Source organism: Nannobrachium achirus (assembly GCF_963921795.1).
Source record: "Nannobrachium achirus genome assembly, chromosome: 22".
NCBI lineage: Eukaryota > Metazoa > Chordata > Actinopteri > Myctophiformes > Myctophidae > Nannobrachium > Nannobrachium achirus.
In genome coordinates, this window is record NC_137829.1 from 17,733,069 (window position 1) to 17,805,157 (window position 72,089).

General features: G+C 41.6%; 1 protein-coding gene across 1 annotated transcript; it reads left to right on the forward strand.

Moving 5' to 3' along the window:
• Window positions 1–17,112: 17,112 nt before the first annotated feature.
• LOC308307307 (myosin heavy chain, fast skeletal muscle-like) lies at window positions 17,113–36,616 on the forward strand (the record flags this gene model as incomplete). The annotated part of the gene is made up of 37 exons (XM_080752498.1): window positions 17,113–17,319; window positions 18,009–18,152; window positions 18,275–18,431; window positions 18,641–18,668; window positions 18,773–18,887; window positions 19,054–19,146; window positions 19,250–19,313; window positions 19,452–19,550; window positions 19,678–19,781; window positions 20,319–20,457; window positions 20,573–20,691; window positions 20,794–20,943; window positions 21,408–21,578; window positions 22,101–22,404; window positions 22,716–22,780; window positions 22,888–22,975; window positions 23,129–23,370; window positions 23,534–23,670; window positions 23,959–24,214; window positions 25,266–25,508; window positions 25,901–26,077; window positions 26,335–26,480; window positions 26,743–26,833; window positions 27,246–27,635; window positions 29,573–29,699; window positions 29,986–30,104; window positions 30,644–30,840; window positions 31,523–31,706; window positions 32,522–32,687; window positions 32,994–33,118; window positions 33,363–33,671; window positions 34,280–34,483; window positions 34,607–34,732; window positions 35,541–35,711; window positions 35,854–35,958; window positions 36,042–36,137; window positions 36,473–36,616. The coding sequence occupies 37 exons, from the start codon at window positions 17,113–17,115 to the stop codon at window positions 36,614–36,616; spliced, it is 5,802 nt and encodes a 1,933-aa protein (XP_080608624.1).
• Between the last annotated feature and the right edge of the window lie 35,473 nt (window positions 36,617–72,089).

Consider the following 72,089-nt stretch of genomic DNA (forward strand, 5'->3'; position numbering starts at 1 on the left):
AGATCTGCTATTTTTGCAAGTCTTTGAATATATCTTTTTAAAAGTGAACATTTGTATCTCAAATATTTGCTTCTGGGTGGTCCCTGGAACAACATATTTTGCGGCTAAATATTGTGGGGGTCCTTGACATGAAAAAGTTTGAGAACCACTGATTTAGAATACATTTATAGAATCATGTAAAAATATTCAAAGACTTGCTCAAATGTTGGCGATTTTTCAAAAATAGCACATCTTCAAACTTGTATATCTGCTATTTGTTTTAACAGTTAAAGCATAAAATAATGGTAAAAGTGGTTAAAAAAAAGTGACACAGATTTGCGTTCCTGTCTAAAGTAAAAACCAACAAGAAAATACCTCAATAGTTCAGTGCTTATGAGCACATGCACTTAGTTACTTTCCACCACTGTGCTATCGCACCATCTCCTTTCAGTCTGCGCTGAGCGAATCCAATTTCTCTTTCTCTCAGGTTATTTTATTGTATTTTTTTGCTCACACACTAGTTTGCCGGCTCTCTCTTCGTCTCCAGATAGCTGATGATTATGTATGAGATTCTGGTTCAGAAGAAATATGTGAAGAGAGAAAAGGGCTGTTATGCTTCTTGCATAACAGCCTGAGCTATAACTGACATGTTGAATGTGTCCTACGCCCAAATATGGAGTGTGTTGTCTAACCTCAGCCACAAAGAAATCAGTCAGCTCCATAGTGTAAATGTGCGCAAAAGGGGCATGGTCATATATGGGCATGTGCTGATGACATCAGCGATCTCCATATATGGGCAATGGGCACAAAAGAAACAGGTACTGGTTGTCAGGAGCAACAGATCCGACTTCTATGCCCATGGTCATGTGCATATATGGGACAACCGACTTCAAACTCGGCCGCAGGATATCCAGTTGTCCAGAACGGCAAATTCAACCAATATGCCCATATATGGCCATAGACTGATGACATCAAGGCTCTCCATATATGGGCATAAAAGGGACACATGGTAAGACAGACAAAACAGACATCTCCATATATGGGCACAAAAGGGACACAGACAGACGGGTACAACAGGTACTCTGACAAATCCCCCAACACTATGACTCAGACATATTGGTCAAGATTGGCAGTGCAACGTTGTTGTGAGGGCGGTACATTGAAAATAGCATATCTACAAGATCACAATGTGTCACATTGCGACACGTTTAAATTGTGCTATAGTACATAGTAGCACCATATACTTCCCCCAGGGCTAGTCCCAGTTTGTCCCGGCTTGGCCAGGATTGTCCCGGGTGTTCCGAGTCCCAACAAATATCTCTAAAACACTAATATGATCTGGTCACTACAAAATTTCCCCAGTTTTCACCAGAATTCAAATAATAATAGTTATTTTCAGTGGTTGCAGAGACGTTTTTCATGTTCTTTTCATGTAAACATGCTCACCTAACCCTGTGGTCCTCAACCTTTTCAGGCAGCAACCCCCAAAATAATAATAAAAAAAGTTAAATAAATGACATTTTGTATAACACGGTTCTATTGTGAAAATAGCAGATCGACATGCTCACAACATGTGCTCACGGCTATTTTCACAATTTCTGCCTCTAATATTCAACAATTTGGCCAATGTTTAATTTGTCATTTTAGAGGTATTAAAAAGTCCATTTAGTGCCATTCCCGAGATATCTCGCAAAATGTACTCGAGTATCTCGAGTGCCATTCCCGAGATATCTCGCGAAAAGTAATATATTACTGTAACGGCGGTTATATTACCGGATACAATGGCCAGAGGTCCCGAGCCGATCTCCGTCGCTGATTTGTCATCATCACGGCTCCATGGGCACAAAATAGTAATCCCATAACATTGAGGCAGACGGGGGATCTCATCTTTAATGTCCATTATCTCAAAACTACACTTTAGAAGCGAAGATGGAGGCAGATGCTCGCTTATAAAGCACATGTTGAAAAGCATCGATGCGATCCGCCATGACACCACGTAAACAATGCTCGATTCCGGCGCAGGACGCGATGACGTCAGACCGGAAGTGTTAACGCTATGGACTTCTGGCCTTCAAAATAAGATAGTGGCCGTTAATGGAGCCAGTGACAGGCACTCAGGACATTATAATCCGTTAATGTCTCGGGCTCAGAATGAGTTAAACTGTCACGTTAGAAATGCGCAGATACCCTTTATACACTTAAACCTTATGTTGGTTTGTTTACTGTTTAGAGAGAAAATATTAATGCACATTAAGTTAATCGTCTGGGGAACACCCAAAATAATTTGGGGACCCCCCTGGGGGTCCCGACCCACAGGTTGAGAGCCACTGACCTAACCAATCAGAAAACATTTACGCCCTAGGTCCGAAGACACTGATGGCCCATAGAAGCAGGGGCCATACCGATATTTATGTTTTCATTTTTAAACCCTATAATATAACCTTTAACCAATTTAAAATATAACGGTATGCGGTCAGAGGGAAACAAATAGACCACTCTGCCTGGCAGAGTCTTAGAATACCGTACTCCTTTAAGAGTCCTGGTTTGAGGGGCTACTCTACCCAGGGCTCTAAAAGAGGTTCAGCCTGCAAGAACCACTTTTAGTGGCTTTCACTTCTGAACTACTCCTCACACCCGTCTTCTCCCTCACCAGATCTTTAGACCAACTGCCTTCTTTATGATCAATAGTTCTTGCCAGAATTGTTTGCATATATTCTGACCCCTTTTTTACAGAACATGTGCAAGTTCTGGATAAACACCTCTGCCTCCGAGCTGTGCACTTGAGTCCTCTGGCCCGTAACTCCACCACTGCAGTGGGGGTGATCGTTCCTTCATATTGTGACCGAGACGCGATTGATTTCCGAGAGACAATTATCAGCTTAGTAGGTCAAGTCATGTTTTATGACGGGTGATAAAAATCATGAAACAAGACTCATCAGCTCATCGCATAAGCACCAACATCAGGAAGCCCATAACGGCTAATGTACAGAGAGACCCATGGAGAAAATATAGGTCGGCGTTAGAGGGCTTTATATCTGAAGATGATAGCCTACTCCACATACACGCTGTCTCTTGTTGTGGGCTTATGAGCTTCCAGTCCATTGGGAAGTGTGCATGTTCCTCTTTGAAGCCACCGGCGACACCTTCAAAGTGGGGCTTCGTCTTTGAAGATTTTCCCAGCCGTCTCTCCCTCACAGGCGACACTGCTTTATTCAGATGAGGATAATAATTATGCTAATGCACATACATCTCACAGCATTATGATAGCCTCGGCTTGACATATCCTTTTTTCTCAGCTACGGAACGTCTAAAGACTTGACTTCTCTTTCTTTAGCGTTCGTTGGATCTGTGAATCCTGATGGAGTAATCCCCCGGTAAAGACATGTCAGCTGCTAGGCAGAGAGAGGTGCGGCGAGTCGCTTTGCAAATTGATCACCATCCGGTTTCGACAGAACCTATCCGTTATAATGGACCAAAAGCCCTGTCGTCATTGGTCACAATTACAATTCTTACAAGTTACTGTAGGCATTTAACAGGACTCAAGGCCGGAGGAAGTGCCATGCACATTTTGTCAAAGAAAATCAGGACATTTCTTTTTTTTTTTTTTTTATGTAAACTGTATTTGGTACGATCGTTTTTCACTCTTAGACAAACATTACTGAAAAATTGCTTTTGGCAGATTATCCTAGAATAGGGATAACTTGGGGATCCAGTGGTTAAGCAAAAAAACAAATTACTTGATAGTTTTATAGACATTGCGTTGATACTTGCAATGTATACTTGCAATATTTTGAAGAGTGAGTGAATGAGCATCAGCCGACAGTTTTTCTGAAATGTTATTTAATACACTGCTCAAAGAAATTAAGGGAACAAAATGTTCCCTTAATTCTTTGAGCTTTCTTTGAGCAGTACTACAGTATACTATACTCAAATAAATTCAAATAAATTAAGGGGACATTTTGTTCCCTTCATTTTTTGAGCAGTATATATTGTGCTTTTCAGTTCCAGTTCTGCTAGAATTTGGACATGAAAATAGAATATAATTGACTCTGTTGCGTCTATAGTCTTATATACAGGTGTACCGCAGCACTTAATACTGAGTCACTGTCTGAACACCTGGGCATCAGCCTGAGATGTAAATGCATTTCAGAAATGTTCTTTGATAACTTGTGCTTTTCAGTTCCAGTTCTGCTCACAGCAGGTCAACATGTGACAGAATACAGTAGAAAGAAATACTTAGCACTTCTACTGTTTTTCCTCCGTTATCTCGCCTGTCAACAGGCAATAAACCCAGCATGTCCCTCAATGCATCTTGGAATGCATGACAGCCGAGAGTTTCAAATACGAAACCAATACAAGTCAACCTCTATTGAGGTTCTTTACATTTACATGTAAACGTCCCTATGGGGCATTGTGAGCCTGTAGCTATTTTTGCCATAGATTGGCTGTGGGGAAAGGAGGGGGCCTAGGATAGACCCCTGGGGGACTCCGGTCAAATATACTGTATAGGGTTTATTTATGTGGTTGACTGTTTTGATATCGCAAATCCACCTTATTTATGTCACCATTGACTGTATAGAGTAGACCAATGAAGGTATACTGTAGCCACGTATTCCAATCATAATCAGGGGAAGCTCCAAACCCAAATGTGATTGGTCACTTTAACAGGGACACACACACTGTATCTTTGTTTCGTTGAGGGCACATGACACAGGGTGTGACAGTTAATCAAACTAACCCATAAACAAATGATTAAAAGAAAAAGTGATTCCTGATTATCTGATCAATCAAAAAAGTAATCAATATAATAATCATTAAGAAAATAAACAATAGCTGTTGAGGGCACATGACACAGGGTGTGACAGTTAATCAAACTAATCCATAAACAAATGATTAAAAGAAAAAGTGATTCCTGATTATCTGATCAATCAAAAAAGTAATCAATATAATAATCATTAAGAAAATAAACAATAGCTGCAGCCCAACTTTGCACGAGGCCGTATTGACTTCCCAGTCATGTTGTTGCTGTCGGGCAGAAACCTAATATTATATCCAAAGTGCCACACAGAAGTATCAAAAGTAGCAGATCCACAAGCGTGGCACGAAACATGGCGCTTTGAGCTTATAGTTGTACTGCTTGGGCTTTTTTGAATTTGAATCCTGAAAATAAAAGTAACTGTTTTGGAAATGAGGTTTGTGACAGTCAATCATAGACAAACAAATGTAAAAAAAAAAAAAAAAAAGACAAACAAATGTAAAAAAAAAAAAAAAAAGAAAGATTCTCAATTATCTGATCAGTCAAAAAAAATCAATATATTAATCATTAAGAAAATACACAAATAGCCACAGCCAATATCCACAGTGCCACATAAAAGTATCAAAAGTAGCAGATCCACAAGCTTCGAAGCGCAGCGTGAAGCACTACCAGTGCTATTTTGAATCTGAATCCTGAAAAGTAGCCGTTTTGGACAAATGAGGTTTCTTTTTTTTCTCAACATTTTTATCCCACGATTTTGCAACCCATTTTTCACCCAGCATGCATGCTTCCTTCTATGCATGGCATGAGTAGGTCAAGCTGCTTCTTTTCACCTGACGGGGGAGATTCCCCGGTTGGACGTAGCGTGTGGAAGGAACACGTTATTCCAACCAGTTCCTTTCCCCTCCATCAGGCACCCCGGCTGGCCAGGGGGAGGCAGTATAGAGACCAGGATTACTGCACGTTTTTTGTGAGGGTATCTACCTTAGGAGACACGGGGAGAACATGCAAACTCCACACAGAAAGGCCCTTTTGCCAACCGCACCTAGGGTATGGGCACTGATGACACGGAGGCACGGAGGAGAGAACACACCCCCAGCGCCCACAGTGTCCCCTGGCGGGAATCGAACCCAGGACCTTCTAGCTGTGAGGAGACAGCACTACAGACTGCACCACCGTGGCCCCTAAGTAGCTGTTTTGGACATATGAGGTTTCCACCCGACAGAGACGATAAGCACTACATAACGTCTTCACCGTATCGCTCTGAAATGGTGTCGCAGGAAACAATACCCTTCACCTCTCCGACCCCCACAGACAATGGAAGTACATTCAATAACACTGTAATTACATGGATTGACAAATAGCCGCTTGGCCCTGGAATCTAGTCACCCGGTCATGACTCCATTATCCCAGGAGTGGTGGAAGCTTAATTGTTATTAGGGCGGCGTTTTTGCATTCCCCCCCACTATGTCACGGAGGTTTCTCCAACCGCTTATCTCTTTAATTGTGCTTTTGATGTTAATCAGATCGGAGATTTTAATTCGCCGCGGCAGTGCCGCGGATGGAACCCGCCATTGATTCGTATACGCTGTCATTTTGTCCCCGAAACCCACCACCAGTCCCCTCCTCCCTCTAACAACCACCTCCCAGCTCCCCCCGCCAGTATAAGCCTTCAAAATTGCATCTTTAATGTGATCTCGCTTCCGAGTGATTATGGTTATGCATTTAAATGTCGGAAAGGTTGCAGTCACATGTCTGTCTGACAGGCTATAGTGTTCTGAATGCAGTTTTTGTAGATTGGGGAGCTTAAACCCCTTAATACCGGGAAAGCATCCGTACGTGTGTTTTGTTTGTTTGTTTGTTTTAGATCAGCAACAGAGGTTTTTCAGAAAACTCTTGGGATTTGGAACAGTGGTTCTCAAAAATAGCAGGTATACAAGCACACAGCGCATCACTTTGTGCTGCGCTGCGAGCTTGTACATCTGCTATTTTTGAAGAAAAAAAATATATATATATAATTTAGGTTAAAAAAAAAACATTTCTCTCTTCCTCTGGGGTCCCTAGCACAAAACATTTTATGATGGGGGTCCTCGGCCAAATACATATATTTTTGGGGGTCCTTAATTGGCACAAAAGAGTTTGAGACAACAAAGCATAAATCAGCCATGACTCTACAGCAGGGGTCAGTCCAAGGACCCCTTAGTTGAGAGAGAGATGAAGCAGGGACCCCCACAACCTGTTCATAGATTCCATATAGTGTCATTGTTTGACAGCACAATCATCAGTGTATTTTGGATGCATGTCAATTTGTGTTTTCAGATATTTAACCACTTGAACCATCAATACTTAAATGTCATAAATGTCAATACTTAAACTTGACCTTTCACTCTCTACTTAGTCTGCTCTTTTTCCCCTCTACGCCATACTCTTTGCCAAACATCACTCAAATAACCCCACAGTAGAGCATGGGTCTTCAACAGGGGGTCCGGGACCCCTAGGGGGTCCTCAGAGTTACTACAGGGGGTCCTCCAAACCTCCAAATAGCTGATCTAACAGCTCACTACGCCTTGCAGCTCAAGGCGTTGTGAGTCATGTAGATCAGCTATTTTTGGCTTAAATTCACGGAATATGGATATATGGATATGGATATATAATTATATAATGTAAAAAAATGAGAAAAGGTTTGGAGGACCCCCTGTAGTAACTCTGAGGACCCCCTAGGGGTCCCGGACCCCCTGTTGAAGACCCATGCTCGACGGCGTATGGAAATTGGATCAACTGTGGGGTTATTTGAATTGCAGCTCTGCGGCAGGCTGAACGCCATGGCGGTGCTGGGTAATCTAAAGAACTTACTCTCACAGGAAATCACAGCTTGAAATGATGGTGTTACGTCTAGCTTTAAAATAACATGACTATGGCTTTTAATCTAATTACTTTCTTAATGACATATACTCCCCCGTCTTCAGTTATGCACCAATCCTTTCCCCTTGCTCAGGACTATTATGCATTATCATGCATTATGTTATTAGGCAGCCAGGAGAGAGAGAGGACGGGTGGGCAGTTATGGAAGAAGTACTAAACTGTAAGAAAGTAAAGAGTAGAAATTCTGTTATAAGTAAAAGTCCTGTATTCAAAATGTTACTTGAGCAACATTACAAAGGTACTGGCGTCAAAATATACTTAAACGTACCTAAAGTAAAAGTACATATTATTCAGGATGTTTGTTTCTCTGAACATAACAAAGGGAAAGTGGAAAATATCAGATCTAACAGTACGCTCACAATGTGTATGTAGCATTATGTATGATGCATTGTGAGATTGTGGATCTCTATTTTGCAAAGCCAATACTGTATAAGATAAGGCGTAAGTGGTTATTCTGTTTCGTAGTAATAATAATCCAAATCCGCAAAATACTGTAACTAGTAACTAAAGTTGTCAAATAAGTGTAGTGGAGAAAAAGTAAAATATTTGCCATTGAGATGTAGTGGTATTTAAAGTATAAGTATTTAAAGTATTGAGAATCTAAACACTCACTCTAAACAATCTAAACACACACAAATCAGAATGGGCAACTTTGATAATTGTGTAGGACACTATGTTTGCACACTCCAGACTCCAGAGGGCCACATTATTGTCAGGCAGAAATCTCTTATCTCTGTATTTTAACCTTTTTGGTAAATGAATTCCCTACTTTGTCATTCTACAGTAGGCTATGTCACACAAAATAGAAAAAAAAAAAAAAAAGCTAATCTACAAACTCTAAACGTGTCGCAGTGCGATATCTGACTGAGAGATTTAGGGGAGTAAAAGTAAAAGTATAAGCAACTAGAAAAAAAAATCCACTAAATTCCTCAAAATTAGTACCTCAAAATTGTACTTAAGTACAGTGCTTAACTAAATGTACTTTATTTTCCACCACAGCCTCCCAAGGTACATGAGCTTGGTAAACTGCACCACCGCTCAGGGTAAAAATATCAATTCATTATGAGAATCTGTCCTCATGGATGTATTACCAGTATGGCCATTAAGGTTAGATATATTCAGTGGTCATTAACTTGACGGTATGCACTGTACAAGTTAGGCTAATTTTAGTTTTGGGTCTCGCAATGATCCTATAATGCTCCACTGGCTTTTATTTTGAATTATGTAACGCCCAAAGCTAACATATGACTTTAACAAGGACATTCATTCATTCATTCATTCATTCATTCATTCATTCATGTATTTTTGACAAAGAGTTTGAAAAGGAGTTTGTTAGTTGCTGGTGTCAGTAAGTATTAGGCTACATGTCTGAGAAATAATAAAATCAGCAAAACCACATTTTACCAGGTATTAAAGAAAGTCAAAGCAGAGAAAATGGATCATGTAACAGACGCCCGTCGGGGTGTAGATCTGCAAGTCAATGAATAAAAACACGCCAGGCATCTTCACAATAAAACTATTTAATCAGATGCAACCTTTTCGGTCAAGGACCTTCAGGCATCTCTTGAAATGTTGCATCCCATTAAATCTTTCTGTGGTGAAAGATAGTACTCGATACAATGAGAACTCTAGCTGGAGTTCTCATTCAATGTCACATTGATTTTTACTATGCACGTCATATGGATCACTAACATCTCAATGTACGATACTATGACATCATATAGACCAGGAGTCTTCAACAGGGGGTCCAGGACCCCTAGGGGGTCCTCAGAGTTACTACAGGGGGTCCTCCAAATCTTTGAGCGATAGAAAGTATTTTTTCTGTTTTCTTATATTAACCACTTGAACTCTAGTGTCCATATTTTGAGTACTTTAACCAAAAATAGCAGATCTACAAGCTCACAACACCTCTCGCTGGGAAGCGTTGTGAGCTTGTAGATCGGCTATTTTCGGCAAAGAGTTTTGGTGTAGAGGGGAAAATGAGAAGACTAAGTACAGAGTGGTCAAGTTTAAGTATTGACGGTTCAAGTGGTTAAATATCTGAAAACACAAATTGACATGAATCCAAAATACACTGATGATTGTGCTGTCAAAACAATGAAACTATATGGAATCTATGATAAGGTTGTGGGGGTCCCTGCTTCATCTCTCTCTCTCAACTAAGGGGTCCTTGATTCAGACTTTTTAAAGGACAACTTTAGTTTAAGCGTTCATATTTTAAATAGTCATTAGAGAAAAGAAAAGATGAGTGTTAAAATGTTTTCATTTCTTTCTTTCTATCATTTTAGTGGCTAAATAATGATGTATTTTAGTCACAATAAGCCCATTCCCAAGATGTACCACCATCTTTCATGGGCAGATGTGACTTATGGGGGCTGGTAACAGCAGTTGCCGGCTTATTGTGTCTAAAAAGACATATTTAGCCACTTGTATGCATGCCCCCGCACCCACTGAAAAATCTAAATACTAAAATAGCTAAAACAATAGAAAGCAGTAAATGAAAACATTTTAACGCTGATCTTTTCTTTTCTCTGATTACAATCTAAAATATGAACCCTTGTTGTAAAAAACAAAGTTGTCCTTTAAGATGACCATATCTTGATTTGCAGTGTGGTGTAATCCTATCTATCTAGTAGACAGACAGTATGGCAATTTAGAGCCTTAATCCTTAACCACTTAAAACAATATATATTTGTTTGTGTCAATTGGAAAAATAGCCAATTTACAAGTTCACAATTTGTCAAGCTGTAATGCGTTTTGAGCTTGAATATTCGCTATTTTTGCCAAATGTTTGTCAATTATATTATGAAATTCAATCAAAGAACAAGTTGTGTGGGCAGGATTTCCTCTTTTGTCAACAAAATACTTGCTGAAGACCTTGCTTGCACCTCTTGGTTCTGCAAGCTTCAGACCTCGCCCACCAAAAAACTGATAAAACTACTTATCTGCCTTAAGCCCATGATCCACTTAATTCCAACACACTGTGTTAGTTTGGGATGGCTCAGGGTAGAAAGCTGGGTTAAGCGTATCAATTCAATTCAATTCAAAGGAGCTTTATTGGCATGAGAAAACATATGTTTACATTGCCAAAGCACGTGTCAAAATATACCAATGGGATTGGTATTTAAGATAGTCAAAGGGACAGTGCCCTAAAGCAGTGGTTCTCAACCTTTTCAGGCTGCGACCAACAAAATAATCATCTGGGGGCCCCCCCACCCTGACGGGCACTAAGAGTTGAGGCATTACCTTTTGTATAACACGGTTCTACGATCTACATGCGCACAACGCCTCACTGTGAGCATGTAGATCGGCTATTTTCACAATTTCTGCCTCTAATATTTGATCACCACTGCCAACCCGGCCATCAGGAGGGTGTAGCGGAGGGTTCACAGGTCGAAACACCTGATGATCGATGGTTACCGCCTGAAGACATCAAAATTTCCTGGCCAAGGCTACATTCACCAAACGTGAATGGAGGAGAAGCATCGTTAGATGTAATTATAATCATAGAACTCTGGGCAACCAGTGACTTCCAGGAAAGTCTGGATGGAAACCGAGGAAGATTGGTGACGCTGGAGAGACAGATGACCACCAGGAAGAGCCTGGCGTGGATGTATGAGGTTAGCAACCTCATGCACAGCACTCGCGAGAGGGCACCAACTCAAGCTACAGACATTTATACAGATACCCTCAGAGTCTCCCGAGAGGGGGAGAGTATGTGAGACTCAACAATACAAACATAACGGTAACAGCCCTTAACTAATCACTGCTAACGAGATGGCTCACCTAAACAACATCAGCTGGGGAGAAATTGGAAGTAAAGTCTCACTGCGAGAACATCTGCAGGAACACAAAAGGTAAAAATACATCAAGCCAGGACCAAGTGTGGAGAAGAGGGGTCACAGGTGCAGTGCACAACTTGGTTGGTGAGTTGGTGAGACGAAGGAGAACTCCAGGCAGGAATAACCCCACAGTACTGGAGAACTCTACGCACCTGTGCCACCTCAAGACCTCAGGAGGGACCCACCCAATACCTCCCCAGAGGAGCCTCTTCTTGGAAAAAAAAAACAAATAGAGCAGGAGAGGGGAGTTTAGCCTTGGCCAGAGATGGGCAGTGATTTGGCCACCACTGCCGACCCGGCCATCAGGAGGGTGTAGCGGAGGGTTCACGGGTCGAAACACCTGATGATCGATGGTTACCGCCTGAAGACATCAAATTTTCCTGGCCAAGGCTACATTCACCAAACGTGAATGGAGGAGAAGCATCGTTAGATGTAATTATAATCATAATAATTTGGCCAATGTTTAATTTGTCATTTTAGATGTATTAAAAAGTCCTTAAATTGTCACTTTAGAAATGTGCAGATACCCTCTATACACTTACACTTTATGTTGGTCTGTTTACTGTTGAGGGAGAAAACTAATTTACACATTAAGCTAATCGACTCCCGACCCACAGGTTGAGAACCACTGTCCTAAAGCCTAAATACCTGCATACCTGTCAAACTTACTCCACAATGAGTGACACCCACAGCCACAACACTAGAGTAGAACAACCATGCTCTGGTACCACCACAATCTAGAACAAACATGGGGACATTCTCATTCTACTATTCTGCCACCAAAATGTGGAAGGCCCTGCTGTCACCATCCATTAAAGGGTGTGAATCACTGGTTTCTTTAATAACTGGCCTGACAAAACATATCAGGAGACCACATGTATATTTCCATCAAAAGGGGACGCGTCATTCACTGCCACAGTTTTCCCTTTCCTCCTTTGTACATACAGTCCAGTGCAGTGGTGGAAAAGGTTTTTATTAACTAAACGTTTCAATACTGCAATATAGAAATACTCTATTACAAGTAAAGGTCTGGAATTCAAAATTGGCTTGAGTATTTAGATACAAACGTATTGGTATCAAAATGTACTTAAAGTAGCAATAGTAGCATGTACTATTTCAAGTTTTCTAAATGTATAAAAATGAGTTAAGTTCTATTAGTATCTATATCTATTCTGTAGTGGAATAGAAGTAAAGGTATTGTGTAATGTGTAAATACCAGGGTTCCCACACATTTTTTACCAATGAATTTCCGAAACCTTTCTAAAACTTTTCCAGAATATTTAAACCAATTTCCAGGCCCATATATGTCATTCAGCGCAATAATGAGTCTCTTACTCCTTTGAGTAATGCCCAAAGACAGGCAGTGTAGCACAAACAAAGCATAGAATGGTAGCCGGCTCGATTCGGGTCCACTTCTAGCTTTAGCCAGTCTTTATAGTTTTCATTTGTAAGCCACAAATTATTAAAAGTGCATTTCCCAGGCATTGTGGATACTAGTTCAAATAAGTTAGGTTGCACAGCACTGCACAGGTTACGTGTCACGTGACAAAGGAACAAGCTAACTACGCGTCACGCTGCAGAACTTTGTTGAGCTTGTAGATCTGTTCTTTTTGTCCAATACATTGAGAAGCACCCAGCTGGGTGCGATTGCATACATTAGGCTACAATCACGCAGGCTGTTCGGCGAAAAACTACTTATGTTACATATTTCTTGTAATGTTATACATGTTTTAGAAAATGTTTTTAACAAAATCAATAGCCAAAACCTATGCATAGCTAAATACTTTTCCATGACTTTCCAGGACCCTTGATCAATTACAAAACTTTTCCAGTACTGGAAAAATATTTTTCTAATTTCAACATATTTCCAGGAATTTCATGAACGTGGGAACCCTGACATACTGGGAAAAAAAAGTAAGTAAGTAAAAACACGTCAAAGTTGTACTTAGTTACTTTACACCACTGGTGTACTGTTTGTACATACATTATAAACTGCCACCTTTAAACACATTTCTTTTGTTTTCTTTGTAACTATTGAAATTGTATACAAAAAAATGACAACATGTGACTAATAGAATGTTAACACAATGCTGTATACTCTCCAAATGTATATTATGTTCCACATTTTCAACAGTTTTTATTATGTTTTGACACTTGCTTTGGCAATGTAAACGTATGTTTTCTCATGCCAAAAAAAGCTCCTTTAAATTGAATTGTAGTGTTTGTTTGCTAATGTATTTTGTGTAGATTGTTTATGCTACTGTATGTTGATGAACTGTATCTCATGCTGTTTACATTTCGGACTAATAAAGTATTCAATCAATCAAAAACAAGAGGCATTACTTAATAGTAAATAATATGGTTGTGTGGTGTGGGGGGAGGCTACAGGTGGGGGTCCTGTGGGGGGAGGGGGTGGCAGTATGGTGTGAGAGGAGGGAGGTGATGAAGGGGTGATGGTGGTAGGAGGTGTGGTTGGGGGGGGGGTTATGTTGTGGGGGGCTTTCACATAGGAACTGCTTGGAATGGAAGATTGTGTGTGTGTGTGTGTGTGTGTGTGGGGGGGGGGGGGGGGGGGGGTTGGGGGGGGGGCACTGGTTCCTACTGGGTCGGGACTCATTTGTGGGTCGCGGACACATTTTTATGGGTCCCTTTATTTTTTGTTTCCTACATTTTGTGTTTAATTATTATTATTCCAAAACATTTTCAATTTTTTTTTCTAAAAAACCTTATTTTTTCATGAATTAAAAAACAAATTCAATGATTTAGAGGTATTAAAAAATCCTTAAATTGTCACTTTATAAATGTGCAGATATACCCTCTATACACTTATACTGTATGTTGGTTTGTTTACGGTTGAGGGGAAAAACAATGTTAAGTTAATCATCAGGGGACCCCCCAAAATAATGTTGGGGGTCCCCTGGGCGTCCCGACCCACAGGTTGAAAACCACTGTTTTTTAGAACATGTTTTTAAATCTGTAAAAAGTGTGAGAACTGATTTACAAAAGGCTGATGATCAAGGCTCAGCTGCTGTGATTGTGGCAGAGGCACACAGTGGGGGAGAGACACAATGACACAGAGACACAAGGACCGAACAGGTGTGTGCTTGTTTAAACCATTTAGACCTGAAAAAAGTCTTCTAGATCCTAACAGTTTTCTGAAAAAAAAAAGGTTCTCTGTCAGTGGTTCTCAAACTTTTTCAAGTCAAGGACCCCCTAGAATGATATGTATTTGACCAAGAGAAAGAAGGATTTGTGTTACAAATGTCTGCTTTAATAAAAATATATATATTCAAAGATTTGCACACATTTTCAAGATTTTCCCCCCAAAAAAGCAGATCTACAAGCTCACAGCGCGGAACTCGGCGCCGCGTTGTGAGCTTGTATATGTGCTATTTTTCAACAGTTAAAAGCATGAAATAGTGGTTAAAGTGGTGACACAGATATGCGTACCCGATCTACAGTAAATGGGTTAAACTGACCTGAAGAAGATCCATTGTGGATCGAAACCTTGTCAAACTTAACTAAAATACAAGTTGTTTTTTCCCATACAGGTGGAGAGTGTGCTTTACCTCTCTCTAGAAAATTAAATAAAAAATGAAGGGGGTTTAAGAAAAATGTCATGAATTTTCATAGGAATTGTGTTTCTCAAGGCTCATTGTACCTGGTTGATCTTTCAAAACAGCTCTCTCTCTCTCTCTGTGTGTGTGTGTGTGTGTGTGTGTGTGTGTGTGTGTGCGTGCGTGCGTGCGTGCGTGCGTGCGTGCGTGCGTGCGTGCGTGCGTGCGTGCGTGCGTGCGTGCGTGCGTGCGTGCGTGCGTGCGCATACGTGCGTGCGTGTGTGTAGCACTTTCAAACTAAATGCAGTTAACTAATCTACACTAAGAACTAGCTAATTTTATTGTAGCTGTAATCAAACAATAAATGACTTGGACACGCACAAACAAAGATGTTGGTGTGCTGTACACTAGTGGTTCTCAACCTGTAGGTTGGGACCCCAGGGGGATTCCCAAAATATTTTGGGGGTCCCCAGATGATTAACTTAATGTGCAACATTGTTTTCCTCACTCAACAGTGAACAAACCAGCATAAAGTTTAAGTGTATGGAAGGTATCTGCACATTTCCAAAGTGACTATTTAAACATTGGCCAAATTGTCAAATATTAAAGGCAGAAATTGTGAAAATAGCAGATCTACATACTCACAACGCCTCGCAATGTGAGGCGTTGTGAGTTCAAATATGATTATGTTGAGTGTCGCGGACTGAAAAGCTTGAGAAGCACTGCAGTACACAGTCATCATCATCATCATCATCATCATCATCTGGAATGTGGAATGTTTACTTGTACACTTGCACATTTTGTTGTCCGATTTTATTAGACAAATAGTTTTCTATTAAATTACAAGCAGAAATATAAATCTATGGCAGGGTTAATCTGACCTCGGTCCAAAACCGTTTATAATTTAAAAAACAATCTAAACTTGTGAAAATAGCTTATCTACAAGCACACAACGCCTCACGATGCGAGGCGTTGTGTGCTTGTAGATCTGCTATTTTCACACGTTTTGCGCGACAGTCTTTTATGATGAAGCAGGGCTTTACTTTACGAAAAAAAAAAAAAAACATACACATTAATTTTTGAAACTTGAAGATACAAGGTTTCTGCCCGACAGTGATGATATGTGTTTGCAGTTTGCCTCTTCCATCTCACACATGTAATGTCAGCTCAGCTGCTTCCTTTCTCATCACAGAAGAATAGGTGGACCTGATTATTTTGGGACCTTATTCACAACTCCCCTCCCCTCCCCTCCCAAACACACACACACACACACACACATGCAGAAAGAGAGACTTTTGGTCACAGGTGTTGGGTACCGGCATGTCACCAGAAGAGTGAAAGAATCCTTAAAAGGTATGGCCCTCCTTATGTTATCTGCATCCCATGATGCAACAGCAGCCACTCAGTATAAAAGGGTCTTTATGGTGAAATGCTTGAGTACAGAGGCTTCAGTTCCATCCGCTGGTGAGTGACACTTCAGCTGTATGTGTTTTTTTTTTTTTTTTTTGTTTCCACAGTTTGGTGTTGCACATCTGAAAGGTTCCACAGTTACTGCGTAGCGGGGGGAAAAAGTGAGTGTTCATTATTTTTTCTGTTAACCTACACTATACAGTATATTCAGAATGGTCCTACAGAGTCTTACAGTTCACAGCACTGTTACTTTCCTCTTCTACCCTGGATTTGAACCCGGTTTAATGCCTTCTGCCCCTTATGGGTCCCTCTTGAAAATGAGATGCTGCATGTCTAGGGGCTATCGCTTCAATACAGATCTGAAAAATTGAAGTCCTGACATTGTTTTACCATTGAGCTAATAGAGCATGCCTGCCTGCTTGGGTACATTGAATCTTGACAAAATGTGTGTCAGATCCTGCGTCTAGGTGAGACATGACTTTTGACACCATCTGAATGTCTCAATAGAAGAGCAGGGAGACTAAACACAACCACCCCACTGTATAAGTTACATTGTCTTAACATACTCTACCATTTAGATTGGACAAAGTTACGTCAGAATTACATTCAACACCATCTATTTGTCTGTCTACAGAAGGCTTCCACCATGAGTACCGACGCAGAGATGGAGGTGTACGGCAAGGCCGCCATCTACCTCCGTAAGCCAGAGAGGGAGAGGATCGAGGCTCAGAGCGCGCCCTTCGATGCCAAGAGCTCAGCGTACGTGTCTGATGTCAAGGAGCTCTATCTCAAGTGCAAACTGCTGAAGAAAGAGGGTGACAAAGTCACCGTGGAGATCCTCGACACTAAGGAGGTACAGTAGGCTGACGCAGTGGTGGGAAAAGTACTCACGTCTGTTATTTAAGTAATCAATTCTGCAATGTAGAAATACTTTGTTACAAGTAAAAGTCCGGAATTCAAAATTCACTTAAAAGTACAAAAGTGTCTGTATTAAGTAAGTACCAAAACTAGAAAGTACTCATTGTGCAGAATGACCTGTTTCACAAGTTTTACATTTTAAAAATGTATTATCATCTTTTTGAAAATAGCAGATCTCAAAGCTCACAATTGTGAGCTTGTAGACCGGCTATTTTCAAATAGCCGAAATGTATATAGGAAATAAGAAATTGTGAAAATAGAACATTGTGAAAATAGCAGATCTACATGCTCACATGTAGATCTGAAAATTCATCTTGTCTGCTGCGAGACGTTGTGAGCCTGTAGATTGGCTATTTTCACAATTTCTGCCTTGAAAATTTGGCCAATATTAATTTGTCATTTTAGAGGTATAAAAAGGTCCTCAAATTGTCACTTTAGAAATGTGCAGATACCCTCTATACAATTAAACGTTATGTTGGTTTGTTTACTGTTGACTGAGAAAACAATGTTGCACATTAAGTTAATCATCTGGGGACCCCCCAAAATAATTTGGGGACCCCCTGGGTGTCCCGACCCACAGGTTGAGAACCACTGTTCTAAAGTGTTTGTGTTTTAATTTTTTAGACGAGAACCGTGAAGGAGGACGCCATCAGCCCAATGAACCCTCCCAAGTATGATAAGATTGAGGATATGGCCATGATGACCCACCTGAACGAAGCCACCGTCCTGTATAACCTCAAAGAGCGTTATGCAGCCTGGATGATCTATGTAAGCTTTTCTGCCTGCTGAGAACACTAGAGTATTCTGGTCTGACCTGCCCATAAAAATAAAAATAAATGTTTATATGTTGTATGTTGGTCATATGTTCTCTCCGCTGTCCCCCTGTTCAGACCTACTCTGGCCTGTTCTGTGCCACTGTGAACCCCTACAAGTGGCTCCCAGTGTACGACCAGGAGGTTGTCAATGCCTACAGGGGCAAGAAGCGTGTGGAAGCGCCACCCCACATCTTCTCTGTCTCTGACAATGCCTATCAGTTCATGCTTATCGGTACGTACTGCTCACAACAATGTTTTAACACATATCAGAAAAGGCAAAAAAAAAAAAAAAAATAGCAGATCTACAAGCTTGTATAACTGCTAATTTTGAATAGTCAAAGAATAAAATAATGGTAAGTATAATGGTTAAAGTGACATATATTTGATCATCATGTGCTGTATAAACAACAACTGAACATACTTTTGCTTTACCTTTTACAGATAGGGAGAACCAGTCCGTCTTGATCACGTAAGTTTCTCATCTGTTAAAAGCATCTAAAGAAAACAAAACAAAACAAAACACATTGTAATGACATTCACTAACTCCATTTCTCTTGTGCATTTCTTAACCAGTGGAGAATCGGGTGCAGGAAAGACGGTGAACACCAAGCGTGTCATTCAGTACTTTGCAACAGCAGCCAGTACAGGAAAGAAGGCCGATGGGGGTGGATCCTCTGGCAAAATACAGGTACAGTCAGGCCTGCAATTTCGTCATTTTAGGGTCAAGGCCACTTGGCATCAGGTCATGCCATTGTTTTGAAGGACACAAGGCCAAACAGAGGGGTAACATTGCATAACATAGCAATTTACTGTATAATACTGACCATTATTAAAACTGTGGTAAAACATTCTAGGGGTCGCTGGAGGATCAGATTATTGCAGCCAATCCCTTGCTGGAGGCCTATGGTAACGCCAAGACAGTGAGGAATGACAACTCCTCTCGCTTTGTAAGTATATAAAAAAAAAAAAAAAAAAAATTTAACGTATGAGAAAACTTGCAACCACTTTTACAATGTAGAGGGATGCTAAACATTGTGCTATATCAAACAGGGTAAATTCATCAGAATCCACTTCGCCTCATCGGGTAAACTGGCCAGTGCTGATATTGAAACATGTAAGTATGAAGTTCACAAATTATACATTGCATATCTGTCTTCTTTAAAGGATTACATATTTTGTTATGTACATTGATAATAACAACATTTTATTTGTAACTCACTTTATATTTGACACAAACATATTACTCTTCTAGATCTGCTGGAGAAGTCCAGAGTAACCTATCAGCTTCCGGACGAGAGAGGCTACCACATCTTCTACCAGATGATGACCGGACACAAACCCGAGATCGTTGGTAAATTGGACTCACTGATGATCACACAATGGATCCACATCAACGTACAATCTACACACAATGTCATGAAATGAAACCACCTCTGTGAACAAAAACTAATTTCCAATCCTTTTAACCCGTCTTTCAGAAATGTCACTGATCACCACCAACCCCTACGACTTCCCGCTGTGCAGCATGGGTCAGATCACTGTGGCCAGCATCGATGACAAAGTGGAGTTGGACGCCACGGATGTCAGTAAACATATTTTTAATCTTTTCTAATATTCAGTGTGCATTGATTGTCGGAAGTGATGTTTGTTCATCTAATGCAGTGGTTATCAAACCAGTGGTCCGGGGACTACCAGTGGTCCTTGAGGGGGTTCCAGGTGGTCCCCAGCTAAATGGAGAGTTGGTAACCAAATGGACTCTTATAGATCTTTAACTCTTGAGTGTAAAATGCTTTAATTTTACGCTCTCAAGAGTTACATTATTGTTAAACATCTGCATTACTTAATTTACAAGAAGTCTACACCATTAGAGAATGTAGAACAAATGTTATTTTGATCCATGTTTGCCTGTCGTATGGTACCACATCAATACAGCTTGGAATTGAGGACAAAATCGTATCCAACTATAACAAAATATTCTACGTTTTGGGTCTGAACGGCAGAATTTCATCAAACGGTGGTTCCGTAGCTGAAACACAGAATAAATAATGGGCCTTGATGTGAAAAGGGTTGAAAACCACTGATCTAATGCTTAATCTCTTTTTCTCCCTTCTAAACACAGGATGCCATTGATATTCTGGGCTTCACTGCTGAGGAGAAGGTGACCATCTACAAGCTGACCGGTGCAGTGATGCACCATGGTGTCATGAGGTTCAAGCAGAAGCAACGCGAAGAACAGGCAGAGCCGGAAGGCACAGAGGGTGAGCATGATCTTCAACCAAGGAATAATAATGGTTGTATGAAAAATAACGAATAGTTCATCACAAGAGCACTTTCTTATATAGTCTAGTATTATGTTTTCATGACTTATCTCAGAGGCTGACAAGATTGCCTACCTGTTGGGTCTGAACTCGGCCGACATGCTGAAGGCTTACTGCTACCCCAGAGTGAAGGTCGGAAACGAGTACGTCACTAAGGGACAGACTGTGCCACAGGTGAGACACATAATTTATTTATTGTTCTGATTTCATGCACTTTGTTTCAGTTAAACGCACACATTTAGAAAAGGAGAGGTTAACATAACGTTATGTCCTCAGGTGATGAACTCAGTGGGTGCTTTGGCCAAGTCCATCTACGAGAAGATGTTCTTGTGGATGGTTATCAGGATCAACCAGCAGCTGGACACCAAGCAAGCCAGAAACTACTACATCGGTGTGCTGGACATTGCTGGTTTTGAGATCTTTGACGTAAGCATGGACTTGTATTCGCGTGGTAGACTCGTTCCCCTTTGTCTTTGCCTTCAAGAGATTAAGCCAGTGGTTTTTTTTCCCCGTGACCCAATAGAGAAATTAGATGTTTGCCTGGGACCCAAACAAGTGAAAATGGTTGATCTATAAGCTCACAACATGTGGCTTCACGCTGTGTTGTGAGCTTGTAGATCGGCTATTTTCACTACTTCTTAAACATTTTCTAATTTATGGAATTTCTTAGATTTTTCTTTTCTTTATTAATGAAATTACTTGAATTCTTTTTTAATTAAAAAAGAATTCATAGCTTTTTGGAGATTGTTTTTGTAATTGTTGTATTTTTTTTTTTTTTTTTTATGTTTTGTATAATAATTAAAAACAAAATGTAGGAAACAAACAATGAAGCGACCCAGTGTTTGGGACCCAGTGGATTAGACTAATGGTCCATATGTTTCCACTTGCAGTTCAACACCCTGGAGCAGCTGTGCATCAACTTCACCAATGAGAAGCTGCAGCAGTTCTTCAACCACACCATGTTTGTTCTGGAGCAAGAGGAGTACAAGAAGGAGGGCATCCCGTGGGACCTCATTGACTTCGGCATGGACTTGGCTGCCTGCATTGAGCTCATTGAGAAGGTACTATACAATTATTTTGCATTTTGTGCACATTAACACTTGGGATGCCATTATGTTTGTAATTATTTGGATACAGAGTGCCGCCATTCACTCCGCTTTATTTGAAATTCACTACCTCCGGAAGTTAGACCAGGATGTTTACTTTCACACGGAAATGAAAAATTATAACCCCGGCCGACCGTCGCAGCCCAGTGTCGCCGTGGGAAAAAAAAGCGTTTCTCTGCGATCAAAGCGGTTTTGCAGAAAGAAGCCGAGTTCATGAGAAGTTTTCTTTTTTTCGCTCACCAGCCACCGCCGCAGCATTGCTTCATCATGCAAGACTGTTGCGCAAAACTAGTGAAAATAGCAGATCTACAGGCATTGTGTGCTTGTAGATCGGCTATTTTCAATAGTTTAAATCATTTTCAAAACGATGAATACAAAATGAATGCTATCCACCCGACAACGACGAAATTAAAAACAAAAAAAGTTTTTGTTATTGTATTAAGTTTTTTTCCTTTTTCCCCCCCCTTTTTCATGCAGCCCTTGGGCATCTTTTCCATCCTGGAAGAGGAGTGCATGTTCCCCAAGGCCTCCGACACCACCTTCAAGAACAAGCTGTACGACCAGCACCTGGGCAAGAACAAGGCCTTCGAGAAGCCCAAGCCGGGCAAGAACAAGAAGGAGTCCCACTTCTCGCTGGTGCACTACGCCGGCACGGTGGACTACAGCATCACCGGCTGGCTGGAGAAGAACAAGGATCCGTTAAACGACTCTGTCATCCAGCTGTACCAGAAGTCCTCCGTCAAGCTGCTGTCCGTCCTGTACCCCCCCGCCGAGCCCGAAGGTAACGCGCTTGATTCTAAATCCTAACAGTTTTCTGAAAAACACATGTTTCTATGACCCTAGAAATATATGTATTTGACCGCCGACCCCATCACAAAATATTTTGTTCCATATCTGATATTTTGTAATAGTTAAAGCATAAAATAATGGTTGAAGTGGGAAAAATCGTTCCTGGTCTTAAAATGGGTTTATCAAAAGGCATTTATCAAAGGCATTTTCTCTGTAAAACATATCTGCTGAATTCTTCCATCATGTTTGAAAGAAAAGAGGAAATGGATTAACCTTCCCGTCATGATTCTAACCAACAAACAGATAACACCAAGAAAGGAGGCAAGAAGAAGGGAGGCTCCATGCAGACCGTGTCTGCCGCGTTCAGGGTAAGAAGCAAGCATTATCATCAAACAAATAGGCACAACATTCTCATCACGTTGTAAGTGAACAAGTGTAACACTTTTGTACTAACGTCTACGTCATGTCTTTGCAGGAAAACCTGGGGAAGCTGATGACCAACCTGAGGAGCACGCATCCTCACTTTGTGCGTTGTCTCATTCCCAACGAGACCAAAACTCCAGGTACGACCCGAGAAAGTGGCATGTTGTAAATTGTCTAGTATAGAGGGACTCCGGACCCTCCAACCGTAGGGGAGGTTAAAGTGGTAATCGATGCAACCTAAGACTGTACTGTATTTGTCATCATAATAACAATAAAGCGACCTCTTCACACAGGCCTGATGGAGAACTTCCTAGTCATCCACCAGCTGAGGTGTAACGGTGTGCTGGAGGGCATCAGGATCTGCAGGAAGGGCTTCCCCAGCAGGATCCCCTATGCTGACTTCAAGCAGCGCTACAAGGTCCTTAACGCCAGCGCCTGCCCCGAGGGACAGTTCATGGACAACAAGAAGGCCTCAGAGAAGCTGCTGGGCTCCATCGACGTGCCCCACGACGAGTACAAGTTTGGACACACCAAGGTAAACAAACACACTGGCCTATCATGTCATGTAGATCTGCTATTTTCACAATAGAACTGTGCTATACAAAATCAACTCTTAGTGCTCCTCAGGGTGGCCCAGTTAAAATATGATTATTTTGCGGGTCGCACCAAACTAACACAGTTTGTAATGTCCTCTTCAGGTGTTCTTCAAAGCCGGTCTGCTGGGTGTCCTGGAGGAGATGCGAGATGAGAAGCTGGCCAGTCTGGTCACCATGACTCAGGCTCTAGCCCGAGGCTTCCTCATGAGGAAGCACTTTGTCAAGATGCTGGCCACTAGGTATGTTGAGAATATAAGTCCTTTAATATTGGCACAAAGTCCATTATTTATTTGGCATTTTAGCCACGGACCACCATTTGATGACATATAGCCTCTCAGGCCCAATAAGAGTTAGAATCTTTTGTTGTTGATGGATAAGATTTTGTCCGCAATTTGGTTGCCAACTCTCCATCATTTAGGCTGGGGACCACCTAGAACCCCCTCAAGGATCACTGCACTGGTGGTCCCTGTACCACTGGTTGAGAACCAGGGCATTACAGCAACTGTTTCTTTTTCCCCCGCCCACAGAGATGCCGTTTTCACCATCCAGTTCAACCTGCGCTCCTTCGTCAGCGTGAAACACTGGCCCTGGATGAAGGTCTACTACAAGATCAAGCCTCTCCTGCAGAGCGCCGAGACGGAGAAGGAGCTGGCGGAGATGAAGGAGAACTACGAGAAGATGAAGACCGACCTGGCCACCGCCCTGGCCAAGAAGAAAGAACTGGAGTCCAAGCTGGTCTCTCTGGTGCAAGAGAAGAACGACCTGTCACTGGCGGCATCGTCGGTAAGACTCCTTCATGAGTTCTGTTAATAGCACGCCATCCATAAGAAATGCTGACATGTTGCCTACCAGGGCTGTTGCCTTCTTGCCCCTCAAACAAAAACAAAAGAAAATCTGCCCGGAGGTCACTGCGGCCTTGAAGCCCCTGCTAATGTAACCGTTTTATCCTCGGACACCTTTCTGTCAGTACGTTATTTAGACACCAGCGTGTTTTGTTGACAATGAGAATTCTTAACATTCCCAGAATCCCCATCCAGTCCAGGGCTGAGAGTGTATGAGTCTCCGAGTACCAATCATTTATTTATCTCACTGATGGTTATACTACGCAGTAAATACAAAATCATCCTTAACCTTCAAATTCTATTAATTATTTCAGTGTACTGTTTTATTTGATGGCCTTCATGCTGTCCTGGAATTTGGCCTTTTGTGCCCTTAAAATGTACAACACCAATTTACAATTTAGGCATTTAGCAGACACTCTTAACCCTTTCAGTGCCCAGAATCACCACTAGAGGGTGCCCAATGGCCATAGAATCCACCATAGACATACACTGTATATGCACAAGCCGTGCGCAGCCATGACGCGCCTGAACACTTTCCTTTGTGCATGAACAGGAACAGGATGAAGTTAGCTTGAAGTTAGCTATTGGCTACCAAGCATTTTAGAAGCCCTATTTTCGGCGATTTAGCCGTGATTAAACCTTGCACACCTCATGGATATTCATGGAACAGAGAAAATGAGCTCTAAAGATCCTGGATTGCATTGGAGTGGATGGCAAATATCGGCGGCGCGACGCTCTCGTGGGCCGTGTAAACAGATGACAGCCGGCAGCCCGGCTCGATTTCTTTTTTTTTTTAAAGCCGAACTAGTTCGGGATTGGCACCCCGAACGTTAATAAGGTCCAAACTATCCCGAACTAGTTCGGGATAGGCACAATAAGAGTTAATCCAGAGCGATTTACACCCAGAGGCCAAGTGGCCTTGCCCCTAAAAGAAAGATGAAATTCCAGTTTCCTATACATCACTCATTTTCATTATTTCCACTGACAACCAGGGAGAGGAGACCTTGGCCGATGCAGAGGAGAGATGCGAGGGTCTCATCAAGAGTAAGATCCAGCTGGAGGCAAAGTACAAGGAGACCACGGAGCGGCTGGAGGACGAAGAGGAGGTCAACGCAGAGCTGACCGCCAAGAAACGCAAGCTGGAGGACGAGTGTTCTGAGCTCAAGAAGGACATCGATGACCTGGAGCTCACCCTGGCCAAGGTGGAGAAGGAGAAGCACGCCACAGAGAACAAGGTTTGTTCATCAGCAAGTGTTTTCAATGAATTTATGGAGTTTTAAGTTACAGTGGGTGTGTATAGGAAGGGGCCTGTGTGTGTCTGATAAAATGAATATCAAATATCTAAATAATCAGCAACTTCCCGAAAGCCTGAGAAGAAAATAACCAATCTACATGCTCACAAAGTTGCACGAAATGGCGTGTTGTGAGCTTGTAGATCTGCTGTTTTCACTAGCTTGGCTCCCGTTTTAATTTCATCTTTTGGGTCACAAGCTAAAAAGTTCGGGAACCACTTGCTATAAAGAAACAATATAATTCAGGGGTGCCGTTATTTACAGCCAGGGGTGACCTGAGCAAAAAATATATATATACACTGCTCTAGTTTCTCATGCATGTTCCTGTCGTTTAGGTGAAGAACCTGACGGAGGAGATGGCCTCTCAGGACGAGACAATCTCCAAGCTGACCAAGGAGAAGAAGGCTCTGCAGGAGGCCCACCAGCAGACCCTGGACGACCTGCAGTCTGAGGAAGACAAGGTCAACACGCTGTCCAAGGCCAAGACTAAGCTGGAGCAGCAAGTCGACGACGTGAGTCCTGCATGATGTGAAACCAACCGGGACCTTTCTGAACAACTTGTTTGTTGTTTACTGTGTTCATTTTGAGAAAGATCTGGTCAAAATATTCATATAGAGCAGATCTACAAGCTCGCAGTGCGGCACTCTATGCCGCGCTGTGAGCTTGTAGATCTGCAGTTTTTTAATAGCTAAAGCACAACATAATGGTTCAAGTAATAATGCATAATAATGCGTTCCCGGGTCTAAATGATGGGTGTGTTGTTGTGCAGTTGGAGGGTTCTCTGGAGCAAGAGAAGAAGCTGCGTATGGACCTGGAGAGAACCAGGAGGAAGCTGGAAGGGGATCTGAAGTTGGCCCAGGAGAACGTGATGGACCTGGAGAATGACAAGCAGCAGTCTGAGGAGAAGATCAAGAAGTAATGTGGACAACCTGGAATGCTATGTGCAAAAACTGCCTTTATTAATTACTATTACTATTATTATTATTATTCACCTTTATTTGACCAGGAATAGTCCCTATTTTGCTAGGGAGTCCTGGCCAAAACAACAGCACACGTTTCACATACAAATAGCACAAATCAACATAAAACATGTGTTAATTTTTTAACCAAAGACTGCATTAGATAGGAATTATGTCCTTGAACTTAGAACGTACACTAACATTTGACACTTTCACAGGATGGACTTTGAAACAAGCCAGCTTCTGAGCAAGATTGAGGATGAGCAGTCCATGGGCGCTCAGCTACAGAAGAAGATCAAAGAGTTACAGGTAATTCGAGAGAATGGTTCACGATTTATCTAGAAGGACATTCATATAAAACCATCTCCATACTGTTTTTGGCTTTTTGCGTACATTAATTAAGTTATTAATTAACTTGATCATACTACAGCGTCTCCCAAAAGCATCAAAAGTTGGCAGGTCCACGAGCTTGTAGATCTATATTTTTCTTGCTATTTTTGAATTTTGAATCCGCAAAAGTTTTGGACATCATGAGGTTTTCCACATGAACCAGAACCCGGGCTGCTAATAAAGGACAGCCTGTCGGGATCTTTGCTACTTTGAGAACCACTGCTGTAATCTGGCAATAAGGCAATAAAGCCACAAAAAATAATAACCCCCCCGCCCCAAAGAAGTACATTAATCTCATCTATATTATCGCTGGTTTTCTTCTGAAAAAAAGGCTCGCATCGAAGAACTGGAGGAGGAGATCGAGGCGGAACGCGCCGCCCGCGCCAAGGTGGAGAAGCAGCGCGCTGACCTCTCCAGGGAACTGGAGGAGATCAGCGAGCGGCTGGAGGAGGCGGGCGGCGCCACGGCCGCGCAGATCGAGATGAACAAGAAGCGCGAGGCCGAGTTCCAGAAGCTGCGGCGCGACCTGGAGGAGAGCACGCTGCAGCACGAGGCCACGGGCGCCGCGCTGCGCAAGAAGCAGGCGGACAGCGTGGCGGAGCTGGGCGAGCAGATCGACAACCTGCAGCGCGTCAAGCAGAAGCTGGAGAAGGAGAAGAGCGAGTTCAAGATGGAGATCGACGACCTGGCCAGCAACATGGAGGCCGTCGCCAAGGCAAAGGTACGACCGCAGTGTTTTTCTCAAACTTTTACATTTCAAGGTCTCCCCCTTAAAGGTAGGGTAGGTGATTTCACTTAAGTTTCAGATTTCATGTACAGTAGGTGACAGGCAGGGGCCTAGCTTCGTCCAATCAAGATCAAGTGGGGGCGGGCTTTTGTGTGCGTAAGGCCCGCCCCAACTCGACCACGATTGGAGGAAGGCCCCACTCTATCCTGATTGGAGGAAAACTTGTCATCCAACAGAAACTGCTTTTTTCTCCTCACGGGAGATAAGGTTGAAGCATTATAGCTCTATGGGTTGAAGTCCAAATATGGACCAAACACTCTATAGTAACAAGTACTATCAGTTGGTATTATTAGAATTAAATGAAATCACTTAGGCTACCTTTAACTCTGAAAGTGTCAGAGTTACTGACTTGAATGGGTCAATTTAGACCCACCATAAAGGAACCCACAGAGCCCCTGGAAACAGGTTAAACGGGTAGAATTGGAAGTGATGACACAAAGAAATGAGCAGACGGAATTGGAACTGGAACACTATAAAAAAAGAAGCTGATAAATGGGTACTCTCTCCTGATTGGTTGAAATTTTGCAAACCACCTGCAAATGTATTTTCAGTTTATTATTACAGGAGCTGGACTGGAGAGACAGGGAGGCCTCTGTTACTGAACAAACACTCTATATAGCAATGATTACTGTCACAATATAGAGCTATTTAACACTGTTACTGAACAAACACTCTATAGCAATGATTACTGTCACAATATAGAGCTATTTAACACTGTTACTGAACAAACACTCTATATAGCAATGATTACTGTCACAATATAGAGCTATTTAACACTGTTACTGAACAAACACTCTATAGCAATGATTACTGTCACAATATAGAGCTATTTAACACTGTTACTGAACAAACACTCTATAGCAATGCTTACTGTCACAATATAGAGCTATTTAACACTGTTACTGAACAAACACTCTATATAGCAATGATTACTGTCACAATATAGAGCTATTTAACACTGTTACTGAACAAACACTCTATATAGCAATGATTACTGTCACAATATAGAGCTATTTAACACTGTTACTGAACAAACACTCTATATAGCAATGATTACTGTCACAATATAGAGCTATTTAACACTGTTACTGAACAAACACTCTATAGCAATGATTACTGTCACAATATAGAGCTATTTAACACTGTTACTGAACAAACACTCTATATAGCAATGATTACTGTCACAATATAGAGCTATTTAACACTGTTACTGAACAAACACTCTATACAGCAATGATTACTGTCACAATATAGAGCTATTTAACACTGTTACTGAACAAACAATATGATTACTGACACAATATAGAGCTAATTGACACTGTTACTGAACAAACACTATACTGTTTATAGCAATGATTACTGTCACAACGTGTTTTAACCAAAAAAATATGCCTTCCTTGCCCTACCTTTAAAGGAGCTATAGTCAACTTTTTCTTGAAAAACGGATGCTAAAATAAAAATAATGTTTCGGAAATATTTTATAAAAAGATAAGCTTCATATATGTGTTTCTATTCAAAAATGACCACAAAAAGCGTAAACTAATGATAAAATAATCATTTTGGCCATTGTCAGACCAACACTTTGTTTACATTCTAGTCTATAGACTAGGATGTAAACAAAGTGTCGGCCCTACAATGAAAAAGTTGACTATAGCTCCTTTAAGTAAGTACATGAAAAATACAAATCTTATCAGAAATATGAAAATACAGATACAAAGTCTAAACGTATCTATAAGTTGATTGATCCTCAGCACTTTCTAAACACAGTTTTCAATACACCATTGAGAGTGATTTGTAGAATATTCAATGACAGAGGGGATGAATGCACATGAAGTCCAATGATTGAATTGTTGTCCAATGTCTATTAACAGGGAAATCTTGAAAGGATGTGCCGTACCCTCGAGGACCAACTCAGCGAAATCAATTGCAAGAACGATGAGAATACGCGCCAGATAAACGATGTTGGAGCTCAGAGAGCAAGACTGTTGACAGAAAATGGTAAGAAAACCAAACGCTGTCATTTGTGATGATGATGACGTTAACATTTATCCCAGGCCATTTTAGGAATATGCATTTAGTGAAGATCATTTCATATTAAACGAATGAATGAATGAATGAATGAATGAATGAATGAATGGATGGATGGATGGATGGATGGATGGATGGATGGATGGATGGATGGATGGATGGATGGATGGATGAATGAATGAATGAATGAATGAATGAATGAATGAATGAATGAATGAAATTAACTAATCAATGAATGAAATCATCCAATTACTAGGTGAGTTTTCTCGTCAACTGGAGGAGAAGGAAGCTCTGGTCTCTCAGCTCACCAGAGGCAAGCAGGCGTACACCCAGCAGATTGAGGAGCTGAAGAGAATCATGGATGAGGAGGTTAAGGTGAGGAACAGTCAGGGGAGTCACAAGGGGAGGGAAAGTGCGAGCTTGTAGATCTGCCATTTTTGAATATATGTATTTTTTAAGCGAACATTTGTAACTCAAATCAAACCTCGGGGGTCCTTCACATGACATAGAAGTAGTGACATAGTTTTTCAAGACTTTCGCCCACACTCACGATAATCGAATTGTGGAGATTGAATTTATCGTGCAATCGTCCTCCGTCATGCACTGGGATCAATTCACCTTTTATTTACCGAGCTCCATATCCGTAGCATTTAAACCCTCTATTGGTAAAACGTACTTATAATATACGTATTTCTTTCACTCTCTACCAAATCTCTTTGCCAAAAATACCCATTCTACAAGCGTTGCGACGCGTTGTGAGCTTGTAGATCTGCTATTTTTTTGGCAAATGTTCCGTGGATGTTTGGGATATTTTGATTATCGCGATAATATCGTAAATCGCGATTTCTCCGGCCACAGTAATCGTGATACGACATTTTCATAATTATCATCCCATCCCATTGCGTTGTCGACAGGCCAAGAACGCCCTTGCTCACGCCGTGCAGTCGTCCCGCCACGACTGCGACCTCCTGCGGGAGCAGTTCGAGGAGGAGCAGGAGGCCAAGGCGGAGCTGCAGCGGGGGATGTCCAAGGCCAACTGCGAGGTGGCCCAGTGGAGGAGCAAATACGAGACCGATGCCGTCCAACGCACAGAGGAGCTAGAGGAGGCCAAGTAAGTCACCGCTCAAATACACCAGCTATAGTTCTCAAACTCAGTGGTTTCTCACTTTCACATTTCTAACTTTCACATTTCAAGGTCTCCCCTTGACTCTGACAGTGTACAAATGGAACCAAATGGACCCTCACCATTTTTGTCTAATACTATAATCAATCAATCAATCATTCATTTGGTTCCATTTATACACTGTCAGAGTTACAGACTTGAATGGGTCGATTTAGGACGCCCCTAAAGGAACCCACAGAGTCCCTGGAAACCACTGCTCAAAACTGTTATTTTTTTCTGTCACGGCCGCAGACCACCGTCTGAAAGGTTTGTGCCAGAAGAGAAGATTTATGTTGTTTTTCATCTAAATTATGAAACAATATATAAAATAAAATAAAACATCAAAAATATCATATTATACGCTTGAATAGCCTCTTATCTCCATACATATTTTTTTAATTATCCGTAAATAAACACCCTACTTCATAATAATAAAACGTCAAACAAAATAATCATCAAAAGTAGCAGATCGGCAAGCGACGAGTTTCGAGCTTGTCGATACTTCTGACTATTTTTTAATTTGAATCCCGAAAAGTCACAGTGTTTTGGACATTTGAGGTTTCCACACCGACAGAGATGAGTAGGAATTATTGCCCTCACTCATTTGATTCCATTCATAACTGACTAACAGGAAGAAGCTGGCCCAGCGCCTCCAAGAGGCAGAGGAGCAGATCGAGGCTGTGAATTCCAAGAGCGCCTCTCTGGAGAAGACCAAGCTGAGACTCCAGGGCGAGGTGGAAGATCTCATGATCGACGTGGAGAGGGCCAACAGTTTGGCCGCCAACCTCGACAAGAAACAGAGGAACTTTGATAAGGTGCGCTTTGACATCATTTTAAATTGATACGATCATGTTTAGCCTTCATAAAAGTTTGGGCCCAAAACTGTGGAATGAACTCCCAGTTGCACATACTGTAGAACTGCAGACTCACTCCCTATAGCTTCCGCCGTGGTCCAAAGACTCACCTATTCAGACTCCACCTTAGCCCATAGCACTTACCGTAGCACTTGCCTACCCTCAAAGACGGGTGCGTACCTTTTGCGCGAAGCCCGAAAGCGCGAAGTGGGGAAATGTCCGATACCGTAGCGATCTGGCGAACGTCTTCTGGACAGGGCGTTTATCGTGCGCTTGCCCAGGCCTTACGGCCTGGGCATAAATATAACGATTGCATTCACCACGGCTTCGTAACTCGCGCGGCGCTCCGCCGGCCGCGCGGCCCTGGCCCGCTCTTCGCGGCCACTCGCGCCTGCGGCGCTCGGGGGCGAAGAGCAGGACCAAGGTCCGCTGGCCTTCGCGCCGCTTGCAGTGTCGTTTCCCCACTTCGCGCTAACGGTGCGGTAGGAGACATTTCACCACTTCGCGCTTTCGGGCTTCGCGCTTTCGGGACTTTCCCTCAAAGACCATACATGTAATTGAGACAGCATTGTTAATTTGTATGTTATTTGTATGTTATAATTCATTATTAAGTTTTTACTGAATATGTGCTTGGTCTGCCTGTTTTTCTTATATTTGCCTATTATTTCTTTCCATTTGATGTATTGATGTTGATGTACAGTATTAACCTTTCTTATTGTAAGTCGCTCTGGATTAAAATGCTTAAATTGTAAATTGCATTTACAAACGCTGTGCAGGTCCTGGCAGAATGGAAGGTGAAATTTGAAGAGAGTCAGGCGGAGTTGGAGGGAACGATGAAGGAGGCACGTTGCCTCGGCACCGAGTTGTTTAAGATTAAGAACTCCTACGAGGAGTCTCTGGACCAACTGGAGACCATGAAGCGCGAGAACAAGAATCTGCAACGTAAGTTTTCTCAACATAATGCTTTGAATAACAGACCCTTTTGAAAAGAAAACATATCTTATTTTCGCTCAAAAGGGGGTCATCATTTCAATCAGGGTTATGTCAAAGTCATACAACTTTGAGATAGATTATGAGTAAATTCATGTGTGTATAATATTCAATGTCAATATACCTTTTAAATGTCTTTAAAAGTTCAAGCTTAATTGTGGATTTGGCTAGACTCACTTTGTTCGAATATAAATAATTCAAACTATCTTTTTTGCTGATTGAACCTTTCCTCGTTAATTCTTTTCAATCAACTTGCAGAGGAGATCTCAGACCTGACTGAGCAGATTGGTGAGTCTGGAAAGAACATCCATGAGCTGGAGAAGAACAAGAAGATGGTTGAGACCGAGAAGGCAGAGATGCTGACAGCCCTTGAGGAAGCTGAGGTAAAAAGCTGTTATTGGTTCTAGAGAGAAAGCATGTCCATATATTAGGATTTATTTTTCAAAAGGACTTGTCTTACTTCTGGATCTCTTCCCCACTAGTCCCTCCCTGACATTTTAGTCTAGTTTTCAGTTACTGAGGAAATTGACAATATTTAGTGATACAAGCTTACGGTTTTCGTCAGTGAAAAAAGGTAGCCGACAAACACTGGTCCATATTAACTTATCCTTTGTTACATTTTTTAAGGGTACTCTCGAACACGAGGAGTCCAAGATCCTCCGTGTGCAGCTGGAGCTCAACCAGCTCAAGGGCGAGGTGGACCGGAAGCTGGCGGAGAAGGACGAGGAGATGGAGAGCATCAAGAGGAACAGCCAGAGGGTGATTGACTCCATGCAGAGCACACTGGACTCTGAGGTCAGGAGCAGGAACGATGCCCTGAGGGTCAAGAAGAAGATGGAGGGAGACCTCAACGAGATGGAGATCCAGCTGAGCCACGCCAACCGCCAGAGCTCTGAGGCCCAGAAGCAGCTGAGGAACATCCAGGGACAGCTCAAGGTAAAAAAAACAAACAAAATAGCAGATCTACAAGCTCGCAGCACAGCACTCTGTGCCGCACTGCAAGCTTGTATATTTGCTATTTTAACACAATAGTTGGACAGGTGATTCTCAATGTTTTTTTTTTTCATGTCAAGGACACCAAAATTGACACACAATTAGCCCACAGACACCCATTTGAAAATAAGCCTCATAAGAGTTTTTCTTTTCGGCTGGGGCAATTCACAAACATTTTTAAAAAGATGATCGCTGAGACCCCCAATCTACACTTCATCAGTGTTCATTTAACTGGTTACAAATGGATCCATTACAGAACCGTAAGGTGTGAAATGGTGGCAGGTGCGAATTGGCCTCTTTTCAATTCGCACCTTTTCAACTCTTTTCACTAGGCAAAAAGGGGGCGGGGGGCTTTTGAAATGTAAAGGAAAGTGTGAAGAGGTCAGCTGTCAACTCTGTAACTATCAATGATTTGGCTGGGGGCCCCCCTGCAACCCCACTTTGAGAACTACTGAGTGAGACACAATCCAAACTGCGGGAACTGCTCTGAAGAATGAGTGGCCGACATTCTCCGATCATGACCCATCTCAAAATGTCGATTTATTTCATAGGATGCCCAACTGCACCTGGACGATGCTGTCAGAGATCAGGAGGACCTGAGGGAGCAGGCTTGCATGGTGGACCGCCGGAACGGCCTCATGATGGCCGAGATCGAGGAGCTGAGGGCGGCTCTGGAACAGGTGGAGAGAGGCCGCAAATTGGCCGAGCAAGAGCTGATCGATGTCAGCGAGCGCGCTGGGCTGTTGCACTCTCAGGTAAGCCAATAAAATAGAAATAAAAACATCTCACCACTAAAAGAATCATATATTTTATATACAAGCCATTTCACTATTCTATTGTTAAGCTGAATCTCATTTTAGTTGTATTTATTTTCTTAGAACACAAGCCTCTTGAACACCAAGAAGAAGATCGAGACCGACCTGCTCCAGGTCCAAAGTGAAGTGGACGACACTGTACAAGAGGCAAGGAACGCTGAGGAGAAGGCCAAGAAAGCCATCACTGATGTAAGTTAGAAATCCCTCCTCTCTAATACATTAGATAGCTTCATGTCTTCATATAAAAAACATACAGTACAATACATACGTGTTAATTTTGAAAGAAAAGTCATAGTTTTAGTCATCATAGCTTATTTATTTTTACTTAAAAACGTGTAGTCGGCGAAAATTTTTCGTCATAGTTTTAGTCGGGCGGCTGTGGCTCAGGAGGTGGCATTATCCGTGGGTCGGCGGTTCAAATCCCAGCTCCTCCTGTCCACATGTGTCCTTGGGCAATACTTTGAACCCCACATTGCCTCCAAAGGTGTTAGCTCGACAGTTGCTACCATTGATGTGTGAATGTGGGAAGTGAGAACGCTGGCGTCGACTGTTCGGCGGCTTCACTTCCCAAAAAAAAAAAAAAAATGCAATCCATTATTATTATTATTAGTTGACGGAATTAAAGGAGCTATAGTCAACTTTTTCTTGAAAAACCGGATGCTAAAATAAAAATAATGTTTCGAAAATATTTTATAAAAAAATAAGCTTCATATATGTGTTTCAATTAAAAAATGACCACAAAAAGCGGAAAAATAATGATAAAATAATCATTTTGGTCCTTTGTTTACATTTACAGGGCCCGTAAATGTAAACAAAGGGCCAAAATGATTATTTTATCATTATTTTTCCGCTTTTTGTGGTCATTTTTTAATTGAAACACATATATGAAGCTTATTTTTTTATAAAATATTTTCGAAACATTATTTTTATTTTAGCATCCGTTTTTCAAGAAAAAGTTGACTATAGCTCCTTTAACACATCAAAAATGACTTTCCAGGCAGCAATGATGGCAGAGGAGCTGAAGAAAGAGCAGGATACCAGCGCTCACCTGGAGAGGATGAAAAAGAACCTGGAGGTGACGGTCAAGGACCTGCAGCACCGCCTTGACGAGGCCGAGAACCTGGCCATGAAGGGAGGCAAGAAGCAGCTGCAGAAACTGGAGAGCAGGGTAAGATAGTAGTTGATTCCCGGAGTGTTTTACATTGCAGTATTGATACTTTTACCTAAGTAAAAGATTTTAGTACTTTTTTTCACCACTGCATGAACGAAAAAAACAATATATTCATCTTGCATATTTTCCGTTCTGAAAGGTGCGTGAACTGGAGTCAGAGGTGGATGCCGAGCAGCGCCATGGAGTGGATGCTGTTAAAGGTGTCCGCAAGTACGAGAGGAGGGTGAAGGAACTCACATACCAGGTACTGTATTTACCCTATACTTTATGCCACTTCACATCACTGCATGAACACACGTCTAATTTATTGCATAATTTCACTTACAGACTGAAGAGGACAAGAAGAATCTTCTCAGGCTTCAGGATCTGGTGGACAAACTGCAGCTGAAGGTCAAGGCCTACAAGAGACAGTCAGAGGAAGCGGTAAGAAAAATGCTTTTTTAATCTGTGTGGTTGCTATAATAGTTGCCAATATAGTGGACTCCTAATGCCATAGTGTCATAGTAAATCAGTGGCATACATATTCTGAAGAAAGCCTAGAGCAATTGGGACTTTGCTACAGACAAAACCAAGCCTTTCCACGGACCCCTGACCTGGCATCTGTCTACACAACATTCTATCTATCTAAATGACAGAATCTCTGGATTGCTGCGGTGCAATGATTAGGCCAACCACATTTACTGTGTAGTTTGTACTAATAGCTTAAAGATCCTCCATTCAAATACTCATGCTTTGAACCATATCTTCTCATATTCCAGGAGGAACAGGCCAACACTCATCTGTCCAAGTTCAGAAAGGTTCAGCACGAGCTGGAGGAGGCAGAGGAGCGCGCAGACATCGCTGAGTCCCAGGTCAACAAGATGAGAGCTAAGAGCCGTGACGTCAAGGTAAATACAGAATAACGTATATGAAGGCACATTATGTTGATTATTTTATCAGTAACTGAGATTTTGTAAATACAGAATATCGTCGTTGTCGGGTGGAAACCGTATGTCTAAAACCGTTCGTTTTGTATTGTTTTGAAAATAATTTAAAATAGTGAAAATAGCCGATCTACAAGCACACACGCAATGCGAGGCGTTGTGTGCTATTTTCACTAGTTTTGTGAGACAGTCTTGTATGATGAAGCAAGGCTTTACTTTACGAAAAAACAAACATTTTAAACTTGGAGATACAAGTTTTATGCCCGACAGTGACGATAAGCAAAATGAAGGCACATTATGTTCATTATTTTATCATTAACTGAGAACTAAAGATTCTGTTTGAACTGTTGTCTAAGTGTATCTTTCTTTTCACAGGGAAAAGACTGCACTGAATGAGTTCTTCGATGACTTCTTCAATTCAAATCATCAATTGGAAATGATAACGTATTGCAATAGAAAGTCATGAAATGACACAATAAAGGTTTCAACTAAAATATTTTGTTATTTGTTGTATTCATTACTTGTGTCTTGTCAATCACTTTTTATTGTCATATTTGAGTATTCTAGGTCCAACTCAAATGTCGACTATACTGTATATGCAGTATATGCATGCATATATCCATTCTGTAAGGCCATTGCAAAGATCATGTCATACATAATTACATTTAGAAGAGGTTTTCAATGAAAATCACAAGATCCTTTTCGAGTGCCAAGACCTGGTACAGATTGTAGCAGAACAGCTTACTGTATGTCATGATGATGAGGAATGCATTATAAATGGGACCCATTTAACATCAATTACGGCACACTATGACTTGGTGGGTCTTATTATAGTCATGGTTCTAAGCAGTGATAAAGCAAAAACAGAATGGAAAACTTAAAACATTTAGCTTTGTCTTCAACCCTACAAACATCAACCCCCTTGACTTTCACAATGTGCACAGGACAAGACAGTGTAAGAATACGAGTCATAATACTATCCACCCGCTCTCCTTACTAAAACAAACTAAGAGCGATTAAGGGCACTCCATTGTTGTGTAGTTTACAGTACGTGAGATGAGAGAGAACGCATGATAGAAACAGGTTATATAATCAAGAGTATAGGTCATCCCAGTAGGTGTGGTTTACTGGCACCACTAAAAAACCTCCCATTAATTTCCCCCATAGACTTTTACACAAATATTTATATCAATTATTTAGTGGTTGAGGGCAAACACGTGTAGTAATGATCTTAGATGACCATTAGCACTCTGCATCCTTGCATCCAGCAAATTGGACATCTATCTATAAATGCGACAAATCTCTGTCTGTCTGTCTGTTTGTTTGTTTGTAATCCGCGTATCTCGAGAACCGTTCGTCCCACCGGCTTCAGATTCGGCACGCGCGTTCCCCGCCGCCGCGCGGAGTGCAGTGCCGGGCCTCGACCCGACCCGACTCGCGGTTTTCCGAAACCGGCGCGAAACGTTCGGAATCTCCTTATGCGGAGCTGATTGTTGACATCAGGCTGTTCCGGAGGAAATCGGCGCAAGCGCTGAGTCATTGTGACATCACTTCATAAAAGGCTCTGACATCACGTACGCCACATGAGTCAACACAAAATCTCTGTGAATGTGTATGTATGTATGTAATCCGCGTATCTCGAGAACCCTTCTTCCCACCGGCACGCGCGTTCTCCAGATATGGGCATAAAGTCTGACATCAGAGTTTTCCGCAACCGGTACTGTGTGTGCAGAGATCTTCATATATGGGCATAAGTGGACAAAGACAAACAGATGGTCAAAACGGGTCCTATGACAACAGGTATATTGGGGTTTGCATTAAAGGGTGGGGCATTCATGGGGTTTGCATTAAAGGGTGGGGCATTCATTCCCTATTTCAAATTCGGCACGTGCGTTCCCCACCGCAGCAGGTAGTGCAGTGCTCGGCCTCAACCCGACCCGACCCACGATTGTTTGAAAAAGCGACAGAAATCTCATATATGGGCATAAAATGGACGCAGATAAACAGATATCTCCATATATGGCATATATGGGCATACAATGGATGCAGAATCACAAAGATCTCCATATACGGGCATAAAAGGGACACAGACAGACAGATACAGAGATCTCCATATATGGGCATAAAATGGATGCAGATAGACAGATATCTCCATATATGGGCATATATGGGCATAAAATGGACCCAGAACTATAACTGCAGTGATCTCCATATATGGACATAAAATGGACACCGACAGACAGATACAGATATCTCCATATATGGGCAAAAATGGACACAGGCAGACAAATGGTCAAAACGGGTCCTATGAAAACAGGTATAATGGGGTTTGCATTAAAGGGCGGGGCATTCATTCCCTATTTACATTGTTCCGAGTTGGCCAGGTCGCCGACTAGACGCTAAGGGCGGCCCAGCTTCTAGTACTTCTAAATAAGAGGAAACTGCTTGATGCAGAGACTTAAGAGTTCCATAGGATTTCAAAAAATAAAATAAAAAATAAACATTAACGCAAATGTTCGTCTAAAGTACACAGCAGTGACAGTGGAAAAATACCAACTATGTTATTACTTTTGAGGCCTACTTCTGCAAGTTGTAATTCATTCAGAAATGAATCAGAGAAACCTATACCCTTGGGCCTAATCAACTTTGTGTGATGTGAAGCGGTCGAGAGTCAAGTGTATGCACACATCTGAATATGTGCAAAGCACGAGTGTCGTGTTTAAATATTTATCAGCTTATTTTGGTTTTGGTTTTAGACCCTTTTCCATGCATCACAGGAGGGATTAGTCCCTTGGTTAGAATTATTTGGCTTATCACATTGACAGAATGTCAATCTGACCTTAAAACTGACTGGTGAAAATGAAATGGAAGTTTCACTTTGATGCCTACAAAACCGAGTAGGAAGGGATATTAAAAATAAGTACAGTGGTGGATATACTACTCAGAATTTGTACTTAAGTAAAAGTAACAATACCACAATATAGAAATATTCTGTTAGGTCACGGTCACACCAATCTACGCTTGCCGGCTGATAAACTCTTTTTGTGCACAGCCGACTGTTTTTTGCAGCCAGTGGATTCTAAAAAGCATCACATTCAAGTAGGCCGTTCATTTACGAAAAAAAAAATGTTATAATATGGAGATATAGGAGATTTCTGCACAACAGCAAATGTACTTGGTTACTTTCCGCCATGGTTGAAATGCAGGTGACTGGACTGACAGGTGCTCTGGTCAAAATGTCACTTTAGAAATGTGCAGATACCCTCTATACACTTAAACTTTATGTTGGTTTGTTTACTGTCGAGTGAGAAAACAATGTTGCAGAATTAAGTTAATCATCTGGGGATCCCCCAAAATAATTTGGGGACCCCCTTGGTTGAGAACCACTGGCTTATAGGATTGATTGATGTTCTGGGCTTACAGCAGTCCAACTATAGCGCAGTGGTTCTCAACCTGTGGATACTGCAAATAATTGACAAAACAGTAAGATGTAAATGATAATATAACATTAAAGGAGCTATAGACAACTTTTTCATTGTAGGGCTGACATCCTAGTCAACAGACTAGGATGTAAACACAGTACCGGCCCTGTAAATGTAAACAAAGGGCCAAAATGATTATTTTATCATTATTTTACGCTTTTTGTGGTCATTTTTTAATTGAAACACATATATGAAGCTTATTTTTTTATAAAATATTTTCGAAACATTATTTTTATTTTAGCATCCGTTTTTCAAGAAAAAGTTGACTATAGCTCCTTTAATACAAAAAAATAAATAATAATATACATAGGAATATAGTGTTTTAGTCCTATTGATCCAAGCTGGAACACAATCCATTGATTGATGATCATTCAAATGAACATGCTGTGAAAATGAACACAGCCCACTCATCTGACCAAGGACGTGCAGAGAATGTTAGAGAGGCAGGCTCTGACATTTCTAAAAGGGCCTTTGGGTGAACATATTGAAAATAGCTGTGAGATCGGCTATTTTCGGTACTTGATACCACACTAAACTAAGCATAGGCTAATCAAGTCGATACTGGAGGTGTGGCGTATGGTGTGGATTTCTACACAGGGAGGGCAATTCTTTCAACATAAGTTACAAGGCAATTCTCCCGAATGCTGCCTTCGGGCATGGAAATGCATTTCTTTCACCATAGAGAAAACTGCATTTATGGTCTGGAGAGGACACTTTAAAACGGCAGGGACTGAAGCCCCCTTTGATGTCTATGCACGTGCCTGCATCTGACCACTTATTACGGCAGGCTTTCGGCTGCCATGTTAAGTGGTCAGATGGGTGGGCCACTCTCCGAACACCAATTAAAATAAAAGCCTGTGTGCCGAGGCTAAGTGAGCCCTGATCCAGGAAAAGGTATACTGTAGAACTACTGACCTATAGTAAACATACAGAGGTACAAAAAAAACTCAATTAAAAAAACACATTTTTATGTTAAATGAGAAAAAAGGACAGTGGTAAAATATTTAGGTAATTTGACATTAAATGAGTGTTGTACAGTTTTTTTATTCCACTACAATTATTTGACACCTTTACTTATGGTACACTGACTGCAGATTTAGAAACATCATATTATGTAAAAAAAAAAAAAAAAAATCCTTTAACACATGGGCTGCTCAGGTTTATATTATAACATTTCTAGCTGTTGCTGCTGCTTCACTCACACTTTATTTTGAAGAGCCTCGGAAGCTTCGTGCGTGTGCACGTGGGTGTCCACTGACGATTGAGGAAGATAATCCCTTTGTTTACAAAAGCTCGCGAAACTAAAATCCAAACGGGAGCCGACCATCGCGTTATAGTGTCGCCGTGAAAACAATCAGATCTCTGCTTCCCTGGCGTTCTTTTTACCTCATTCAGAGATAAAGCCCTTTTTATGAGTTGAATGGAAAACAATGCAACCAGCGCATGCCTTTTTTTCCTCTCTCTCTCTCTCTCTCTCTCTCTCTCTCTCTCTCTGCTACGGGGTGACGTAATGACTCGGGTCATTCAGAGGGCAGGCTGCAGCACGTACAGTTAACCCTTCGTTGTCTCGTCTCTGGACGAGACAACTCCTTTTGGCATGGTGACACCTAGTGGCCTTAACTCGTTCCTGAACGAGTTTGGCTCCTTGGGTGTTAAGGATTCATTACAAAAAGAAAAAAAAAAAAATACTGTAGCAAAAGTAGCAGACTACAGTATCAAAGTAGCAGACTGACAAGCTCAAACGGATCTGCTACTTTGCATGCTTTCGTGTGATGCTGTAGTATGATCAATAGTGTGTTAATTTACGAGAAAAAAACACACCAAAAGGTTATAATATGGAGATAAGAGGTTTCTACTGGACAGCAGCGATACATATGATGATGAATGATGTATTGTAGGTTCATCCGCCCAGCAGCACATAAAGTCATTAATATCAGCACCAGCATTACCAGCTGTACAGTAAAAGTGATGAACACACTGATGAATTACTAATTACAATCCGATAATATGATTGTGAAATGGCCATTCTGAATAATGACTAATTCCAATACAATTTGCAATTTACAATTTAGGCATTTATAGCAGACGCTCTTAATCCATAGCGATTTACAATAGGAGAAAACAAGAATGCCAGACTTTTAGGTAAAAGATTAACAAAATATTTGCACATTGTAATAATAATTCTATAACAGAAACAGTACATAGTTCTGTGCATGTACAGTAAGTGGGCCACTAAGTACCATCACAGGGCTGGTAGGCCAACCGGTTATATTTCTGGAAGAGAACATTTTCCTGTGGTCTTTCCTGTGAAAAATTGAACATGCCTTTCCAGCAGTGGTGTAAAGTAACTTAAGTACATTTACTTAAAGGGGAAGACCACCCATTTTCAATATTGAACTATGTCATCTAACATAATTTTCCGAATGTCTGTCTGTCTGTCTGTCTGAGTGTCTGTCTGTCTGAAACCGCGTTTCTCCTCAGTGGCTGGAGCAATTGATCTGAAATCGCATCACCATCAGCATATGAACACACCTGACATAACTGTGAAGCCCGTTTGTCACTTTCACAAATCGTATGCTGTATAATTGCATTTTGTGGTGTATCTATATCTATTTAGCCTACAGTACCTTTTGTGACCACACATGTTAAGGGAGGGGCGCTGTTGTTCAGGCCATGCACAATCACACACAAACCCACACACACACACACACACACACACACACACACGGGGGGGGGGGGGGGGGGGAGTGTGTGTGTGTGCAGGCGGGCGGGCGGGCGGGGGGGGGGGGGTGGTTCTGGCCCTGTTACAGATGTTGTCCAAAATCATGCAGATCGGTACACAGTATCTCTGTAGCCGTTAAATGGAACGGGTATTTCTTACATTGATGCTCCTACATATTAGCATGCAAGCACCAGTTAAAGTTACTTTCCATCCCTCATATACTGTGTGCACAGTGCACATCCCATAATCCACACACTGCACATCATTTCGGAGCTCATATCTTTGAACGGGTAAGGGCTAGTTAATATAACTTAGAGGAGTTGTGTGGAAATAGAAAAAAGTCCCCCCCTTCTGTGTTGCCTAGAACTGGAGGATTGATTTTGGGGTTTGTATTGTAAAGTACAACGGTGTGATGTCATCAAGTTGTACTTTACAATACAAACCCCAAAATCAATCCTCCAGTTAGACAACACAGAAGGGGGGGAACTTTTTTACTATCTACTATTACATTTTTCTTAGAGCCGCATCCCACTTCCAAGCCCATACACGCCCATTTCGCCTCCACTTCAACTCATAGCTAGAGCAGATGTCGGTAGAGCGTAGAGAATAAAACCGCCCATAACTCTATCATTGGCCCCCCGTTGCCATGGTGACCGCCATCCATTGGCTCGTATTCCCAGCTATGGGACCGGCGGATCCAATTTCAACCGAGGGGGGCGTAGCCAGAACACACACACACACACACACACACACACACACACACACACACACACACACACACACACACACACACACACACACACACAAAATAGCTAATAGTTAGCTCACAACTTTCCACTTTTCTCTTTCACCTCAATCGCAGTAACATCCGTATACACCACGTCAGCGCATCACCAATACGTTTTATTTATTATTATTATTATTTTTTTTCCAATTTTTTTTTTATCAAAATTTTTTTTCTCTAAATTTTTTTTTGAGAATTTTTTTTTTCTCAAATTTTTTTTTTCTCAAAACATTTTTTTTTTCTCAAATTTTTTTTTTCTCAAAAATTTTTTTTTCTCAAAAAACTTTTTTTTTCTCAAATTTTTTTTCTATACATTTTTTTTTCTCAAATTTTTTTTTCTCAAATTTTTTTTTCTCAAATTTTTTTTTCCTCAAATTTCTCAAAAAAACCATCAGATCGTGGCCACCCTGTACCTCAGGGATTTGTTTTCGACGAATATTTACTCCTATAGACGCAACGCGACGACCTAGAGGGGAGGCCGGCGTAGCCGGCCGACCTTCTAGTTTCCACACAACTCCTCTAAGTTATATTAATGACATAGTTCAATATTGAAAATGGGTGGTCTTCCCCTTTAAGTAGGCCTACTGTACTTAAGTACAAGTATTTATTTCCAACATTTAATACTTTTACTTCTAGTCTCAGAGGCAAATATTCTACTTTTACTCCACTATTACAAAACATAAATGAACCACTTAAACCTTACAGTATATTCATTTCAGCCGTTCTACAAGCTCACAATGTGACGCGATGTGACGCAAATGACGCATTCCGCCAATGCATTTCAATGGGAATGAAGCGGTTTCACGCCAGTAGAGGATATTTGCGCGCCACGCCGAACGTGCGTTTATGCTGGAGCAGATACATTCTCCGGGTTTCCCCCTCTGTCCCATCAGTTGAGTCAAAGGCAGAATGGGGAGGATCCTGGAAGTGACTGTCTGACAGGCGCGGCACTGGCTTTGGGACAGAATGCGCGCTCTGCACTTTTAGTCAGCCACGCACAAAAAGAGTTTATCCGCTGGCGACCATACTTTGGTGTGGGTGAAGCCTAACAGAGTATTTCAATATTGCAATATTTATATTTTTACCTAATTCAATTTTAGTTTTTAGTTTTTCCATCACTGCTTGCCAGTCCATAAAGACATAAGTGAATAATAAAGGCATGACATAAACCCACTCATCGTTCTGTGAGCTAACTGGATAATACTAATAAATACAATAAAATAATACTGACACATCATTGTGTCAGTATGCTGATGCCAGTATTTACACCATAATATTACCAAACTCTACACACTAAAAACTCATGGGTCATTTCTTGACCCAAATCATGGGTCATTGGGCGGCATAGCTCATAGCTCAGGGGTAGAGAAACTGGTATTAGAGCACGAAGGGTATAAATCCCGAAGGGTTCCCAGTTCGAATCCGGGCTCCCCCTGAGTTAATGTCGAAGGGTCCTTGGGCAAGACTCTGAACCCCTAATTGCCTCCGGTGAGTAGGTTGGTGCCTTGCATGGCTTCCTCCGCCACCGGTGTATGAATGTGTGTGTGAATGGGTGAATGTAATGCACAATCTATGTAAAGCGCTTTGGATTAAAAGCGCTATATAAATGCACCATTTACCATTTACCATTTTGTGTTAGGTCAAATTTCGGGGTAATTTCTCAGAGCCACAACCCTTCCTTGAGTTATTGGGATATTATTTTGACCCAATTCCAGGGTTGTTCGAGTTAGGTAATATTTATCTGGGGGTGACCCGTTTTTGGGGTTAGTGGTAACCCATATACTTGGGTCAGTGGTCTAGCTTTGGGCCAATCAGGGGACAGGCACCATGAACCTGTTTGCAAAGCATGCTGGGAAAAGCATTTGTCTAGGTTTCCAGAGACATTTTCTAAGCTGTTGGGAGCTAAAAATGCTAAATATGGCATATCCATGTGTCTGTCTCGGCAAGCTGACTGTCATATGTCTGAATTTGATTTGTCAGAATTTGAGCCAAAACCCTAACCGTAAGTGCTTGGCTGCTAGCTTAGGGTTGAGCTCCCTCCCCAACTGGTCTGAAAGAGAAGAACTCATGGTAATTTTGAGATTATTTTGTTTATCTTCTCTAAATTATTCTGATTATAGTATTATCAACATTGTTGCATATAAATTTAATCATGCACTTTTATGTTGATTTTACTAAACTTCGAACAAATCATCTGAGAAGAAACTTTGAAACATTTCAGATTTCATGTTAATGTCAGATAATAGATAATATTGTCATTGTCATTCTCCAGACCATGCATATGTAGGTTGTATTCATTTAGCCCACTCAACGCAAAACCTGGGTTATATTGACTACAATCTTGGGTCATTTTAAACAAATAATTTGGTTATTTATTTGACCCAAATTATGGGTCAACATTCATAACCAAATTTCTTGCGTTAAAATAACCAAACCTGGCATCGGTCCCTATTTGACCCGTGAGTTGGATCAAAAATAACCCAAGTTGAGTTGTTTTTGACCCAGCAGTTTTTAGAGTGTAACCTACACCATAATATCACCAAAATCTAACCTAAACAACATCTTGCAATGATACCATGTTCCCAAAGATATGAGGGGAAAAACACGGTAGCTATTAAAAGACCAATTTGAATTCAGAGGGACTCTAAGGCTTTAGATTCATTGCTTTTAAACTCATAAATGTAATTATTATTAATAGCTAGGCTATATTAGTCTACTCTATAAACTGAATTAACATAAAATGGTACCCAATAAGGACAAGGGCACTCTATATTGCATTATTGATTTGCAATGCTTAGGTTTTACTGTATCTTGAGAAATGTGGTGAATCAGACATCTGCTTATCACCAAGGTGCTGGGCTACAAACCACCCAAGTGTCCATATACAGGGGATGTCATAATAGGCGAACTTCCACAAAAGATAGGTGAGCTGCAAGCTCACAACACATCACAACGTGTTGTAACACTTGCAGATTGTCTGATTTTGCCTAAGATATTTGATGTGGAGGGAAAAGGTGAAGGAGTTTAAGTATCTCGGGGTCTTGTTCACGAGAGAGAAAGGGGAAGACAGGGAAGGAGATCAGCCGGACAATCAGAGCAGCAGGAACGGTTTTGCAGTCGCTAAATCGCAGTGGTGAAGAAAGAAATAGTTGAGCCGGAAGGCAAAGCTCTCGGTCTACCTAGCAATCTTCATTCCTACTCTCACCTATCTATGGTCATGAAGTGTGGGTCATGGCCTAAAGTATAAAGTCACGGATACAAGGGGACAAAAGGAGTTTTCTCAGACGGGTGGCTGGTATCTCCCTTAGAGATAGGATGAGAAGTTCAGTCACCCAAGAGAGACTTGGAGTAGAACCACTGCTCCTACACTTGGAAGGGAGCCAGCTTAGGTGGTTCGGGCATTTAGTACGGATGCCTCCCGAGCCCCTTCCTAGGAAGGTCCTCGGTGCACGTCCCACGGGGAGGAGACCCCGTGGCAGTGATGTGGCAATAAATATAATTATAATTTCCTTTGTTAGGGAGACTTACATAGTGTAAACGTTCCCGCAACTTCTGTTGACCTTAGGCACACACACACACAAACACCCTGACCCTACCTGCTGTGAAACTGTCTTGCAGTTGCCCTGCTATCTGATTAGGCCATGACTTTGTGTATTATGATATAACCTTTGATCTCCAGTGCCCTTTGAGGTTACCTCTCCCCCTCCCTCTCCCCCTCATCCCCCCTCTCTGAGACACACACACACACACACACACACACACACACACACACACACACACACACACACACACACACACACACACACACACACACACACACACACACACACACACACACACCCTCCCTACCCCCTATTCCCCCCCCCCATCTCTCTCCTCTCTCTCTCTCTCTCTCTCTCTCCAATCTGTATCTGTCTATATCTATGTAAGGAATGTACTGTATGCCTTATTATGAGTTCCATCATATACCATTCTGTAATGTATTGTATTGATGTATCTGATGATTAACAATGAATCAATATACTGTATGTATAAATACTGTCTGACAATCGCCAGCTAATGTATGCCAAACCTGTTTGTATGTTACCTCCCACTATCTGTCCTCCTGGAGGGAGGAGCTCACTTATGCAATATATACGATGTGTTGGTTGACATTCGGGGCCTTTACCTCTGCTGACAGTCATGGACTGTTGGCAGACAGTGAGCCCGGACACTATGCTTGCTCTCATTGGCTTTGTCAATGAGACAGAGTATCCATTTGACTGTGTTCGTGATTAATAAAATACACCAGAAAGCCAGACCCAGTTGTCCTTATTCAAACATCTCTCAGCACCGTTTGCCTCCGAGATGTACTACATTGTACGCCTCAAAACCAGCCCTATCAGATGGTGTCAGAAGTGGGATCAGCGTCTTCGTATTCCTGGGAGGGGAGGAAACGCGCCGCGCCTTAAGTCGACAAAGGAGCCACGGGACGTTCTCTCCTCCTGGAACGAAACGCCTGGTTTTCAACGAACTCAAGGGCTTTCGCTAGAAACGGTGAGATGTTTTATTTTCCATACTCTAAATAGAAAAATCCTGACAATTAAGAGCAATTAAGACCGTGAAAGGAATTAATAGAAACAGAGTTAAAATAGACAATATTTAGCCGACCTGTTTTTGTGTTTTCATTGCCCATCTAGTTTTTATTTTTAATTTTTTGGTCATTTGGTTAAGATTTGTCATTAGATTGGTTCATTGAGATTGGTTCATTAGATTGGTTCATGAGATTTGAGTTCACTAGATTGGTTCATGAGATTTGAGTTCACTAGATTGGTTCATGAGATTTGAGTTCACTAGATTGGATTTGAGATTTGTCAATAGATTTGGATTTGAGATTTGAGATTTGTCATTAGATTTGGATTTGAGATTTGGTTCATTAGAATTGAGATTTGGATTTGTGGATTTGAGAAAGATGGGCAAAAATAAAAGTCAGTGTAAAATACATATAATTTGCTAAACTATTTAAAATACAAATAAGATAGTTGTCCGATTCAGTTTAACTCAGGATTTGATCTAATATTTTCTAAATTATCAGGACAGTTTGCAAGCCAGGTAATAATTGTTTAGCTTAGGCTAACCAATAAGGTGTTACGCACAAGGAAATTGTTTCTGATTAAGTTGTGAAAAACTATGATGATAAAGTTAAATGAATCAGTGCAGCTCAAGACAAGTAATAGTTTTAAAATAGTTTGGTTGTGCCTCTTTGATTTCAATGGATAAGAAGTTAACGAGGGTTTCACCTGAAAATTTCAGGTAACTAAATATGAATCAAATTTGGGAAAATTTAGGAATAAGATATGAATGAGTATGGAAATAAAACTGGGTTGACTTTCTGGTGTAAAATAAAAAGATAAATGTATTCTCTGTTTTCCAAATTCTGAAACAAGTTCCTGGAAATTACTAGGTTGATTATTTAAGGGGTAAAATAATAATAATAATATATATATTACGAAAAGTCCATATTTTAGCCAGCCTGTCTTTTGAATTTCATTTACCATAAAGTGTGGGTTAAGGGTTTTTGCACACCAAAGTACAGGTCAGGTTAGAGTTTTTTTGTACACTCGAGTGCAGGTTTGGTATTTATACACCATAAAGTATAGGGGTTTTTGCACACCAAAGTACAGGTCAGGTTAGAGTTTTTTTGTACACTCGAGTGCAGGTTTGGTATTTATACACCATAAAGTATAGGGGTTTTTGCACACCAAAGTACAGGTCAGGTTAGAGTTTTTTGTACACTCGAGTGCAGGTTTGGTATTTATACACCATAAAGTATAGGGGTTTTTGCACACCAAAGTACAGGTCAGGTTAGAGTTTTTTGTACACTCGAGTGCAGGTTTGGTATTTATACACCATAAAGTATAGGGGTTTTTGCACACCAAAGTACAGGTCAGGTGGTTAGAGTTTTTGTACACTCGAGTGCAGGTCAGGTTTTCACACACCAGGAAAGATGGGAAATGGAAAAAGTTCACCTCTTGTCCTATTGGACAGAGATGATTGGAATCAGGTTATGACTGACATGGAGGCTAAATATGGACACAAATCTTTAAACGGTTTTTCAGAGTGGTCGAAAATGGGTTTCCCTGAAAAAGGTTCATGACCTAAGGCCTAACCAATCAGGGCACAGGTCATTGTTCTGTACTGACTAAAGTTAAGAATGCCCATATTAAGAAAATTGAACAAATAGAATTAATGGTTGAGTTGGCTCAAATATTGAAGAATCAAATTAAGTACTTGAGTAATATACTTAGTTATTTTACTCAACTGTATAAACAATTCCCAAACCCTTTAGCCCAAACTAGTAGTAATGAAAGTAGCGGATCTACAAGCTCACAACAGAAGTTGACCAGTCAGATCAACAAATGGCATCTCTCCTCTAAGATTTCAAGTGTATTTACGTTTCACACTGTATTCAAATGTTGTTCTCTGTTTGAATGGCCACCTGCAGTGGTTGCCAGGCCAAAAGGGCCTGCTCAGGTTTTTGAAGCATGGGTAGGTGCCAACACTAATTATAATAGTCTTTGTTAACCCAGAGACAGCCTAGAGACGAGCATTGAGCCTATCTAGTCCTTACTTGCATGGTTATTTCTCAACTTACATAGGATCCAGGGTTTGTCTTATTTTAAACTGTAAGATGTACACACATATCTTTTTAAAGGTTTAGATTTATATGCTCGAGACACATTTACACTGTACACATGTATATGTCAAGAATATCCATTTGCCTTGTTTAGATTTGAAATACAACTTGGGTTTGGAATTAAGTCACAATTAAGGCGGGCCTTCTTTTCTCAGTAGAACTGGTTTGATCAGATTACCATTTTGACTGAAGTCTGAACTGATTGTCATTGGAGCAGCTTTAAGGTCTTTTCTTTGTTCACTTGTGTGTTCTGTTTTGTATATCACTGCTGTAAAACAAGTTAAAAGAGAAAATGTATTTTTTCTCTAACATTTACATAGTATTATTGAATACACTGTTTGGGGACTGTGTTAAAGCTCAAGCATATGCGCAATGCTTGCTTGCCATTGTCCTCAGACATGTAGTTAACATAGTTTTGTTTTCATAAATATGCATAATTGTTGAGTACACTGTTTGAAGATTTGTGAAGGCCAACTTGTGCACAAAGTTGGCATATCATTCTTCTCAAGCATGCATTCAAGCAATGTAGTGTTGTTTAAGAGATAATGAATATGATGATGTGATGTACATTTATAAAAAAAAAAAAAAAAAAAAAAAAAAAAAAGGGGAGATTTATAGATAATGACTTATGAAAATATATGTCAATATGAAGAAATTATAAGAACATATGCAAGTAACCAGGTGTCTGTTTTCTAATTAATTCCTCTGTAGACGCCTGTCTGTTGCTGTTCTCGGATACCTCAACTCACCCCCCCTGCCAGCCGCGCTCAACAACCCCAGCCTGAAGCCGCATAAAGTGCTTCAACATCAACATGTGACTGTCCCAGTTGGCGACTGCAACAGACAATAAGAAGCCCCGCTGTGCCTTGAGCAAAGGCCCACCAAAGCAGCCGTCCCCTCAACTACCTGCATGCAGTGCAGACAAGGGGAGGCCGCAATGGCCACATTCAGCTATGAGAGAAACATTGACCTTTTTGAGGAAAAAGAAGAAACTGAAAAACACTGACATTTTGAGAAGACTAAGCAGCATGAAGAAGAAAAGACATTTTGAGAAGAAAACTGACAATGCAGCTCTCAGTAAAATATACATGGTTGGCCCTGCTGCCAATCAGTTGTCCCAAAACAATTGAACAAGTGTGTTTGCCTACGACTCGTCAGAAGAAAACTACAGCACATCGCATGATGGCGCAGGGTGACGGGGAGATTTCCGAGAACTTCACAGACGGCGTCCTCCAGACGAATTCAACAAGCAGGTTGTATAATGCATTCAAACACGCACTATACATCATGAGATATGACATTATGATAAAAAAGAAAACTACAAACGTGTTAGATTTTGTTAGCTACTCTGTCAAAGTTAATTCTAAATGATGGAGAACATTTCAGTCCACCACAATGATCATCCTTGGATGTGTGTATGTTGACACCTGAAGACGCTATTTTAGCATCCAGTGATAACATACCAAGTAACAGCAGAACAAAGTACTCACTTTTAGATTAAGACCCTCTCTAAAAACACATACTGTAGTGTAAACTAATGCACAAAGCAATCATTCACTGAAGTGAATCAAAGTATGATGATGCTATGTTTTGTGTGGAATTTAAGAAATTATTATGGTATATACATTATAAGCTAGAATTACATTTATTGTCGTGATTGTTTTAATTAAGCAATTTTAATTGTTTTAATTAACAAAAGGAAGGATTATGATGTGGCAATAAATATAATTATAATTTCCTTTGTTAGGGAGACTTACATAGTGTAAACGTTCCCGCAACTTCTGTTGACCTTAGGCACACACACACACAAACACCCTGACCCTACCTGCTGTGAAACTGTCTTGCAGTTGCCCTGCTATCTGATTAGGCCATGACTTTGTGTATTATGATATAACCTTTGATCTCCAGTGCCCTTTGAGGTTACCTCTCCCCCTCCCTCTCCCCCTCATCCCCCCTCTCTGAGACACACACACACACACACACACACACACACACACACACACACACACACACACACACACACACACACACACACACACACACACACACACACACACACACACACACACACACACCCTCCCTACCCCCTATTCCCCCCCCCCCCATCTCTCTCCTCTCTCTCTCTCTCTCTCTCTCTCCAATCTGTATCTGTCTATATCTATGTAAGGAATGTACTGTATGCCTTATTATGAGTTCCATCATATACCATTCTGTAATGTATTGTATTGATGTATCTGATGATTAACAATGAATCAATATACTGTATGTATAAATACTGTCTGACAATCGCCAGCTAATGTATGCCAAACCTGTTTGTATGTTACCTCCCACTATCTGTCCTCCTGGAGGGAGGAGCTCACTTATGCAATATATACGATGTGTTGGTTGACATTCGGGGCCTTTACCTCTGCTGACAGTCATGGACTGTTGGCAGACAGTGAGCCCGGACACTATGCTTGCTCTCATTGGCTTTGTCAATGAGACAGAGTATCCATTTGACTGTGTTCGTGATTAATAAAATACACCAGAAAGCCAGACCCAGTTGTCCTTATTCAAACATCTCTCAGCACCGTTTGCCTCCGAGATGTACTACATTGTACGCCTCAAAACCAGCCCTATCAGCAGACCAAAGACCCGATGGAAGGATTATATCGCCACACTGGCATGGGAACGCCTCGGTATACTCCCAGAGGGAGTGGAGGAAGTGGCTCAGGATAGGGAACTCTGGAAATCCCAGATGGAACTGTTACCCCCGCGACCCGATTCCGGATAAGCGGTTGAAGATGGATGGATGGATGGATTCAAGTACAGACCCCTGGGGGATCCCGGGCAACAAAGTATGTAGGGTTCAAGTGGTTAAAAATATACCTTGAGATAAGGAGACAAAAAATAAGGAGAGAGAGCGAGAGGAGAGCACACGTGCACACACGTGCACACCAGGCAGGTGGTTGCACAGTTCATGTAATATGTGGAACTGTGAGGGGATCATTGCCCAGTTTCACGTGATTTATTGCTATATGAGTCCAACAGATGGATCCACTGTGGAGTATCAAAGTCAAGCTATAAATAGGAAACACACACTCACACACACACACACACACACAAAAGCACACACATGCGCACACAAGCACAAACGCACACGCGCACACACGCACGCACGCACTCGCACACACACACACACACACACACACACACACACACACACACACACACACACACACACACACACACACACACACACACCATTATATTACTGTACTTGTATGGACATAAACATCTTAGGTTGATAGTCTTGTAAATTCTATGCCATTTTTAAACACTTAAAAAACTAAATAGCTGATCTACAAGCTTACAACATGCCATGCTGCATAAATCCAATTAATCCTAAACTCAACCACTAAATGTCTAATCCTAATCTCAATATAATTCACAATACATGTTCTCTCTCTCTCTCTCTCTCTCTCACACACACACACACACACAGGCATGCACGCACGCACACACGCACATACACAGGCGCAACTAGGCAATCAACAACTCAGTGTTCCTCTCACACATTAATGAGCCATGGGGAAACTGTTGCAGTGCATTTCCTGCATGCACAGTTCATCCAAGTTATTATGGGATATGGGGCTTAGATAACGTGCCATCATGAAAGTGAAATGTTAATGTCTCGTTATATCCACCATCCGGCATGTATTACCGTTGACAGCTCTTATGTGTACCATTTAAGCCTGTGGTTCTCAACAAAAAAATCAAACCAAGTTTGAAGGGAGCGGTGGTGTGTGTGTGTGTGTGTGTGTGTGTGTGTGTGTGTGTGTGTGTGTGTGTGTGTGTGTGTGAGACTCAACAGCGCCACTTGGTCACCAGCGGTATTGCAGCTCATGCTACAGACAGACACACATAGGCAGATTATCCTCGCGAACTTGTAAACGTCATCATTCGGTGCCCAAGTACTATTCCAATCCTGAAGTCTGTATCTGAGCAAGTAGAGACCAAATACCCGTATGTAGACTTGATCTGCCCCAACAAATCATAAATGTCTTTCTCAGCTCACAAGGGGTTGACCTATTGTCCTTTATGCAGTTTAAGCAATGATATGCATGAAGTGTTGAAAATATTGAAAATAAATACTGAAATCAGTAAAGTGAAACATGCCATTATTGAAAAGTTTGGTACAATAGATTTGGAAAGTGTCTTAAATTAATCTAAATCAACTCATATTTGAAATCAAATGGTTATTTAGAGATAATGTTACTTTCTTCACCTAGTGATAAAGGAATTATATATATATTTATTTTAATTATGGTACTTTTTCAGGTTCCTGGGTGTTGGTAACAGGGCTATGCCAGGTATAGCACACATTAAATAAAACATTTAATACAAAAATGTGTCGTTAATGCCTGAGCTGAGATAATCAAGCTTTTGACCCAGTATTGAGGTATACACCAGTAAGACTCCCTAATCGGGAGATAAGCGACCGTCAGGTCGCAGCGTGATTTTAGGGCAAAATGTGTAGGAGCTGTGTCCAAAAAATGTGTTTGAAAAAATATATGGGACAGATCCATGTTGATGACATGAGTGTAGACATACTGTGTACCGATTTGCGTAATTTTAGGGCAAAATCTGTAGGGGCAGTGTCCAAAAATGTGTTTGAAAAAGTCGGCCTGATGGTGGCACTATATGGGACAGATCAATGTTGATGGCATGAGTGTAGACATACTGTGTACCGATTTGCGTGATTTTAGGGCAAAATATGTAGGAGCAGTGTCCAAAAATGTGTTTGAAAAAATTGGCCTGATGGTGGCGCTATATGGGACAGATCCATGTTGATGACATGAGTGTAGACATACTGTGTACCGATTTGCGTGATTTTAGGGCAAAATCTGTAGGAGCAGTGTCCAAAAATGTGTTTGAAAAAATGGGCCTGATGGTGGCGCTATATGGGACAGATCCATGTTGATGACATGAGTGTAGACATACTGTGTACCGATGTGCGTGATTTTAGGGCAAAATCTGTAGGAGCAGTGTCCAAAAATGTGTTTGAAAAATTGGGCCTGATGGTGGCGCTATATGGGACAGGTTCATGTTGACTGCTCTCTTGGCGCCGCCGAGGCGGGTGCGTGGATACCGGCCCCGGCTCTCCCGGTCGCTCCTAGCCCGAGTTACGGCATTTTATGTGCGCTGCAGCGGCAGGGGTCCTCCACTAGGGGTGCGACCACTTTTGCATCCATTCTGGAGCACCAGGAGTCGGTGGTCCCTGGGAATTCCCCGTGAACAGCCCCGTTGGGGTGGTCATTGGTCATTTTAGCACTTTTTGGCGGCGGTGACAGGGGGTCCCTGGGGGTCCCTGGAGCTCCGGGGGTCCCGGGAGGGGTGGAGGTTGTGGATTGGCAGGCAAGGAGTGTGTGTGCAAAGTTTGGCATGGATTGGGGCAACGGTGGCGGAGATATGAGTTGGGGAAAAGTGTGACGTGACGGGCAGACTGACGGACTGACGGACAGACGGACAGACGGACAGACTGACAGACAGCCTGTCGAGGTTTTGGTAGTAACTGCGACCTGACGGTCGCAATAAGAGAAAATGGTAAAAGATAAAGTATTTTTTTCAAAAAATCAGAAGCCCAAATGTCCTCCAATTCTGGAATGACCCAAAAAGCAAAGAAAGAAAAGAGCCAGTGCTTTATTTTTTTAATAATATTTTTTATAGAATGTTTAGTTGTAAACTGCACAATAAGCACATTTTATACTCCATTGGAACGCAACACGTCCATAGCTTGTACATCTGATGCTCTGAACGCAGTAGAAATCACAGATATAAAAAGCTAGATACCTCGTCCACTGCTGCATTTGATTGGAGCTCCCTTTCCACGATGTGGCTACAGTGTCTGCTGCATGATACTTTTTTTGTGAGGCTGTAGAATGATGTATGGTGTTAATTTATTAAAAAGAATTAAAAAAAAGGACAAAAAGATAGAATAGGGAGAGAGAATAGGTTTCTGCCCGACAGCAATGAAAAGTACCTATTTTTCTCTATTTACCGTGGGCACAAAGGAGAGAAATAGGGCCGAAGGCTGCTGTCAGCACAAATCAGCCCCCTGACAACGCAAATAGGCGTTGTTAGGCAACCATTTCTGGTGTTATGGGTTATGCAATACCAGCTGTACACTTTCAGAGTAGTCAGATTACTCAGTAAAAATGCCCTTAAGAGGATTGTGAGGGGGGGCTAGCAAAATTGTGGGGGTACAATACAGCTGTCTGACTGAGTCATAAATTTGACAAACAAAGCTATTTTCCCAATTTCTGCCACTAATATTTGACAATTTGGGCAATGTAAATTTGGGCAATGTTAAAGTTGTCACTTTAGAAATGTGCAGATACCCTCTATACACTTAAACTTTATGTTGGTTGGTTTACTGTTGGTTTGTATACAATGTTGCACCTTAAGTAAATCACCTGGGGACCCTGGGGAAAAAAGCAGCCTCATGGTGGCGCTAGAGCAGGGGCATGTGAGAAATCAGGGGCGGAGGTTGTGATTTGCCAGCCAAGTAGAGTGTGTGCAAAGTTTGGCATGGATATAGGGGCAACGGTGCCGGAGACAGAGATATACACGTTTAATTTTTTTCAAGTCAACGTGAGCATGAGCCTTTCATGACTGCTGGGGTCTGCACCTTTATGTTTTATTTGAAGGCGGTCCCATGCACGCCAGCGCTGGGAATGCCTCAAACCTGCAGGAGGCCATCTTTGACCCAGAATCTGCAGACTTAAGTTCCTCCAGAACCATTAAAGACACATTAGTGTGGGAGGTTCCGTAATCAATAATCAATGGCTTCCTTTGCTCAATAATTCATAAGTCCTTGAAGCCCTGCTGGGGGTTGGCTGATGTCTTTCTTTTGGAATACATCACAGCGAATCCAGCACTCTTTGACAATCTGGTGGAAAGGAACCCGGTAGAGGTTGATTCCCACAGGGGTCATGACCCCTTTTTTACATTCCAGAATGGTACTAGGGCTGCTTATGCTCATAAAATATGTTTGACTCCTTGGCGATATGAATCGATAACGAAAGGAGGACAGTCGAGATTCTTAATTTATCATGAACCTCATGATTTAGTCAACAGCAAAAAAAAAAGAAAGGGGATACTTTTTAGTGGCATTTTGAGAAATTTGGTATATTTTACCTTGGATGGATTTTACCTTGGATGGATGAAAAAAATAACCTTTAGTTCTGTACAAGACCCTACAGGCTGGTTCAGTGTTTCCCCTATATGCATTAAGGAGTGGCGGCCCGCCACTGTAAGATATATACAGTATATATATTGTTTACACAACAATGTGACGCTCATTGAAGGTGAATCATACCGCTCTCTCGGTTACATACCTTTGGATGGCGATGTATAACACTCCTCGGCTAAACACTGTTCGATGGAGAAACATAACGCCAGTCTCTCACATTCTCCTCGCTCCTCCATCTCTCTCTCTCTCTCTCTCTCTCTCTCTCTCTCTCTCTCTCTCTCTCTCTCTGTGTGTACGTGTCTCACGCTGTTAAACCTTCCAAAAACACTAATTCCAGCCATCCAGTTCAAACAAAGTATTCCATGGAAGAACGTGGACTACACTTGTTGTCGAATCATTCAAAATGAAACAACCAGGTTGTTTTGTTTTGAATGATTCTCCGGGATAAAGTCCTTGGAGCTTTCACCAAATACAAGAATGAACTGCATGTTTGGAGATCAGGCAACATGCTCATTGCTCAGGTATTTTTCGACTGATGTACATGTGTTCAGCAGCAAGGCCAACATCCTCGGAACACTGTTTGTTTGGATGGGAGGAACTGGTACTTACTTTAGGTGTTCTTCCGAATGAATGCAGGCTGGTTGGTTTGTTGTGTACCCCTTAGCTGAGAGAGAGAGATGAAGCAGGGACTTCATAGACTGGTGTGGTGTTGTGTTGGATTCATTATAATGTGTATTTCCAGACAGTTAACCACTTAAACCCTCAATACTAGTCTGTCCCTGGAAACACATTTGGTCTGCACCTCCAATGTAACTTGACAGCACATTATAGACCATATTCACACCGCAGCCATCTTGGATCACATGACTTCCTGGGGTAGCAGCCTGCACAAGCCTGCATTACAAACCATTGTGAACAATGGAGCGATGGTCCCAAAATATGAGTTCTGTTCAACCAATTTATTTTTACAAAATTGATAAATGGGCAGATGACAACAACATCAGACTAGAATGTAAACAAAGTGTCGGTCCGATAACGGCCAAAATGATTATTTTATCATTATTTTACGCTTTTTGTGGTCATTTTTGAATAGAAACACATGTATGAAGCTTATTTTTTTATAAAATATTTTCGAAACATTATTTATATTTTAGCATCCGTTTTTCAAGAAAAAGTTGTAATATTAACAATATGAAGGCAGAGCAAGCACTAGTCTGCATACTGTAGCAAGTCTTTGTACAGAGTAAAGGTGGTTGCACACTGCTGCGTTTTTCGTTGCGAAATGCGTTTTTCAGGGCAAGGAGAGAGAGAGAGATAGAGAGAGCAAGGGACCGAGTGGTGCGCGAAACGGGCGGCAGTGTGCAAACGTGACTGACATAACGTGAGGTTGATTTTTTTATTTGCATGCTCCGAAATTCACTCCGATATTCGGCCCGAAAAACGCAGCAGTGTGCAACCACCTTAACACTGCAACCTAACTACCATGAATATTGTGGATAATACCCTTCTATTTAATAATTTTGGGGATGTTGATGTTGTCATCTGCCCATTTGTCAATTTGGTAAAAATAAATTGGTTGAATAGAAGTCATATTTTGGGACCATCGCTCCATTTAATTGTTCGGTTGTCTCTGCACTGAAGTCAACAACGAAAAATCTAATTTTGTAGATGATTTGTTCTTTAGCAAGCCATGAATAAAGCCTTTCTGAATCTCGGTCGGTATGGACAGACAGACACCGTGCTTCTCTTTACAAGCCTGGGCTCCTTATCGTGAAACCACATCTGTGTCTTTTTCATTGTTCGTTTCTCACAATGACACGAGCACATTCCCTCATATTCCCTTTTTCCCCCTCCGCCTGATTCTGCAAATCCCCCCCTCTCACACACACACACACACACACCCACCCACCCTAACTCAAAGAACGCAGGAACCACAAATGGCTCACGAAGACGGTACCGCTATCCTCTCCTCTCTGGGTCGATATAGAGTTTGCCTGAAGGTGGGGAGGATGGTGGGGGTGGGCGGAGGACAGGTGCTATCTTTTGTGCTGTTATTTCTGTCTGGTGTGCCTGGGCGCCGCGTCTCGCTGGAAAGCCTCCCCCCCACCCCCCCACTGAGTAATGAGAGCGGGGTGAGGGGGGCCCGGGAGTGTAATTATTTTCATTTGGGAGCCGGTGAGGGGGCCGCTCCACATTTGTCTCACCCCCAACGTGACAGTTCACTATCTCCCCACCCGACGGTAATGAGCACCGGGCTCTCATTATCTACCAGGGACGTGGCACATCTAAGAGAAGAGTGCTAAAAATAAAATAAAATACGCCTTCCTCACTGTCCACACGGTAAAGGATGAGAAAATAGTATATTTATATATAAAAAATATATATAAAATAAATGGAGCCGGTGTCATCACCTTGAGGAGCTGTGAGTGGAGGTGGTACGTGTGTTCTTGAAAAGTGAGAGATGTACGAAATACAAAGACAGGTGAATGAATGGATTAATTAATTTACAGGTATTTCCTTTTCTTGGCTGCAACATATACAGTAGATACTGTGTATCGTAAAGCCACCCTCAGTAACCCTGGGGAGGTGCACTTCTAAAGTGTATATAGTATTAGGCTATTATTAGCTAATACAGTACTGTATGGTCATTCAAGCTCCCATCGTTTTCAGTTTTCAGCAGAAGGAGAATAGAGATAGATAACTAAAGAGAAAGAACGAGGAAGACAGATCAGATAATCCAATCCAGATATGAATAGAGTAAAAAGTATTGATTATATGGTTTATGGTTAGAAGAGGTGGCAATGGAATGAGGCAGTTTAAATACTGCATATACTGTAGCAACTAACAGGCTCACAGTATACTTAACTGTAGCCTACATGAAGTTAAGCCATTGAATAGCAAGATGTAGACTTTGGTGCATATAGTATCATGATGTTTCTGTAGAAACCTATAGGCCTATGTCCCAAACTGATATTTTTTCAGGATTCAAATAAAATAAATGCAAAAAAAGTTTCAGAACTGCTACTTTTGAGGCTTTTGTGTGACACTGTAGAGGCAAAAAAATACCACGCAAGTCCATGAAGCTATCTATGAAATCTATGAAAAGGTTTTATCTGCAACACAACTGTATGCAATATGTAGTGGGGGTCCCTGCTTCATTTTTCTCTCAGCTAAGGGATTGGCTGGAAAAAACACTGAAGACCCCTGAGTTACTAGCCGGGGAGCCACAGGCCCAAAAGCTCAAAGAATAGGATGTTACCTGTGATGTCATGACATACTTTTAATTTTTGTTTTTTCTATTAATTTGGTCATCAAGGTCCACAGAATGAGAGGCCTGCTCTGCCGGAAATCCTGCGAAAAAAAGTTATGGCCATTTGTATATTCACTCCATCGACTTCAATATAAAGGAAAGAAACACACCAAAAAAAATATGCTTTAAGTAGCATGTGAGGGGTCAAACTAGGGATTCTTGATGATTCTGAATCCATTGCAAGCATTTGTTTTGCATGAAAAACATTCCTTGGATTCTTGATGATTCTGAATCCATTGCAAGCATTTGTTTTGCATGAAAAACATTCCTTGGGCTAGAAAACGGACCAAACGGACCAAACGGACCAAAATAACAGGTTTGAGAGGCTGAAATCTAGCCCAAGGAATGTTTTTCATGCAAAACAAATGCTTGCAATGGATTCAGAATCATGAAGAACCCTTAGTTTGACCCCTCAAATGCTACTTTTTTTGGTGTGTTTTTTTCCAGTATAGTGAAGTCAATGGGAAACTTTTTTTCGCAGGATTTCCGGCAGAGCAGGCCTCTCATTCTGTGTACCTTATTGACCAAATTAATAGGACAAACAAAAATTTGGAGTATGTCATGACATCACAGGTCCTCTCTCATTTTGGCCCAGTGGCTCCCCGGCTATTACAGCATTTCACCAGATACACACAGATTGGCATCTAAACTCTAATAGCTCCTTTTGGAAAAAATGTACCGGCATCACTCTGGCAGTGATCAAGGTGATTTTAGCGGGTGAATTGAGGCAGTTGCTCAATAGTGTGGTTGAATCAACATGACACCTGTGAACCCAGAATGAGATGACTGTACTGTGTTACTTTCACATTAGTTATGAACGATGTAGTCTTGCGAGGCAGACTGTTGCCTCCCAGAATTTTAAAATGTTTTCTCGTACAGTCTGGAGCACGGAAGCTCTGAAAAGGATCAGAGGATAACGCGGAAGTGAGACGACCTCCTCCCTGTGTCTGTTTCTTCTTCACAGTCTCTGTCTTAAAGAATTAGTTCACCCCCAAAATGACTTTATTTTCTATCAATTACTCACCCCATGGAGACTTGAGTTCAATATATTATAATTATTATTATTTAGTTTTTGTCGCATTCCGAAGCCGATAATTTGAGGAGTTTGTAAGCCCATTGATTCTGGATGGTCTCCATCCGGAATCAATGGGGATACATTTCTTATAATCAAATTATTGGCTTAGGAATGTGACAAAAAAAATATATATATATATTAGGGCTGTCAAATGATTAAAATTTTTAATCAGATTAATCACAGCTCAAAAATTAATTAATCATGATTAATCACGAATCGAACTATGTCCAAAATATGCCATTTCTTTATGTATATTGTTGCGGTAATGGCAAGCTAAAGGCAAAGATAGATTAATCATACAATATGTAGGCCTATATATATGTTTATTATCATTATTGTTATTATTATTACCCTTTATGCATTTTTTTACCTTACCATTTATTGTGTAGCAATAGCAAATATTTATACAATAGGCCCATGGCTACGTCTAAAACACTGGCTTACACATGACTTTTCAGGCTGACCCCCCAAAATAATCATATTTGAACTGGGGACCCCCCTCCCCCCCACACCACACACCCTGACGAGCACTTGGAATTGTAGGAGTTGGCATTACATTAGTTTTGACTGTTTGCTTGTGAAAATAGCAGATCTACATGCTTGTGAGCATGTAGATCCACAAGCATGTAGATCTGCTATTTTCAGAATATCTGCCTCTAATATTTGATAATTTGACTAATGTTTGACCAGAGGTATGGTATAGGCCTAGTAAAAAGCCCTTAATTTGTCAGTTTAGAAATGTGCAGATGCCACACCTATACTGTATGTTGGTCTGTTTATTGTTGAGTGAGAAAACAATGTTAACATTAAGCTTAACATCTGGGGACCCCCCAAAATAAAATTGGGGATCCCCCTAGGGTTCCCAACCCATAGGTTGAGAACCACTGCAATACAACACAGAATTATTTGACATTAGGTTACAGATAAAACAGCTGACACACGTGCACAAGACAGAGAAAACAAGCGTTTGTAACAGCTGCCATTAATGTTGTGCTGTTGATTGCCTGGGTCAAATGCGCATTTTCAACGAGGCGATCGATCGTTAAGCTAATGTCATGCCTGGCAGTGCCGTGCGTCTTTCATCTGATCCAAGTAAGTATGGAGCACCCAGGCCAGCAGCCCAGCACCCTAACAACATCGCGGATTTTAGGAACAGAGGTAGAAGTAGGCTAGACTATATGTTTTTCAGATGTATTGTATGATGATGATCAGGTATTATTCCAGTGAACGATCTAAATCCTGCTTCACTTTGAAACCGTAGCTCTGAGCTCTCCTCCGTCTCTCGCTGCTGCAGTCAGAGTGACATGCTTGTGTGTAGAAAGGGGAGGGGGGGTGGAGGAGGAGCAGTGGCAGCGCTATAGGCTACAGTAAGACAGTGTTCCACCGCAGACAGTGTTCCACCGCAGGTCGTTCTGCTTTTGGATTAATTGCGTTAAAAATTTTAACGCAATTAATAAAAATAATTAATTACCGCAGTTAACGCGATAATTTTGACACCTTTAATATATATATATATATTATATATATTATTGAACTCAAGTCTCAATGGGGTGAGTAATTGATAGATAAAAAGTCATTTTGGGGGTGAACTACTCCTTTAATATAAATCAAAATAACAGAAGCCTACAGTATATCTTGCTGCTTAACATGAATGGAAATGAAAACAATAAAACGTAAAGCTATATTTTCATGAACATAAATGGGGAACGTGTGACAGCTTCCGTTCTCGGCTTTCGGGATGTGTGGTTCCAGATTATGTAGCATTCAGAGATTGTGGAATAGTTTTCTGGCTGTGCGACTGCGAGACAACAATGAATAATGTGAACCTTGCCAGTTGTCGTCTTTCTACCAAGAAGTATAATTTAAATAGAATGTGACTGAACTGGTCCAATTTTAGCTAGCCATTGGCAAGTTACTATGTTATGTGAACATAGCATTAGCAATGTTGATGCTGAAACAATAGGCTATATTGTGCAGCCCTAGTCTGGTGGGGTCTACTGCACCAACATTTCACTGCACATGCATGTGACAAATATAATCCTCCAGTCTTGTAAACATGGAAACACAGTTTTCCATCAGGGTCAGTGTTTGTACGGGTATTTTAATTCGGCTAAGAGGGGACAACACAAACGAGCTCCCATTGAATTCATAGTTTTAAGATTATGATGTGCTGATCCTCAGCTTGTGTTTACTCATCATGTGGAGTGTAAGCGTTACACAGCATGTTGGCTTTGAAGTGTTCTGTGCCTCTAGAGCCAGAGAATACGCACGTGACCTCACTTTAATCACTCGATTTCCCCCCGCTCGCAAGACTGTAGATGGAAAGGACATGTCAACAAACGTGACTTGCGTTTTATTTAATAATTCGTTCCGAGGGGCACGGTGGTGCAGTGGTTAGCACTTCGCCTCACAGCTAAAAGGTCCTGTGTTTGATTCCCGCCGGGGGACACTGTGGGCGCTGGGGGCGTGTTCCTCCCTCCGCATCATCAGCACCCACCCTAGGTGGGGTTGGCGATAGGGCCTTTCTGTGTGGAGTTTGCATGTTCTCGGCATGTCTCCTAGGGTAGATGCCCTCACAAAAACATGCAGTAGTCCTGGTTTCAATACTACCTCCCCCTAGCCAGCCAGGTGCTCCCCAATTCCCCTGGCACGGCAGGGGGAGAGCAGAAAGCAGGACAACAGGTTAGGTAGTTGGCACTGGGTGAGAAAATGGGTTGCAAAAACCGTGGGATAAAAATATATAAAAATAATAATAATAATAATTCGTTCCGAGGGAGAGTGGATGGAATCTGTACTTTCCATGCACACTCCCTCACACATTCCCTTTTCCCCCTTTCGTCTCACCCATGGAGCGCAGAAACAAACAGATAAAGATGATGGACGATATTTGCTCTGACAGTATAACATGCCCACAGGTAGCTATATGACCCCAGAATAGAACAGCGGTTCCTCCAAAGTTCAACAACACTTAGACAGACATTTTTTGATCTTAGTATTGGCCTCTCGTTATGTCTTTCTCTGCTGCCTTCGGAGAGAAACCTAACAGTAAAGAATGTTTTTCCCACTCCTGTCTTTCCCGTCAACCATCTGGATAAGAGCCCTGCTTCGCCTCGGTCCGAGAGGGCCCAGAGAAGCTCCATAATTAAAATGCCACTGATCCAAGCAATTCACAGCCTAAAGGAGGATGAAAAATTGATGTGCATTATGTTCAGGATTAAAGTGTGATTTCCTTTCTGCAGCTCTCACGCTCAGTTTCTTTCATTATCCTACTTTCTCAGATTGGTAAACTCTCTCTGGTGGCATGAAAAATGTATGACCTCTTCCCTTTCACTGGCATATCTCCCTCCTCATCCCTCACCAAACCTTCCCTCCTTGCCCTCTGTTTTCACTGGCGGAAAGTAGCTAAGTACATTCAAGTACTGTACTTTAGTACAATGTTGAGGTACAATACTTTTACATTATTTTGTACTAATATATTTGTACTATTTCATTCTGCATGATGCTACTTTTACTTTGGTACTTTTAAGTATATTCTGATGCCGATAATGTTTTACTTTTACTCAAGTCAAACTTTGAATGCATGACTTTTACTTATTTCTACATTGTGTGCCTTGCTACTTTTACCTAAGTATAACATTCGGAGTAGGTCTCCCACCGCTGTCTGCCTCTCAAAAGGAAAGGCAAGAGAAAGAGACCATGAATGGCTCCCCGCCGACCGACCACTAATGGCCTCGGACAGCTAGCTTCCGCCAGGGGCTGTGTGGCAGGTAAGGGGCTGTGTTAAAAAGCCCATTATGCTAATACTAATTCAGCCGGGGGGGCGGGCGAGGGGGCGAGAGGTGGGAGAAGAGTGCCCCTGACACTTCTTGTTTCCGTCATTAGCGGCAGCACATTGGGGGGAGAAGGAAAGATGGAGAAGCTCTTTACTGCAACCTGAGCCCTTTCTGGAGGCTCCCAAATGGGATGGGGGGGGGGGGGGGGGGGGGGATGCGGGGGTGGGCTCTCTTTCTTCTCAACAAGGCATGGACTTGACAGCTCATTTCCACTGTTGAACGCAACAGATGGAATATGATGAAACGCCGGGCTCATCCCGGAAAATCTCGAAATTGGTTTAGAGTGAGGATGAACAATCGAAATGGCCCCCTTTGTTGGATTCGGCATGAAGGAGCCCGCAGTGTCTTGCGAGACGAGAAAACACTAGGCGACTCTTCACGTCTGCAGCCAAATGTAATCACACTTCCAATGACTCACTTGACTTGTTTGTTTGACTGTAATAACACTGTTTTGCCGTGTCATTTTAACCCATTAACTCATTTAGTGCTCCTGAAATTAACGGATTATAAAGTCAACGATGCCACCTTCAGGCTGCATTCACTCCCGTTATCTTATTTTGAAGGCCAGAAGTCCACAGCGTAAACACTTCCGGTCTGACGTCGGAACCGATCGTTGTTTAATGTTTACGTGGTGTCATGGCGGATCGGCTCTGAGCTTTTCTCCATGTGCTTTATAAGCGAGCATCTGCCTCCATCTTCGCTTCTAAAGTGTAGTTTTGAGATAATGGACATTAAAGATGAGATCCCCCGTCCACCTCAATGTTATGGGATGACTATTTTGTGCTCGTGGAGCCGTGATGATGAGAAATCAGCGACGGATTTCGGCTCCGGACCTTCCGCCATTGTACTCGGTAATATAACCGCCGTTACAGTAATATATTACTTTTCACGAGTATACTCGGGATTGGCACCATGTGATACTCGAGTATTTTTCACGAGTCTTCTCGGGATTGGCACTATATGAGTTAAGACCTGAGGCCGATTCTGCGAAATATCGTCTAAAGCAAAACTCTCAAACTGTTTTGTGCCAATAATCCCCAAATTTATATATATATTTGGCCACGGACCCCCTTTTTAAATGTTGGCTTTTTCTTCATCCCGTTTTTTCAATTCTCAATTCAATTCAAGAGTTTTCTGAAAAACACAAGTCACAAGTTACTTGTTTAACTGTAATGATACTTTTGCCAGGTCATTTAAGTACATTTTAGGATTGTATTCTGAGATTCATACTCTCCAATTGGTTTCCCAGATTGTGTTTGTAGAAAACAAGTTATTGTGTTGTTCCAAAACACAAATGGAGATTGTTTTCCAAAACTCATCTAGATGCGAGGAAGTAAACAAATGTAAATGAATATTCACTCTTAGTGAGAGAAGAGCCCGCCTTGCTTTCTTTTCTGTATGAACCACGGATACCACTGGGGCATCTCCCTTTGAACTTACAGGCTATGATGATCACTCATTTTGGTAAAACACACACGCATGCACACAAGCACACACACACACACACACACACACACACACACACACACACACACACACACACACACACACACACACACACACACACACACACACACACACACACTAAATTTTGCACACATAAGAAATTGGCTTCACATGCTTTGTGCACACCTGCAAGATCTCACTATTTCCATAGATAATACATTGGTGACTTTGGTTCCAACTGCTAGAAACCTTGGTGTGGTCCTGGACAGCCAGCCATCATTCAAGGCACACAATGCATCAGTCACCCGGTATTGTAGGTTCACACTCTATAACATCCGTAGAATCAGACCCTTCCTCACCCAGGAGTCAGCCCAGCTCCTCATCCAGACATCTGTCATATCAAAACTTGACTATTGTAACACTCTCCTCACTGGCCTCCCGGCATGTGCACTTAAGCCTCTCCAACTGATCCAAAATGCCGCGGCACGACTGGTCTTCAACCAGCTAAAATTCTCACGACTCCCCCCTTCTCCGCTCCCTCCACTGGCTCCCGGTTGCTGCCCGCACTGAATACAAAACACTGACGCTGACCTTCAAAGCAGCCAAAGGTACGGCTCCTCCATACCTCCAAAACCTGATCAAACCCTACCCGTTCACTCAGATCAGCCAAAACAGGGATGCTGACAGAACCCTCGCAAAAAAAAAAAAAACAGGACACTCGTCCTAGACAATTTGCCCTCCTGGCCCCCAAACTGTGGAATAAACTCCCTGTCGCACTTTGAAATACAGACACACTCCTTAGCTTCCACCGTGGCCTGAAGACTCACCCCCTCAGAGGCGACGCATTGATAGAAAGTAGCGCCCGATACAAGCTGTTGTAAACCGCATGATTGGTGGATGCTCTGCTTTGAAAACTGCCTGACTGTAATGATTTTATGCCTCTCCTCCAAGGCTAAAGGAACGGGGCTAAAGCGCTAGCATGCTAACGATTTAGCCACGTTCCTTCAGGAGGAAAAACAACAACAAACGTAGGCTAAAAGTAACAATTATGTAACGTCACTGCATCGATGCAGAATGGCACGCGGCTGCATCGCAATGCAAGCAAATTGTCTTAATCTAAAACTTTAAGAAGTCCTTTACTCCATCACTGTTTACTATGCAGTGTGTGCGCTCGACACAGCACCCAGTACACACTGCAGCCAGGCAAATGCCTCAACAAAGGGACTCATAGCGTTTGTCAATCTGTGGGTCGAGACCCCAGAGAGGTCCCAAAATGCTTTTGGGGGGTCCCCAAATGATTAACTTAATGTGCAACATTGTTTTCTCACTCAAGTGTAAACAAAACAACATACAGTGTATTGAGGGTTTATGTACATGTCTAAAGTGACAACGTAAGGACTTCTTTTAAACTCTGAAATGACAAATTAAATTGACAAAGGGTCAAATTGTCAAATATTAGAGGCTGAAATTGTGAAAATAGCTGATCTTCATGCTCACAATGCCTCGCAACGTGAGGGGTTGTGAGCATGTAGATCTGCTATTTTCACAATAGAACCGTGTTATACAAAATGCCTCAACTCTTAGTGCTCGTCAGGGGGGGGGGGGGTCCCCAGTTAAAATATGATTATTTTGGGGGTCGGTTTAGAGGTTTAGAACCACTGCCTTGACTGCCCTGACTGTGTTTTATTTATTTATTTAAAGACACATTTTTCTTTTTGACTAAAACTATTGACTAAAACTGTGTGTGAGACATATGGAGCACGAAACCAAGCCTATAAGTTTGGTTTGGACAGCAGAATGTTGACACACATACCAAAGAATTTAGTGAGATAGTCATTTCTGGGCGAGTGCTTCCGGTGCAGCAAATGCCCTGCTTGCACAGCAGCATTAATTCATCAAGTTTTGTGTACAATCTCAGTTACAATAAACAACACAGTTGTCTTGTATTGTTCTACCATGTCTCTTACACTTCTCATTCCAAAGTTTTGTCGATTCATTCATTGATTGACATTAAGTATTGACAAAAATGGATAACACACAAACTTACATTTCTTTTTTACATTGACGTTCAAAAGGATAAAACTGGAGAGCTAATTCCTTCCAGTGTGCATTTCTTTCCACCATGGCCATGATGCAACAAAGAGAAAAAACATCTGTTCTTGAATTTACTTTTGATCAATTTGCTTCCAATTACCCCTCTTTTTCACCCTGCGTGTTAGTGGTGTGGCCAATTCTGTTTGTATTTACTCATTACAAAGCTGGAAAGGCCTGAAATAAATGTGTGATAATCCGCCTCCTTCTAATTACAGCACACAGGCGGGTGCCGCGCAGAAGAATGAGGCTAATTCCTGGGCTGTCCTCAACTCCCCCCTCGATCTGCTCTCGCTTACGTATTTCACTCAAGTACATTTACTCTTTTTAAGTACTACAGTACGTACCTAACCAGTTAAAACCCCATATTTTACTGGAGTCCCTCAGGGCTCTATACTAGTATATGTTCTGTTTTATGTTATTGTGGGGAAAGCTATCGCTGAAAATAGCAGCAGATCAACAAGCTCACAACGCGTCGATTTGCACAAAATCCAATGGCAGTCATCAGAACCAAGGACGTGTGTTTTCATCAATGAATCTATCATGGTTAGAACCCTCAGAGTTACTACAGGGGGTCCTCCAAATCTTTGTGTGATAGAAACATTCTTTTATCGTTTTTATATTAACCATTTGAACCCTAGCGTCCATATTCTGATAACTTTAGCCAAAGAGGATTGTTGTAGAGGGGAAAAAGAGCAGACCAAGTACATAGCCACAGTTCAAGTGGTTAAATGTCTGGAAACACGAATTGACATGAATCCAAAATACTCTGATGATCGTGCTGTCAAACGATGAAACTATATGGAATCTATGAAAAGGTTGTGGGAGTCCCTGCTTCATCTCTAAGGGGTCCTTGCATGGCCTGAAAACGTTGAAGACCCCTGATTTAGTCAACTAAAACTAGACCAAAAGGAAAACATTTCACATGTCTAAAATGTGACTAAAACTAAAAGGAATTTTATTCAATAGCCTGAGGGATAGTGTGAGTGAATGGAACAAGAAGGCCTGTGTTTGAGTGGGTGTGTCTGCATGGTTGTGCCTACATGTGTTTGCTTCTGAAACCCCCATTGACTTTCACTGAATTACATCAGCCGGCAATAAGCCTTTCCAGATCACCTCGAGGGAGATACAGAATCAATTGATCTGCTGGTCACAAAGTTCACACAGCATGAGGCGGCGAGATTAAACGTGACTTCACTTCTACTTGAAATCACTCTACTTTTTCCGCCTCTATACTTGCCAAGACTATAATTACAATCTGATGCATGCACATGAACAACCGTAGAGAAATTATGCCTGCAAAGAAAAAGAGGCAGTCAGTTTCATATGATGATATATGAATACTTTCATGAAGGTTTATGGTTTACCATCTGTACAGACCACCGGCCACTAGTCAAGATAAGCAGCCTTAACCACTTAATCCCTACTTCAGGGGTCAATGTTTTCAGGCCAAGGACCCCTTAGTTGAGAGAGAGAGATGAAGCATGGACCCGCACAACCCTTTCCCTACTTTATAATTTGCTGGAATATTAGTTATTATTATATACTGCTAATTTGAATAATTCAAATTATGGAATAAGTCAATAAGTTAATACAAATTAAAGATTGTACATTATTAACAGTGTTATGCACATCAAACAAAGCAGAGATTCTGAATGGAACTTTTAATATACTGATCAGTACTTGGTTCAGTTTCATGCACGGTGCACATATTTCAGTTCCTTCTTTCTTTTTCCCCCGTTTCTAACCGCTGGCTGGAAAATTTGAGTCAAATAATTTGTGGTTTTGTCAGAAAGTGTATTTCAAAGTTTCCTTTCTTCAGCATCGCTCATGCGGGTTGTTGCTGATGAAACAAATACTTCAAATACTGCTGACAGTGCATGATTCAGTTTTATGTGCGGTACACACAGTGGTGTAAAGTAACTAAGTACTTTTACTCAAGTACAGTACTTAAGTACAATTTTGAGGTATTTTTTTTTTAACTTTTCTGGAGTATTTCCAATGTTCAGTATTTTTACTTTTACTACACTATGTCTCAGAGGAACATATTGTTACAATTATTTGGAAACTTTAAACTACAACTCCAGACACAATAACATATAGGCTTGTTCTCCTACTTAAATTGATAGTAGTCTACAAAACAGACTGTTTTGTAATAATCAAAATCTACAAAGTAGTAACTAAAGGACAAATCCGGACTAAAATTAACATATAGGCTATTTACCTACTTATATTGATCCTAAAAGACTAGATATGTGGTCTAGTTTCCCCAGCAGCCCTCATAGCATAGAGTAGAGACCATAAGCATTAATCTGTGATTAGATGTCATTACTCACACATACTGTACCGGTACATGTCTTGGTTGTCCCACACGAGCCGCCACAGTCTCGTGAATCATGTTTAGGGGTGACAGTTCTGCCAATCAAAGTGACTGTACTGGCCAATCACAGCGTGTCTTTTCCAGGACTTTGCAAAAAACATACATTAACCATTTCAGCCCTATATGCATTTTGTCCATTTGAAAATAGCCGATCTACAAGCTCACAATGTGCAAATGGCAGCAAACCGCTCCATTCCCATTGGACTGCATTGGCAGAATGGTGTGGGACAACCAAGGTATGGATGTGTGTGTAAAGACAACTAATAACAGATTAATTATTATACTTATAGTCTCAACTCTATGCTATGAGGGCTGCTGGGGTCTGCTGGGGAAACTTGATGACAGCTAGGGGCAATTCTGATTGATTATTACAAAACATACATTAAAAACATCAGCCCTGCCCCATATACATTTCGGCC